Source organism: Macrobrachium nipponense, chromosome 3, assembly GCF_015104395.2.
Source record: "Macrobrachium nipponense isolate FS-2020 chromosome 3, ASM1510439v2, whole genome shotgun sequence".
Lineage (NCBI taxonomy): Eukaryota > Metazoa > Arthropoda > Malacostraca > Decapoda > Palaemonidae > Macrobrachium > Macrobrachium nipponense.
This window is the reverse complement of record NC_087202.1, coordinates 49,077,665-49,143,841: the sequence shown is the minus strand read 5'-3', so window position 1 is coordinate 49,143,841 and position 66,177 is coordinate 49,077,665. Positions and strand designations below refer to the sequence as shown.

General features: G+C 37.1%; 3 protein-coding genes across 9 annotated transcripts in view; 1 reads left to right on the top strand and 2 right to left on the bottom strand.

Moving 5' to 3' along the window:
• Positions 1–812, bottom strand: part of LOC135221755 (WD and tetratricopeptide repeats protein 1-like) — a 201,275-nt gene extending 200,463 nt beyond the window's left edge. For both annotated transcript variants that reach the window (XM_064259569.1, XM_064259570.1), the window contains exon 1: positions 681–812. The gene's annotated coding sequence lies outside the window, so the exon portion shown is untranslated. The remainder of the gene's footprint in view (positions 1–680) is intronic.
• Positions 813–17,842: 17,030 nt separating this feature from the next.
• LOC135221754 (gamma-butyrobetaine dioxygenase-like) lies at positions 17,843–28,721 on the bottom strand. 5 transcript variants are annotated; one of them, XM_064259565.1, is made up of 10 exons: positions 28,591–28,721; positions 27,798–27,926; positions 27,181–27,325; positions 26,304–26,453; positions 25,668–25,795; positions 25,062–25,271; positions 24,187–24,292; positions 22,092–22,297; positions 18,415–18,581; positions 17,843–18,245 (listed from the first exon to the last, which is right to left on the bottom strand). In XM_064259565.1, the coding sequence occupies exons 2-10, from the start codon at positions 27,911–27,913 to the stop codon at positions 17,950–17,952; spliced, it is 1,524 nt and encodes a 507-aa protein (XP_064115635.1). In that variant the 5' UTR covers positions 27,914–27,926; positions 28,591–28,721; the 3' UTR covers positions 17,843–17,949. The 5 variants fall into 5 exon arrangements, with proteins under 5 accessions (XP_064115635.1, XP_064115631.1, XP_064115636.1 ...); XM_064259561.1 differs by having other exon boundaries at positions 28,595–28,694; XM_064259566.1 differs by having other exon boundaries at positions 28,599–28,694.
• Positions 28,722–47,388: 18,667 nt separating this feature from the next.
• Positions 47,389–66,177, top strand: part of LOC135221753 (gamma-butyrobetaine dioxygenase-like) — a 29,490-nt gene continuing 10,701 nt past the window's right edge. The window contains exons 1-7 of one of the 2 annotated variants that reach the window (XM_064259560.1): positions 47,389–47,442; positions 54,444–54,611; positions 55,346–55,487; positions 55,851–56,000; positions 60,148–60,275; positions 60,537–60,746; positions 64,357–64,462. In XM_064259560.1, the coding sequence (XP_064115630.1) occupies positions 54,454–54,611; positions 55,346–55,487; positions 55,851–56,000; positions 60,148–60,275; positions 60,537–60,746; positions 64,357–64,462 (894 nt within the window). In that variant the 5' untranslated portion in view covers positions 47,389–47,442; positions 54,444–54,453. Of the gene's footprint in view, positions 47,443–49,078; positions 49,118–54,443; positions 54,612–55,345; positions 55,488–55,850; positions 56,001–60,147; positions 60,276–60,536; positions 60,747–64,356; positions 64,463–66,177 lie in introns of those variants that run through there. The other variant, XM_064259559.1, reaches the window with a different exon arrangement.

Here is a 66,177-nt window from a genome sequence, read left to right as displayed (position 1 = left end):
CCACGGACAGCAGGAAAACCAAATGAAGAATAGTCTGCTAAGTTGTTCCTAATATTTCCCGCTTAGTGGGGACAGGCCACAACCTACTCACTTTATTGAAGAATTACCTGGGAAACTTTTAATCTAAGCTGCCATTCAAGTGAAAACTATACCTATGTAATTACTTGGTAAGTTACTTATAGCAGTCCCCGGGTTACGACGTTCCGAGGTTAAGGCGCTTCTCCAATTATATTCATCAGACATTATTTCCAGGGTTAGACACATGTTCCGGAGTTATGACCGTCTACCAACGTCATCTGGCAGATGAAATATGACACCAAAAATGCAAATAATCAATATTTAAAGATTTTTTTTATGAAAAATGCAATAAGAATGAAGTTTACATAGTTTTCAATGCAACAAAAGCATTAAAAGTAAGGTTTTCTTAGGATTTTTTACGATGTTCCGGCTTACAACGATTTTCGGCTTACGACGTGTCTCAAGAACGGAACCCCCGTCGTAACCCGGGGACTGCCTGTATAAAAATACCTATCTAAACAAAAGTATATATAAGGGAAATTATGAAAACTTATCACTTTTCAAGTCACTGCAATAAAACCAATCATCAGTCAAACAATAATCACAAATTAGTGATGGGGAAACCACTCAGTAACTGAAACACAGAGCATCTTGAAAATTACCTGTATTTCTCTATGTCTTTGCAGCTGCAAGAGAGACTGCCTCCTTGCAGGTCTTCGAAACACGACATGCTGGTGCTGAGTAATGAAGGGATGGCTGCTGCAGGACTCCTTGGCTTCAGGGCCAGGAGTAAATTGTCCTACTGCTGTTTCCCTCCATCCTCCGCCTCCTACTCCTTCCAGCAGATTAACTTCTGTAAACAAGGGAGTATCAGTATTAAAAGGTTATACGTACCTCTAATATTAAAACTAAAAATACTAACGGTAAAATATGTCCATCTGAAAGTAAATACATAAATCACACCTCACAACTTTCCATTTATTAGCCATCAGATAAATCAAATGTTAAAGGTTAAAAGAAAATAGGTCTTGATACATACAGATCTTAGGTTTGGAAATAGTTGTTTTTTGTACAATTGCTGAATTAAGTAAAATCCATCCAGACTAAGCCTGGCGTTTTCCCTTTCCTCAATGTGTGTTCCTTTTTGACTGACTACTTTATCACACTACTCGGGTAATATCCAAATTCAAATTAAGTATGCAAATCCTTCAGAGGACAAATAGCAAGGTTTAAAATTGGACCAATTTTTGTTGCTATACTGTAAAACAAGTATTTTATTAAAAAAATAAAAAAATAAACAATTTTTAAAAGTAAATTGTATTTTTCTTAACTATACGAACCTGAGGTCCTTTATATTAGGAATTGTTTTATGGCAAAGCTGGAACACATTTGTTAGAACTGTTGAACAAGGTGGTTAAGCAGTAACTACCATCTGGTAGGCAGGGAAACCTGCCTGCCTGGATGTAAACATTCCAAATTGCCTTTTGGCCCAGGTTTCAGATTTGAGGAGGTGGCATGAGGTGGGCATTACAGGCAGTTCCCTGTTATCAGTGGACTCTGTTATCAGTGATCTGGTTTTATGGGGTTTGTCTAGCTCCATAAAATCTGCGATTTATGGTACATAACGGGCCGAGTTCCAATTATCGGCGCCATATGGATGCTTATGGCGCCGATAACCAGTTATCAGCGCCATAATAGCACCATAAATAGCAGAGTTTCGGTTAATGACAGTTTTTGCTTATCGGCACACACCAACCGGTAACCGGGGACTGCCTGTAGCATAAAGGACCTCAAATTTGTATACATAGTTAGGAAAAATCCCATTTAATATCAAAATTAGTGAGTGATTTCTTCCTACACAATATACCAACCCTGGGTCCTTTACATTAGGAAGACACTTATTGGAGGAAGGAATCTGAGTAAGGCTCTAGAACTGACTGGAGTTCAGCATACCTAGGCTACTTCTCCTGGTTGAAAGAGTGAGGAGTCCCCTGCCTCTGACACACTGATCACAGTATATGAACTGCAAGATCAAGTCAGACTTCAGGGCGTTTTCTACGCAAGTGAGGAATCGTAACTCGTACGCAAATTGTTGAGAAGAATATTAAGAGGCAGAGGCATTAACCCTTCTTTACCGGGTGGGTGAGCAGAATGTAAACATTGTGTTCGCTGCCGAACTGAATCTCTCGGTAGTGACTCGAGTTTGGAGGGTGCCCATCGTAAAAATATTTGCCAAAAATACACTAATCAAGACAGGTAATGAAATTATCAGGTATTATTAGCACTATAATAACGCATATTCTCTGTTAGTTGTATCATCCTACAGGGAAAATAAATGATTTTATGAAAAAAAATGTGAAACTCAGTGTCCCCTTGTACAAGGGACACTGGTGGTCGATGAGAAAAAATACTACGGTCTTGAATAGAAATTCGGTCTTACAGAATGTTGGTATATTGCACCTGGAACATGCACATAAGTATTATCAAAATAGAACAGTAAATAAGCACGTAATAACAAAAAAAAAAAAAAAAAGCAAAAAACTAAAGCGAAAGCCCCGCCAATAAATATGGAAATCGCAAATTTTATAGTATATCTTTCAAAAATTGGGCGATGTCATTTTCTACGTTTTCTAAGATTAGTTTCATCATAGAAAACAACTTTAGGGGCATCACGGGTATCTAAACTAATTTTTCAAGTTTCTTGTCCTCAGAAAAAATCGCTTTTTTGCTTTTTCTCTGAATTGGTTTTTTATATATAAAGTTACTATAAGGCTTTATTTCTACCTTCATTTATCTGGTGTTCATATCTTTTATTTGTAAAATGTAATAAGTGAATAAATAAATAAATACAGTAAATGATGATACAACTGGTTTTTTACTTGGGTAGAAGTTATTACATGTTTAACGCTTGTCTGGTTTTGTGATTTTTTGTTGAGACGCAGTTCATCTGTCACCTACACCTACTACTAATCAGTAATAATACTATTTTTTTGGGGTTCATCATACTCTGGCATCGTGTCATACTGTTTATTTTGCTCCAAACTCTTCAAACCGAAATTACAGAATGATTGGAAGTCCCTATCTGAAAGAGGAGTTTTGGTGGTACTATGCGTACCACCTTTATGCACCCGGTGCGGTATAGTAGACTTCAATGGTGGTACCCACCTACCTCCAAACAAACTTTCGGTAATGAAGAGGTTAATGCAAACATCTAAGAAGGGTTTGCCTTATTGCCAGTCTCCTTCCTCCCCTTGCTAGAGGAAGGAGTGGGATTGCTTCCATGATTCTAACAAGAAAAAAAGAAAGAAAGCTCAAAGTTAGACCTACCACACCAGGGGCCAGTCCAGCAAGTGTAGGTTCGAATCCTATTCTCAACATAAAGGAAGAAAAGTAGGACGAGGAAGGCAGAGGTGGAGAGGGCAAGTCACTCTTGAATCCTTCAAAACTCTAGAACGCACACCTTAGGAGAGATGCAACCTGTCCTCTTGAAGGAGCTGGGTAAGAATACACGTGAAGCAACCACCACAGGTCAAAGGAAAAAATAAAATTTTTTAATCAATTTAATCAATTTTTCATAGCTACCAAAGCTGAGGTCTTAACAATAAGATGATCTTGCACTAGCTGGAAACTTTAAAAAAAAAAAATAAAAGATTGTAAAGTAAGGAATCAGCATCTGGCAACTAATACGTATACAAGGTGGAAGATGGTCACCAACCATGAATAGAATCTGTCTTTAAAGTCAGATCTCTGTCTGATGACTGACGTAGGGACTTGAATGGGGCTCAAGTGAGACTTCTCAGGATGAGAGAAAGATCTCTACGCAGGAGGACTAAGTTCTTTTGGTTAACAGGACTGTTCGAAACTCCTGAACAACAAAAGGAGATTTCCCAGGATGAAGAGATGTCCATGCCTTTCAGGTGCAAAACCAAACCCAAGGCCGCTCTGTAGCCTCTGACAGCTGAAATGGAAAGACCTTCTCTAACCCTGAAAGAAGATAAGGAAATCTGCTATCCACTGAGCAGAAGCTCTGAGTGGAGAGAAACCCCATTGACAACACCAATTACAGTAGACTGCCCATTTTCCCTGGTAAACTGCCGACGAAGATTTCCTGAGATAGCCGGATATCTAGCTCAGAGCCTTTTGAGAAAAACCTCTCGCTTGGAAGAGATACTTGATAAGTCTCCAGCCGTGAGCCAGGGAATCTACTGATTGGTAAAAACTTTTCTGCGAGGTTGGCAAAGGAGCTGTCGCCATGGGGAATTTCTCTTGAAACTTCTGACAGAAGAGACAGAAGGTCCGGGAACCACTCCACTTGACCCACAGAGGTGCCATTAAGGTCATCCTGAGATTTTGAGAACTCATTACTCTGTTCAGAACTTGATGGATCAGGCAGAACGGAGGGAAGATGTACACCTCGAGGTTGTCCCAAGGATGCTGCAAGGCGTCCTCAGCTTGAGCAAGAGGATCCAGGACAAGTGAAGCGAGTGGCAAAGAGGTCTAGCATAGGCCTTCCCCAAATGTGAAAAAGCTTGTCCGCCACGTCATGATGCAGACATAACTCCATGCCCAAGATTTGGTTCCGACGACTCAGCTTGTTGGCCAACGCATTCCTCTAGACTGGAATGTACCTGGCGGCAAGCTCCACCGAGTTGTCGATCACCCACTGATGCATCTCTACTGTCAACAAATGGAAATGACGTGACATCATGCCCCCATTTGTTCACATAGGCGACCACCGCTTGGTCTTTGTCCAGATCATCAGCACAATGGTATGACCCTCAACCCTCTCTCAGAACCCCCGCAGACCTAGGAAAGCTGCTTCAACTCCAAAATGTTGATGTGAAGCAGCTTGTCCTCCGCACTCCAAACACCAGAGGTTAGATCTTCCAGATGAGCACCCCAGCCGTCGATGGAGGTATCTGAAAAAACAGGAGTAAGTCTGAAGAGGGTGAACACAGAGGGACTCGTGTCATGAGATTCTGGTCGTCCAACCACAAACGGAGGTCTTTTCTCACCTCTTCTGACAGAGGAACTCTCCAGCCGGGACCAGAATTCCTTCAGTCTCCACTGTAGAAAGGGAAGGTGAAGGCAACCATGAGGGACTAGCTTCTCCAAAGAAGACAAACTCTGCAGAAGGACCTGCCACTGGTGAGCTGGCTGTTCAGTCTGTGACAGGAATGAACATGCCGCTGACCTGAACTTCTCCAACCTATGGTCCAACAGAAAAACCCTTGACGCTGCTGTATCTATATTCATACCCAGATAGAGAGCTCTCTGGCTGGGAACCAGATTGGACTTCTCCAGGTTTATTACTATGCCTAGATCCTAACAAAACTGAAAAAGGTGCTCTCTGTCTTGAAGTAGTTTATCCCTGGAGCTTGCCAAGACCAGCCAGTCGACGAGTTATCTCAACAGACAAATCCCTTGAGCATGAGCCCATGTCGAGACTAAGGCAAAGACCCTTGTGATCACCTGAGGGGCAAAGGGCCTTGAACTGAAAGACTTGCTCCCCAAGGCTGAAGTGAAGGAAATTCCTGGATGAAGGGTGGACTGGAGTCTGAAATAAGCATCCTTCAAGTATATTGACAGCAAGAAGTCTTTGTTTCTTATTGCTGCCAAAACTTCCCGGGGCGTCTCCATCCGGAGCATTGCCTTCCTTACAAAGTGATTGTGTGGAAAGGTCTATTACTGGTCTCCAATCGGCTGTAGCCTTTAGAACCAGGGAAATACAACTGTAAAAGAACCAAGTACTTCGCAGAGCCTTGAGCATAAGTCAGATTAAGAAGGGGTCGGTCCGAGAGAGGGGGAGGGAAGTCGAAGGGTAATAGATACCTCACCCGAAGGACATCTACCACCCACTTCTCCACTCCTCTAGTGACCCTTCCCAGCCTTGTCGAGGCGAGAGTGAAAGGGGGGCAGCTGCTGTTATGACTTTGATGGAGAAGCAGAATGAGAGGCTCTCACAGAAGTCGAACATCTGGTTGACTTGACAGGAGGAGGCCGTCTAGTCTGCCATTGCGGAGGGAAAGGAGGAGGACGAGAGCATGCCTCTGACTTGACTGCTTGATGCATTAGCCTATCTTTGGTATCTGTCCACTGCCAGTCGATCACATCTTCTAAATGAGTTCTTGAGAATAGAAGTTGCGACTCTAGATCCCTGTTATGAAGGGCCAACAAGGACTCCGAATCCACTAACCCCACCACCTTTGACAAGGCTGTGTCCCTCCTAGCTAGGAGGATGTTGGCCCACAGTCAGACTAAGATGGCCTTGACATGAAATGGCCTTAGCCCCAGACTGCAATAGCCTTTGTCCCTTAGCCCCAGCCTGCAATAGCCTGACAAAGGAGGAAGAACTGACTGAACCTCCCTCAACGCAATCTGACGCTATCCTGGCTACTGCAGTGGACCACAAGTCCAGCCAAGACACAGTCTGTAAGATGGTAAAAGTAGCAGACTCCATAGCCAAAGCCTCTTAAAAAGAAAATGATGGTCCCTCAGATCTAACCTGTTCCAAGGTCAAAGCAGGCTTAAGATGGATCACATTTGAATTACGGTGACAGGGCATCAGTTGAACCACATTGGTAGGATGAAACTCCCTATGCCACACGAGAGGAGGAGGAATCAACTTCAAGGAATTGCAGCGAAGAGAGCCCATTCCAGGTCCAAAAACCAAGGTGTTAACACACTGCAGGATAAGACTTGAGCATGCCCGATAGGAGAAGCTCAAACAAGGGCCTAGTATCTTGTCTTATACCTAGCAAGGTCTCCATACCCATATAGGTCATAGAAGACTGAGTCCGTGTTCTACACCTAACTGACACTTGAAAACAGTCAAACTTCAATCAGAAGTCTTCTTAGGCATACCAGGGTGCTTTTTCTGAGACGGAATCTCATGGTTGCCACCTTTGTAAAATCTGGTAACCCAGCGTCGAACTGAATGCCTCCTCCCACCAAAGTGATGCAATATCTGCTTTTCTTTAAGGCCAGATTGCTTCAATGCACATATCTCTGCTATTATCTGTTGAGTCAAATCACTGTCTTGGCCCATATTATGGCCACAGGGGGCAATTATGTGATACGTAGTAGGCAAAAATTGCAGTGGAGGCACTGACCGAAATATATATATACAGCCGCTTATTAAACCTTCAAGCATGTGACTGAGTGCTCTTGCCTTGTCAGCGTCCAAGCTCCACCCCTTTCTTTATGTGCTGTAAGTGTCCTAATGCACTGACAAAATTTCTTCCCAACTTTTCCTCCTTCTTAAAATCGACAATATGTTAGGCCGCTTGACGTTAAGCGACCAAATATCTTGTCAAGTACTACTGTATTTCATAATAATAAATAATAAAAGAAAAGATCCTACCGGAAAAAATGGAGTTTAACGACAGTCAGGCAAGAACTCACAAAAACACATCTGCATTGCATGAACACAGAAAGCAAAAGGAATGTTTACATCCAGGCAGGCGGTCTCCCCGCCTACCGGACAGTAGTTACTGCCTAACTACCTTGTTGAAGAGTTTTAACAACCATGTTCCAGCTTTGCCATAAAGCAATTCCTAAGGTAAAGGACCGAGAGTTTGTATATCGTGTAGGAACAAAAATAAAATTAAATATCTTCATTGGCTTTGGTGTTGTTTGCAGATTAAACTTTCCAATTCCCTTGTATAACTCAAAAACTATGCATGCATGTGACTTCTAATTTAATTATAATGCTCAAGAAGTGTGTAATACCAGTATACTATAGTACATATACAGAAACTGCATGAATCACATTTTTGTGGCAATGGCGCCAACCTGCCACCCCCCTTTTACAATAAAAACAAAGGCATAGTCTTCCATTAACACTGTTAAAATTCAATACAAATTACCCTTGCCTAGTCATGTCAAATGAAAGAATCCAGACTTCCATCAACTTGCAAGCCAGAATCTAATAATGAACTCAAAAATCAACAAGAAAATGGCCCCCTCTGGACTCAAACATTTCTAGATACCTAGGGTGATGCAAATAAGGATTCTTTGATTATCAAATGTCTCATCGTTAAGAAAAAGTATGGACTTAGCATGTATAATCATGAATCTAACACTGACATTAGAAACAGCTCACACTTAGGATATTCTTACTGGAAATTCAGTTTCTTCTATAACAGCAAAGAGATGAAACAATGTTTGAAACATGCTACCAAATCTCCATTTCTGCAATACATTAGAAGATCAGTGGTCTCTTTAATGGCTTAACCTTAAACCAACTACCTATACTTAAAAAAAATAATCGCACACAAGCTGCCACTGTGATTAGACAGTATGGATGTCTATGACGGAAAGTGTCTCCCTGCCACAAATCTCAGACAAAGGAAACAATTTACAATACAAAATATTTCATTTTACAGAAGCAACAAGGAGGCACTACAACTGATGTAGCAATGGCCATTGCTCACACAGCTGAAACAATATAAGTCTCAGAAATGCTTATTAGTTGAATCTGTGAATGTGGCCCCACCTCCTAATTAAAATGTACTACATACTTGGTTGTTCAAAAAAGAAAGGACTCTTAGCATCGTTACTAATGGGGGTCTAGCTAGAATTCGCGAATAGTTGAAACCCTATAAAAGCGCTTTAAACTGCCTATTATATTAGTTAAAACTCAAGAAAATCCCACTACAAATGTTTATATGTACCTGGTTTATTAATAGTTTTATCACAAAAAGTGCATTTTATGATGAAACTGATAAAAAAAACAGGAATTTGTGGATATTTCTCATAGAAAAATACTAGGAATAGGTAAATTTCCCATAAATAATGGGGGTATATATTCAAGAGAGAAATCCGCGAATACTTAAGTCAGTAAATATGGGGGGGGGGGGGGGTTTTGACTGTACTACGAAGGATAATTCTAAGCTATTGTGCAAAATACACTGTTGGTTGAGGTGAAAAAAAAAAGTTAAAGCAGAAGTAAGGAACCTTCTGCTAGGCCTTGAAGAGCCAGTGGGAAAAAGATGTGTTTTGCAAGCAAGCTTATAAAGAGCGGTCCTACAAAGTTTTTTCTTGCAAAAATAATAGGGACCATCATAATCTACTGACCTGCATGGTGTTTAAGAAACTGTACTAAGCAACTTCCCAACAAACCAACATCACCACTTATAGTTATAGTCAAGGCCCCCTACTATTCAATCATAATGAACAATCCACTATCACAATCACCAACAAGGACTGTTGCAAGGAGAAATACCTAATTTCAAAATGGCAGACTTCAGGGAAGTTCTGATTGAATTACTGGACTCGGTAATGCAACAGAATTAAGAGTAAAGTTGTAAGGCTTCCTGAAATGTTACAGTGTGAAGATACAATAAAAGATAGTCACATGAATTCATTCATCCATCTATCATTGATCTTGATTCCACTGTTGAGGGTTTTCCACGAATTTGAACTTTAATACTCTGCTAGTTGTTGCTTTTACTTTTAAGCATGTATGTATGTATAAAGAAGCCATCAAATAAAATTTGCACTTATGCATATCTAAAAATGAGTCTTCAGCAAAAGAATGAAAAAAATAAATTCTTTGTCAACTATAAAATTGAAAATTTCATTCAAAAACATACAGTAACCTCAGAAAATTATGATAAACTGTAACACAAAGATTTTTTATCATCCTTCCAAATATGTATGCTTAATTTAACCTTTAAATAATAAGTAAATGCTAAAAAAGAAAATAGATAAAACTGCTGAATAACAAAACACTAAACAACATAAAACTTTGTTTCTATAAATGTTTATGCATTAAAAAAACATTTTACACCATTAATATTCCCAAAAGCACTGCAATGAAAGAAAACATAAAAAATCAAAACATCCTTAATGGCAATTCTAATATAATAAAATTCTGTACATGTTGAGTTTCAAGGAAAACCATTAACAAGAGATTGACATCAAATGGAAAAATTTCAATGGCTAAATATGTATGGTGCACTGCTTTTCCTACTTGGTCACACCCTAGTAATCTTACTCTTTGATGGACTAAAATATGGTGTCGTGTTTTCTTACTTGTTGGCTGACTAGTTGACATTTGGTTGCCTGCTAAATCAGGGGACAACTTATCCTTGTTTTTCAGTTTAAAATATAGTTTTCTGGTTAATGACATTAGTATTAGATTTTTAACAAATAAGGCAGAGCTTTTTATTCATCAAATAATAAAGCCCCACCTAAGATATCATCATTAAGCAAAATAATGGAACATTTTTTCTAGCTCAAAGGGAAACAGACATTTCTTTGCCAGTTGTGGGTAAGCTACATCCAATGCTGGACCTTTACAAACCTTTCACAATCCACATAATCCCTTTCCAACTTCATGAATTTGTGAACACTGTTTTGTTGGCTTTAACTAACAATTTTTTTTGTTACAGTGGAATCTTAGATCAACTAGTGTTAATTGATCAAAGCCACAACTCAAGTGTTAACTGAAATAAAATATCCAACTTGCTTAGGATTTTGGGAGTTTTGAAGGCAATATAAGCTTAGGCTTTTCTGCTAGCTGTTAATGTGATATCTGTCTCTTTCACATGAAAAAATCACATATTCAATAATACTAATATCTATAAAGTCAGTGATCTGAATTGTGTAATTCGGTTTTCCTAACACTTTTTGACAAACCACAACAGGAAATTATAGGCTAATCTTAGAATCAAGGTAGGCTGATAAGGTTCAAAGTGGACAATAAACCACCCAGATGCATAAAGAACCTCCCGTTTATAATTCACCATGCCTTCTCCCACCTGAAATTATAAGGACTTGGTATCCGGTCATTTCGCCCACGTGCCATTTCACAACACTATGGAGTCATTTCGCCCACATGGATGTTATTTCGTCCACATGGTTGAGTCATTTCGCTCACACTGTGGAGTCATTGGCTAAATGGCTTTATATTCCGTTTCATTTGTAATCGTCAATACAACCAAAACAGTGTATAACAACACCAAAATAATAATAATAATACTTGATGACTGGCACAATCAGACTAAACAAACGTGCTGCAGGTAGATGCAACCTCCAGTTTTACCTCCTTGTAAGCCTTCTCCAAAATAAGGCTAAATTGACATCTGTCAACATAGGCTAGCATCTGTTTTACAGGGTAAAATATTCACTCTTTGGGATGTGCATGTGATTGCGAGAGGTCTTCATATCAGCAGCAGAATGTGCGCGCTCACCTCAATGGTCCAGTATGCAGCTGAATCTTACGTGTACAGTGGACCCCTGTATTCGCATTCTCTGGATTCATGGACTCGCGCATTTGCGGATTAATCTCTTGAACATTTCCCCTGCATTATTCGCGGATAATTCGCCTATTTGCAGTATTTTTCTATAAGAAATATCCACAAATGTCGTGTTTTATTTTATCAACTTCATCATAAAATGCACTTTCTGTGATAAAACTATTAAAAAAAAAAAGGTATATATAAATATTTTCAGTGGGTTTTTCTTGAGTTTTAACTAACAAAATTGGAGGTTTAAAGCATTTTTATAGGGGTTCCAACTATTCGCGGGAGGGTCTGGTACGCATCCCCCGCTGGGACCACTGTATATATGTATTATTTATTATAAGTTTTTTTAAAATTCTTTAACACCATTTTCGTTCTCATCCCACAGTCATTCTGGCCTGGTGCATTATTTTTTCTTGTAATAAAAATACATGTTAATGATGCCATATAAATACTCCCACAATGCATAACGATTGGTGGACGTGACATAGGATGTGTGTGGAGAATAAACGCATACTACTATTTGGGCGAATTGACTCCTATATATGTGGGCGAAAAGTCTTGCAAGTGAATTGATGTGTGAGCCAATTGACCGTAAACCAAGGACTCAACAACTCATGCTAGGTTAGATGCATCCTTGTAAGATGCTCTTTAATTTGCAGCTATCTAGTAGGTCAGGTTAGGATCAACCATGTAACTGTCCTTTCTATAGCTATTCTCATGGTTTTTAAATTTTGGGGGCTTTTTACTGCTGACATGCATGAACTGCATTTTTTAACTATTCATGCAGTGATAGCTAGTATATGCAAATTATACCTAACTTGTAGCTACACTACCTTCTATCAATTTTGGTTCCCCAACAAACATAGTTTCCCATCTAACGATCCCCATGTACTAACTATGGATGATGGTGGGTATTAGACAAGATAATGGTTAAAATATGCTGAAGACAAAAGACAAATAGTTAAGAGAAATTGGCCTATACTAAATTTCATGTACTAGGGTAGCTACTAGATACCTAGTATCTGCAGACTAATTACAACACAAAATTTAATTTTCAGCTAACAACCTCATCTAAATCTATCAAACATGATTGTTTAACTGCCTTCTCAAAACTAAAACTACGATAGACCTAAACCAAAATATGGATGTTGCGCTTGATATAAGTAGTTAGGCCTATTACTAGGTTAGCTAAGGTAGGCTACAATTAAAGGAATAGACCTGAGCGTAATTATACTACCTAGGTTTTGAGGTTAGCCTAAAATGGGGGGTTCCCTATTTAGGCCAACATCCAATATCTTCACGGCCAAAGTCCGTAATTGAAATTAAATCAGAAAAAATCGGTTACTAGCGCCTGCCGCCTTCTGGAAGACACTAATCAGATCGTCAGCGTAGGTCTACGACAGGAGGCTTCGGGGGGGCAAAACTGGCCTCTCCCTTCCAAAAGGGTATAGCTATGGCTGTCGCATCTCTAATTACTGTCTTCCAGAGCCTCATAAAACCGAATTTACCAGGTAATTATCACTGACACCGATGACAATGGAGCCACTGAATCCACCAAACATTTTCTGGACATCATATCATGTAAGAAACAGATGGGAAATTCGCAAAAATCCAAAATAGGATAAGACCGAGGATGAAGTGGCGACGTAAGCAATAGGGTCCTGCTTTCACACTCACAATTGCTTCTCGGGTCCTTCTCACTTACGGAAATTATGTTCCTCTTGGCATGAATGTCTCCTGATGGCGTATTCCACTTAAAATTATATTTTTCAGGTATAATTCTGACTTTCCCGACCTGACCTTAAACTAGCTAAAGTCAGCGGGTGAGTCGATCGCTTACGGGATACGAGCAGAGACGTGACTAGTTGTATTCACCTCCACAGAAAACGTTTAAAATTAGGAAATGAATGGGTAACTACTGAGGTTTATTGCAAATTTCGTTTATTTTAACAAAATATATTATAGTTCTTTGTCATCCAAGGTGAAGAACGAAAACTTGATGCATTGCAACTATATTAAGACGTGGGTAAGTCCATAGTTAGGTTTACCTCTGATGCAGGGGACAGGAGCGTTTAGATGGTTTAGTGTATGTAAACTTCCAATTAAGCGATTATAATTTTTTTCAAATGGCTAAAGTTTAGTATAACAATTTTTTAAATGCAGTAAAAGTACTATAAGTTAAAATTTGTTCAAACGTTCCAAGAATACATGTATTATACGTATATATTCTGTATCGTTACTATGAGGTGATTTGTTTATTAAAGTAAAATCGTTACAATTTTTAGTCATTTTGAAATTGTGACGGATGTAGAATTTGTAACGCTTCTCCAAAATCATTATTTACATGCGAAATAGGCAAAGCAGTATAACACGATTATCTCTGGTAACTAAATTCAAACCTTCCAAATTCGGATTTAATACAACTTCAATCTATCCACTTGTAGCTACTACTATCATATAGAGTTACTGCTGCCTCTAATAAGATTTGTTGCAAATTTCATATTTTTTTATATCAGCATCAACACCACAGCGTTTCCTCACTGAGTTAGTCCTGAAATTAGTTTGTCCACTTTCCGCGGTCTGTTTTGTGTTTCTTTGGTCTAAATTCACATCTGCTTTCATTTGTGACTTTTATCCATTATAAATTTTCTTGCCTTTCTTAGTAGCCTTCGCCATACACGTCTACATCTTTGACTTTTCTGCGTGATCAGTCTTTAAGGTATTAGTCTATTTTCCAGTCTCAACACACCACATCTCTTATAATTCCTCGTTTGTAATATAACGGCAAACTGTTATCGAACCCTAAGTCCTCCTGAGCTATGCTGCTTCCATGGAGGCTTTTGAGACTAAAAAAATTATAGGCATTAATGAAATCTAACAAGGAAAAACAATAGAATAACAGCCGCCAAAGTAGTACATACTGTGATACCTTGAGTTCAACAGCACTCTCATTAATGAGTGCTGCTGTGGTGAAAAATATCGCTATTACTTGCTCTTTCACAAAAATTTCTCAACTTAACTGGACAACCAACTCTTCCCTGTAAATAACCAGACACTTATATAAGTAGTAATCTGTCCTGGAAGGCTCCCCATAACTGAAATTTCCTGGGCTTTGTGTCAGGGAACAAGGACTGATGAAAGTTGGAAACTTAGTCAATTGCATTTGCAAGAGAAACTTAAAACGTAACTTGACATAAAGTCAAACATTCCCCTCAGCAAGAAAATAATTTCAGAACTGCGCAGCTGGAATTAAACATCGCCAACGATGATCCAATATCAACGTAAAAGCTTATGTGGAACGAAGTCTGTTACGTAGACGTTTGAGATTAAGCTGGCCTTATGCCAGTACAGGTCCTTGCTCCTGAAACAGCCTGTAATAGAGCTTATATGTGGAGCTAGTTGGTTCATATAAGCATGCCCCTTGTCTAAACGCGGCCCCTAAACAACGTCACTAATGTTCAGGTATACATTCATGCGTAGGTTTGACTGCACAGTCAGTCTGTGCAGGTATACCTGAACGCTAGTGGCGGCCTTAATAAATCTGGTAGGGTAATTAAAATATTAGACGCCTTAAGTGGTCTTCTGGACTCGGCCTTAACAGTTCAGAGGAGTGTTTATCTGTTTTCTGGATGCCTGTTAGTAACTGAACAGGCTACTTGACCTCCGGTCTTCTGTGAAACTGCTGAAAAATGAGAGAGCAGGGGAGACCAAATTTAGTAACAGAGGGTTCCAAATAGTTTTTCTTACGAGTAAAGTCCATTGGAATGAGCAAATCCTACTGTTTTTTCCAAGCTCAGGTCTGAACTAAATAAAAAAAAAAACATGTGGGAATAACCAAGAAAGAAATTATTAGACTTTCCTTTTCGGTCAGTTAATTGACATTTGAAAATTAATATATAAACCCTTGGAATGAGTTACCAAGAGGCTTAAAATTGATGCCATGCAAAATTTTGCCCATCGTGGCAACAGGATGGCAGTACGGGATGCTGAACCTCAAGAGGCAGGATAGTTGAGATGACTGTTGTGCATTTTCAATTTGGGACCAAGTGCAGTAGAAGAAAATCTTATGTGTATAGGATTCTCCTAGTTATTTATTTATTTATTTATTATTGAAGGGTTGTGGGCGGAGTCCTTGGTTCCTGTAGATCATCACTTATGACAGTAGTCCAATTCATCATTAAATTACATAGTTTTTTTGCAAAAAACAGATATCCACGACCCAACGTTATACACAAATCCCCAACAAAATCCCCATGGACGTAAATTTCAACCAGTGCCCAAAACATCTTTAATTATCTGTTAACAAACACATTCATTTGCATGTCATCGGGGTCTGATAAATAGCTGAATCTCCGTAAAAAAAAAAAAACATACTCAAGGGTACCTATCCGTTCTATCACTGAGAGAGAGAGAGAGAGAGAGAGAGAGAGAGAGAGAGAGAGAGAGAGAGAGAGAGCGTATTGTGACGTAAGCGTTACATACACAACCTCCGACTTCTTGTTTGTTAGTTTGTATGGTGCTTTTACGTTGCATGGAACCAGTGGTTATTCAGCAACGGGTCCTACTTCTTGTGTCGCTCTATACTTCTGTGGGAACGTTCAGTTGTTAACGCTCGTAGCGGGGGAGCACAGTCAGTGAATCTCACACGATGCACTGTAGTCATTACTAAACGTTTTTCGCAGCGTCCCTTACGACCCAAACCGTAACTCCTGTCATACCGTTACTGTATTTCCGTTCATATTTTCTTCTTTCCAACTTACTATCCACCTTCTCCTAACTACTGATTCATAGTGGAACTGCGAGGTTTTCTCCTTCTACGCCTTTCAAACCTCTCTGCTCTCAATTTGCTTTTCAGCGCTGAATAACTTCTTCGGTCCCAGCGCTTGGCCTTTGACGTAACTTCTATATTCCATTCCATTCCTCAGTTTGAAGTACTCTGTATATAATCTAATCTGCTATAACCTTATACTGTGACGACGATGCGTCATGTAAAGCCCCATGCTCGCCTATATAGTATATTCATATATATATATATATATAGATATATATATATATATATATATATATATATACATACATTTAAATGCATGTATGTGTATGTATGTATGTCTGAGGCGTAATTCTGCATATGTTCCTTTTTGTATTTCTCTTTAGGTCTAAAGGTCATAAGATTGCAGGGGATTATCAGAGTGAGATTGTCGCTGGGTGTGGAAGTGTACATGCAAGTATTTATATATATATATATATATATATATAATTATATATATATATAATATATATTATTGATATATATATTTGTATTTTTATATATATATATAGATAGTATATATATATATATATATATATATTATATATATATATATAAATTTTCTTTATTTCACATCACTCATTTGTACGTTTATTCTCAATATTTTCTTGGTTTTATTTATGACATTTCAACAATATCCTCAAAATGATTTTGTTTAATTGAGGAGAAGATAAGGAAAAGGACAATAAAATTCGGTCGATTTATCATAGCCATCGGAAAGATAAAGAAGTTTTTTTTTTTTTACCACCAAGTGTTTTGCACCCAACTTTGACAAGAACAGATCGATAATGTATCTACATTATCTGAAGTGAAAGTTTTTAGTCTACCTGAGTGCTTTCACCGCATCTCCGTCTATATGTGTGTATATATATATATATATATATATATATATTTATATATATTTATATATATATATCTATATATAATATATTATATATATATATTTATAATCTATATTAATATTTAATATATATAGATATATATATATATATATATATATATATATATATATATATATATAAAGGGTGGGGCAAAAGTAGCCTCACAGTTAAAACAGAATAAAAAATAATTTATTAAACGCATAAAATTTTTCAGACATGAATAAGTGGCATATTTAAGAATGAGTGACATGAAAAGGATAAAAATAAGTAGCATGTATTAATGGCACAGTATTAATTTTCTATTGAAGAGTACTTTGAATAAGAAACAGTTCATGAAGTAACTGTGAGGCTACTTTTGGCCCACCCTGTATATATTATAATATATATATATTATTATATAGTATATCTACTAATATTATATATATATATATATATATCTATATATATATATATATATATATATATATATATATATATATATATATATAGTAGAAAGGGTTCCACTGCAGACGTCCATTTCTAATCAAGTATCTTTATGACAGCAACGTTTCGGGGAGCAGCCCAATTTTCTTGCTACAAATTACAATAAAATAAAATTCGTCTCAGTCTCGTTTGCATCCGGGGTCGCTGTAAAATTACAATAAAATGACTCGTCTACGAATACAAAATTACCATAAAAACCAATTAAAAGAACACCAACGAAACTCTGCTACTAATTCCAGCAGAGAAAGGAAGACGAACAAGGAAAGCGAAAGCAAGTCGGTTCTGAACGCCAGGCACAGACGGGTGAGGGTAGTTTGGGTGTTCAGTTTTGGAACAACTTATTTTTATTGGGAACGATTCGGAGATCGCTAGCTGTTGTGGAGGAGATAGTACTTATGTAAGAGTTTTGAATTGTTTATTTTCAACATTACTTTTCAATCTCCTTACATGCTCACGGATGCTGGAAAATACTGATGAAAATTTAACTCCAGTAACGGAAACTCACCCCCTAATGGCAATCTATCTGGAGCTTAAGAAGTCCTCTTGAAGCTCCGACATAATTTAGAAGCGTATAAATGGATGCCATGGGAGGGTTCAGCTTGTCTTTATGTGCAGTAGTCACAATGGTCGTGGTTAGGGCTTGATCAAACCATGCTTCACCTGCAGGACTCTCCGGCAGGATGTGACCATATCCCAGCCCCAGTAACACCCCTCGAGCTCTCTGCTGCCCTCCGTCAAGTGGAATCCTTTCCTTCGGAATCCTTCCGTGCATGATGCGGGAGTTGTCGAAGATCAGAATATCACCTGAAATGTCGTTACAAACGATAACTATCACAAACTGGCAGTCAAACTAAAATCATTTTGACTCTTAATAAAGGCACATGGCCTCATTTCCATCTTAGCAAGGATGATGCAACTTATAGATAAAATTCATTAGAGAGTTTACAATCAGAACAAATAGCTTTGGACTTACCGTCTTTCATTTTGTACGTAATCGTGTTCTCTGGAAGATACAGAAGGTCATAAAACGTCAGCATGGCAGCGTACCAGTTTCTGACCCTCTCGAGTGGAGCATTAAAATGGGAGTCCCTCGCCATGTGGCTTGATGATACTGCGCAGATCTCTCCATCTCGATCAACCCTATAAAATACATTCTCCAAATGAGTTTTTAAATTATAACAATGGTGATGGCAATTACCACACGAAAATAATTAATTCAAGATTTGGTAGTTAAATAGTTAGATTTATATGTAACTGTCATAATAAAATAAATTTTCAAGAGAAAAAAACCATTTGAATAAACGATGAACAGGAAAACATCTAGAGCTATTGAAAAGAATTTTGACAAAAATAAAAAATGTAACAGAATTTCCTCTTCTACTGAATCAGAAGAAATTCTTGTTGGACTGAAAACAGTAAAATGAATCATCTTCCAACTTGCTGTTAATTGGGATTTTCATGTGATTTAATGAAATACGAAGTTTTTAATTTGGATACTTACTTGTACAGTACTATCCCTTTGGCGAGCTACCATGACTGTTACATGATACAGTCCAGTCATGTATATATATATACAGTGGTACCTCGAGATACAAAAGGCTCAACTTACAAAAAACTCGAGATACGAAAGCCAATATGAAAAATTTAACGGCTCTACATACGAAAAGTTTCAAGATATGAAAGGTTTCTGAAAGTCCCCCGAACCACCAATAACAATTTTGAAACTCGTGCACCGCCATCTTAGTAGACTCGCCACCATCCTCCTGCTCTCCCATTGGTTCCTGATGCTAGTCACCGCCATGAAATCCTTCTCTCCTATTGGACAGCATCCCTCCCATCATGCATCAATGTACGTATACGTGGTGGCGTGCCTACCTCGTCCACTTCGTACCAGCATCGTTATCGTACGCACGCGGTATTTATTCAGTCCAACGATTTCATTTAGTAACGTAAATTCGTTAGTGATTTCGTTGCAGTATACGTATTATCGTGTTGTGCGAAAACTTTATTGTGTACTTATACGTAAATTACGTACAAGATAACGTAGTCATGAGTCGCAAGAAAGTTGAAATTCACAGAAAGAAGAGCATGCTCTCTTTGGAGACAAAGATGGAGATCATCAAGAAGTATGAAGCTGGTATGCGATTGAGTGTGATCGCCAAGGAATACAGCCGTAATCCGTCGACAATAGGCACCATCCTTAAACAGAAGGATGCCATCAAAGCAGCTACACCATCGAAGGGCATCACTATTTTGTCCAGCAAGAGGACCCACGTGCACGATGAGATGGAATGGCTGCTTCTTGTCTGGATAAAAGACAAAGAAATTGCTGGCCATACGGTAACGGAGACAGCAATCGCCAACAAGGCCAGCACTATTTTCGGTGATTTGATTGCACAGGCGGAAGACGGGAAGGGACTTCAAAGCAAACCCCAGAGTTCAAGGCTTCGCATGGCTGGTTCGAGAAATTTCGTAAACGAACTGGCATCCATTCGGTGGTGCGTCCTGGGGAGGTGGCCAGCTCAGACACGAAAGCGGCCGAAGCATTTAAGAAGACTTTCAACGAGATGATGACCAAGGAAGGCTACAGTTCTCTGCAAGTCTTCAACTGTGATGAGACTGGCCTTTTTTGGAAAAAAATGCCTCATCGGACGTACATCACGGAGGAAGAGAAGAAGCTACCCGGGCATAAGCCTATGAAAGACAGGCTTACGCTCGCACTTTGTTCGAACGCCAGTGGGGATTGCAAGGTGAAGCCCCTACTGGTGTATCATTCCGAGACTCCTCGAGCTTTCAAGGCCCACAAAGTGCTTAAGGAGAAGCTTCCAGTGATGTGGAGGGCTAATGCAAAAGCCTGGGTAATGAGGCTTTCGTTTACCGAGTTGGTAAATCTGCGTTTCGGCCTGACAGTGAAGAAATTTTTGGAAGAGAAGCGCCTCCCCCTGAAATGTCTGCTGGTGTTGGACAATGCCCCTCCCCACCCTCCTGGCCTCGAGGAAGATATCCTAGCGGAGTATTCCTTCGTCAAGATTCTTTTTCTTCCGCCCAACACCAACCCTCTCCTCCAGCCCATGGACCAGCAAGTGATAGCGAACTTTAAGAAGCTGTATACGAAACATCTTTTCAAGAGATGTTTCGACATCACCTATACCACAAACCTCACCTTGCGTCAATTTTGGAAGGAACATTTCGACATCGTCATTTGTATCCGACTCATTGACCAAGCTTGGCAGGAGGTTTCGAGGCGAACCTTTAATTCCTCGGGGAGGAAAGTCTGGCCTGATGCCGTATCCGCCCAAGACTTCGAGGGATTCGACGTGGGTGAAGCTGGTGCTGCAGAGTCCGAAACAGTTGGCGATCCCGAAACTGTTTTGGAACCAGATCTTGACGAGATCGTTGCACTTGGCAAGTCCATGGGGCTGGTCGTCGACGAGGGCGACATCAACGACCTTCTCGAGGAGCACCAAGAGGAGCTTACGACGGATGACCTGAAGGAGTTGGAGGCCATGCAACATAACGTCGTTCAAGAGGAGTTCTCTAGCAGCAGCGAGGAAGAGGAGGAGGACCCTATGACAACGGCAGAAATTAAGGATGTCCTAGCCGCTTTTCATAAAGTGCAATCGTTTATCGAAAAAAGACACCCCGAAAAGGCTCACACAGGTCGTATGATTACGCAGTTCGATGACGTTTGCCTGAGTCGCTTCAGGAACATTGTGAAAAGTAGGCAGAAGCAATTTTCCTTGGATTGTTATTTTATAAAGAGGCCTTTAGCATTAGCAGGAGTAAGCAAAAAGGAAGAACCAAGTGATAAAAAACAGAAAGTTGAAAGCAAAAAGGAAGAACCAAGTGATGAAAAACAGAAAGTTGAAAGCAAAAAGGAAGAACCAAGTGATAAACAGAACGTTGAAAGTGGTGATGGAGTTGAAATTCTGTAAAAAAAAAAAAAAAGCCTACGTAAAAGTAAAATAAAAAGTTAAAAATCAAAAAAAGAAAAAAAAAATTTAATTTTAAGTTTTTTGTAAAGTTAAGTGTTACAGTTTTGTTAATGTGTTTCGTAAATTTTAGTTTATGTATGTTTTCCTTATATTTTTTTATGTGTTTTCGTAAAGTTAAGTGTACGTACGTATCTGCCGTTTGTCCTCCTCCTCCTCGGCCGCCACTTTCGGAGATAGTCTCACTCGAAAGGTAAGCTTCCACATTTTATGTACAGTATTTCTTGTATACCATGTACACTAATACACTTTATTTACAGGTTATTTTGCATTTTGTTATTAATTTAGGTATTGAATGGTCCAAATTGTTGTAGTATTTCATTGTTTATAGGTCAATTTAGCTTTATTATGAAATTTACTGGGGTGTTTTTGGAGGGCTTGGAACGGATTAATTTCGTATCTCGAGGTACTACTGTATATATATATATATATATATATATATATATATATATATATATATATATATATATATATAATATATATGTGTGTGTGTGTGTGTGTGTGTGTGTGTGTGTGTTTGTGTTTGTGTGTGTGTGTGTGTGTCTGATATATAAGTTTTCCAAGAATCTTGTTATTGCTCTGCAGTCTAACCCACTAAATAAATGACTAATCTTGAGCAGTTTACTTTCGTCCCGTGGTCCATACCTTCAACACTTACTCAATCAAAGGATGTTTGCTAAGCTCGAAGAACCTCTTGAGCTTCGTTTCGTTCCCGACGTCGATGAAATCGATGGGCGTCGTCGACAGGAGTTCGAATTTTTCCGGGTAACGGTCTCGGAGCTGCTCCGCCACGTTGAAGGAGTCGACCAAGACGTTCTCCCCTCCGCGGCAGGACGCTTGTTCGATGCAGTGAAGCAGCTGGATCTGTGGTGATGGAGGAGAGAAGATATTATTATTACTAGCAAACTTACCCATCTACGATGGGTGATATAATACGGGTGCAGAAGTGAAAAATTTATATGTACTATTTGTTCAGCAATATTAAAATAAGGGTGATTTTTATACATACCTCCTACAAAACGTCTTTGTACACAATATTATCAGTTTGTCCACAACTTAATTTCAAGTTGGCAGAGTCAGTTGCTCTGCTCATTGCCACATACAGTTGGCCATGCGTGAACATGGGTGATGGCAGAAACACACCAACATGATCCAAAGTCTGGCCTTGCGACTTGTTTGCAGTGAATGAGAAGGCCAGGTTGATGGGAACCTGCCTGCGCCGTAACTGGAACGGAAACTGGTTGTCCGAAGGCATCAGAGGAAACTGGGGGATGAACAGACGTTTGCCGGTGTGAGGGCCCGTTGCTATCACTGCTTCGATGACGTGGGAGTTTAGCTCCATATCGGTGTACCTCGTTCTGTTGCAATGTCCATTAGCAGGATCGGAATTCCGAAGCAACATCACCGGGCAGTACTTATTCAACGTTATTTTGTGCACTGGCAGTCCCGATGGACTTGAGTTATTCGAAAAATCTTGCGGATATTGATGATAATTTTCATCTTTTATTGTGTCCGAGCTGAAATATTCGTGACTTTCTCCGGGGAAGTTGTACAGAAATTATGTATGAAAATTCGTAAAGTAACTAAGTCTACAGGAATAACCAGCCTCGTTTCACGGCCAGAAACAGCTCCGTTTCAAGGAATCCCTTTCACCCCCACCCCCTACAAAGGAGGGGGGTAGGTTGGATGAAACCCCATTACAAACCATCTTAGGGGTCCCCACCATAGCCCTGCCAAGTTTCATGCCCATCTGACCAGCCGTTTGGCCGTGATTGAATGACAGACAGACATTACACCCATTATAGTATGAAGTATGATTATTAAATTAATGAGAGCTACGCAGGCTCTCTAAAGCTCTGGGAGCTAGAGTCCATGCCAGGATAAACTTGGCCTAATCTGGTGGCCCCCAACGTGGGGCGTACGGGTGAGTAATTCGAATTTTTAAGGGGGCAATTCGAGAAGAAGTTATGAACAGTGATTTTTATTTCTAACAAGCCAGTGTGATTATGAGTGCGTGCGAATTGACACATACGGTTTATACACAGTATGGATACTTGAAATGTATACATGTTCTTTTAGACTTCCTCCGAATGAATGGGAGTTCATTTTTTTAATAATAAGAATTATATATCACCACATGGACCATCAGGATTTTAGAGGTGATTAGGTGGGGCATGGCAAAAAAAAAAAAATAAATAAATAAATAAATAGAAAGAAAAAGAGAGAAGGGTTGGGAACCATTGGTAGGCTAAAACATTCCCAAAGAGAAGCAAGTTTACGTTGAATAGATACTTTGGAATCTAAAACAACATATTTGAAGCAAAAACAAGTTTGCGCAGGATAGAATACGTTTAAAGGAAAATAAACCAACAACCAAATAGATAATAATCAAATTAATTAATGATTATAAATGTCCAAGCAAACAGCAGTTAAGAAATAAGCAAGAAAAATGAAAATTAAACGAAATGACACTTGAAGGCATCAATGCTCCAATGCTTAAAACTTAGGGCCATGTTTCTCACTTGTATTTTGGTATATGCTTCGGTCATGTCACTTCATTTGGTGCTTTAACTGACTTCCTTTAAAATTTAAGTCTAGTGACTCGACAAGAGGTTCACCGACATTAGGTTGAAACTGAGGTGAAGCTAGCCAGGTGTGCTGTTCTTTCTCTTTCAACAAACCGGATGTTCAGGTCAAGTTAGTGAGTAAATTTCTCTATAACCTAGTCTCATTGAAATATCCTAAAAACTCACCTCTGGCTTTGTCTGCAAGCACGCAAGATCTGTATGCAGAAGGAGATCTCCCGAAGTATACGCCAAATTAATCGGGTCGACTCTCGTCTTCACCGAGAACGTGGGGCTAGATAGTTCGAAGGGAAACTGTGAATTACTTGACGTCTCCCAAAATGTCACTTCAGTATGAATCGCAGTTGGCACAGGACATTGATGTTCGTGTATGTTGTGCTTTAGTTTATTTTACTATTCTTATTTTCATTATTGTGAGCAAGCATTCTGAGAATGTAATGTTATTTATAGGTTAAAGAGAGCACGGAGAACAGAATCACATTAGAATATAAAAGGTACCAACTAAAAATATGTAATTAGAAAATAAACAGTAGTTGAAAAACAAAGAAAACAGAAATTAAAGCCAGTGGGCTTGAAAATCGCGGAGTGACGCTTGGCAGTTCTTTAATTTATTTTATTATTTTTGTTTAATGTGTATTAACAACATGATATCTGATCGGTAGGTATGTATTAAGTATGGTTGATTACATCTTTAGAGATAGCGATAATGATTAATCTTTGAACACACACACACTGCTCTCTCTCTCTCTCTCTCTCTCTCTCATCTCTCTCTCTCTCTTCTCGTCTCTCTCTCTCTCTCTCTCTCTCTCTCTCTATAATATTATATATATATATATATATATATATATATATATAATATAGAGAGAAGAGAGAGAGAGAGAGGAGAGAGAGCACTTGTATACTCTCTCTCTCTCTCTCTCACACACACACACACACACACACACACACATATATATATATATATATATATATATATATATATATATATATATATATATATATATATATATATATATATATATATATATATCTATAATACTTACCCGTAATGGCTCCAATTCCAATACCCTAGGTGCTTGGTTAGCTCCAAGAGGCCCCCAACGCGCGTAGGGGCTCCGCTGACGATAACCAATCCGATTTTCTCCAGCGTGACGATGAAGTCCAGGAGAGCGCTATCTTCACTCAAGAGCTCCTCGTACTTCGCCGTCGGGAGCTTATGGAGGAGATTCGCGTCCCATAATTCTCGGTCGCCCCTGTAGTGAGGACGTTAGAAATGGTACTAATCTTTCGAACGTAGAAACACACACACACACACACACACACACACACACACACACACATATATATATATATATATATATATATATATATATATATGTGTGTGTGTGTGTGTGTGTGTGTGTGTGTGTGTGTGTGTGTGCTATACACCTTGTCCATTTCCATGAAATATTATTTGAGAATGAGGTTACTACCCCAGCGGCCTACCACGAAAATGCTTATGGCACGTACTTAACGACAGTATGTGTGTGACTTGACTTAGTGGTCTCCTGTTCACGAACTCACTGTATAAAATTCTATGCCCAGGCCAAAATTAAAAAAAAAAAAAAAAAAAATCGGCTTTGCGTAATCTTGCTTGTTCAGTAGGATACCTCCTGATTTGCTGTCTTTTCCTTCTGCCTTCTCTCGCAAAGGATCTTTCCCGCAGCCAATCGCTGTTGTAGGCACTGAGGTGTCCATCTGGCCAGGTGATTTCAAATGCGCTGGAATTCTCGATGACCTACAAGAAGTGATCGTTAAAGAATTAAAACGATGGTAGGTGCTTGCAGAAGTAAGGTGGGCCTCTGAGGCCAATCTGTGACGCTTTCTGTTTTTAAATATAATCCGTTCATTACTCACTCCCTACTTGTCTGTCTCAAATCTGGTTAGATAGTAGTCTGGTTAAATCTGCAAATTCGTGGCTATCACAAAAATGTTATGGCATTTAATGCTATCGTTTTTAGCTGCTGCTTGTAAGGCAGCATAATGGGCGGTCTACTCCCGTTAAAGACGGGAGAAGACATTGATATCAGCACGTCGCTGCTAATGCATCATTTGATTGTTTTCGTATCCCATTACTCCGTTCAAACAATTAAACGGCTGATTCATCAGGCTTCAAATTTAGTATATTGCTACGAAAATTGAGCATTCCTTTCTTATTATTATTATTATTCTGGCGTGATTATGTCATTTTTACTTCTTGCACGCTTCACTTTTCCGTTCATAAAATCAAACGACAGGCAACTAACGTTGACAGAAGTTGGGACAATCGAAACGTCAAGATCCTTGATGTCCACTGTCCTCGCGTGGGCTGTGGGATGGAAACACTGCTCATACTGGCAATTGTCTCTGAGCCAAATGTACGGGTAGCACTCTCTCCTTCCGTTGTCCCATTTAACCTGCAAATAAACCAAAATTTGACTCTAATTTTTGAAGTGATGATACTTAAACTATTATTATTATTATTTCCAAAAGGAGAGCTTACATGAATCAAGTAAAAGAAGAATTTTGCGTGCAAAGCAAGCTTCCACAGAAAACATCCCTACATGGAAGAAGAAAACAATAGGTAATGGAGATAACTAATATTATTATTGATCATCTTTCTCGACAGAGAAAGCTATTTTTAATCAGCACATCACAATTACCTTCAGAACTCCTTGACTGATTAAAAAAAGACCATTTCACAACTTCTCATCCAGACTGGTTATCACTGAAATGATATCTAAGACTCAGACATGAAGTAATCGTTTTATAACTGCAACGTAGCCTCTCGTCTGTTGTTCTCCGATATCAAAACCCCAATACTGAATTCAAGTTCATTACTTCCGCATTTCCATTTCTTTTCCTCGTTTTATTTTGACCTGCTTAGTTTGCCCGTTACATGGGTCTACGTATGACCAAAATATCCTCATAAAACGAGCGTGAGATAGGGTATTTGTTTTTGCAAATTCAAATAATCAGCTTATGGACAAGAGGACAATAACTTCCTTGGAGTTATTGGAGGTATAAAAACTCTGGGCGGCAATGCTTGGCCTTTAAGCCTAGGGGCGACGTGGTAAAAGCATAATTGCTTTGCTTTATCAGAGAAATGCCGTATATGAACGTTTGGGTCAACATATCTTATACCTCTAGCATCCAGTCACCACTTCGCTGCGAAATGCTCGCAATTTTGGTGTGATTCTCTTCTCGATAAAATGTCTCGGCCTGAAAATTTTGCGCAGCCCTTCTCCCCGTCATGTCTCCGGTGCTGACGTTCCGCTGGCCTCTGGCTCTGAAAATGCAACGGCATATTGAGGACGGTAGGACAGTTTTTTATATGGATAACATTTTTAAACGCAGAGGCCTCTAGGTCTGGCTGCCACGCTATAGGACAGGCAACCTCAACCAATTCCCACGTGAGAGATTTCTTTTTTTTACCTTGGCAGACCCTTGTGTCCACGACGCCAATGTGTGTGCGTGTGGGTGTGTATATATATATATATATATCTATATATATATATATATATATATATATATATATATATATATATATATGTGTGTGTGTGTGTGTGTGTGTGTGTGTGTGTGTGCGCGTGTTAATACACATGAAACACCTGTATCACATTTCACAAATAGAGAATATATAGATGAGTACCAAGGCAATGGAGTTTCTTTATAAGAACCTTAAGATATATTGTCCGTTATTTACAGGCAAACGAAAAGAGTCGCCATTTCTGTGGACAAATCTTGAGACTACAGCTTACCTGTGCTGAAGAGCTAAAGGCAAAGGAGGAGAAGCGAGATTACTGCAAGCACCAGCTGTTGCGTTCATCCTGAAGACTTTCAGTCCTCGTCTCATGAGGTTCTGTAGGTGAAGCATCCTTGCCAGCTCGCTAGAAAGACGTAAGGATTGCCATAAAGTCAAACTTATCTTATTCACAGCAGTTTAAGTCATTCGTACGTGTCATGTGCTTGTTACTTTCGTAATATAAGATGGACGAGTGACAGGGAAAGATATATGGGATGAATATGTCAGACTGATGCCATTTATGCAGAGCAATATATTTTCACCTAAGACCCTTATACCGGAGCTTAATTACTCCATTATGGCTACATCAGTTTCCTGTTTTAATATAGAGAGTTCTCTCTATATTGAGGTATCAGATTGCAAAATTGTTTCGTTCACTTCGGGGTACGAATGTAAAGTAGGAATTTCATGTTGAGCTCAATTGCGGACGGAAGTGCGTGGCAATGTAGGCAAAATCGAAAGAAAATCAGCTATAAACCCATAAAGGTAGAGAGTGCATACACCAGTTTGGAAATGATGCGTTCTCTAGTCTTGGATTTGCAAGCGCTTTGTTACTGAACAGGTGCATCAAGAGAGCGTAGTAAGAATTGTGCAATAACTTGGTAAGCTAACCGTGTATTTCACAAGATTTGCAAGTAAAAGTAGCTGCACTGCTTAAACCAACTTCCATATCCTGTTTTGAACTGATTCCGAAGATGCGCACAATAGTTGTATTGCCACTCCCCTAGATTCATTAGGCTGATACCTACGTACGTACAACGGATGGTCATGCAGCGGCTGCTGGTCAATGTTGATTAATCAATCGTTTTTCAACTGTATTCACGTTGAGGAACCAACATAATCTAACCCTTTTTCGATCTCTGTGAAGATTCAGTCCCCTTATCACTCGTCGAGAAGCATAAATGCAAAAATGCAGGCAATCATAGTCTTAATCAAGGCTAAGATCTAAATATGATGAGTCGAAGTTCATAATGTTTAAAGAAAATATGCAAAACAAATAAGTGTCTGCTTGAGAATGATAATGTAGAAGTGCAATTCTAAATATTATTATCTCTAATACTCAAGGTAACTTCGTCTTTACAAGATGGGCAATGCAACGCAGTAGTTGCATTTCGCTTAAAGAAAACAACCAAGGCATAGAAACTGTTTGAACTTTGATGAAACGATTAATCAGTCATCGTGCCTGAGGTGCTTTAACTCAAGGAAAGAATGATTACCGAGCCTTTGGTTTAATGAATCTTTTGTAGAGCATTAGACCTGATGATTGGTGAGCAAAGAACTTATAATGTTCTGATGCTTTCTGCAAAAAAGAGACCTCATTATTTTCATGAACTTATGAAGTATGTCTGTTAATCGTATTTGTTATCCATGCTTTTCAATAAGTGTATTGTTCTTGTGCCTTCAAACATTTCGTCAAAGTAGTAGTTGCACACCAAAAAGATGAACAGCCATTAGCTTCCTCTCTTCTAATATAGAAATATTAATAAAATCAGAGTCACTAGATGTAACACTTGTTCTTAGCATAAGAAAAACTAATTCTAATATCCAACTCGGTAAATAAAAAGATAAGCATAAAGTTTCTGCAGCATTTCACTAGCTTCAACCTCAACTCTTGGATTTAGTGGGACTGATCTGTAAACAAGTGGGATATTTGGTGTAGATATGCTTTGTATGATCATTTCATAATGGCTCTCCAATGTTATGTAAGAGAATCTCCATAACTTAAAAGTAAAAGTTTCTGCCTCACATGATTTCATAGCAAAATGACGCACAGACTCTCAAGCATAAATAGAAAATAAAAAGCCTGCGAAATCATTGCACATACCATTTACAAGTAGCAAAATATCAAGCTATATACCTCGGCTAAATATGAACACATTTCTATGTCACCTACGTTTCTAATTACATACACTGACATGACTCAGTTAAAATTATGCTTTTCAGGTTTGCCACCAAATGCACTTTCACTGATGTGAAGCAGAGCAGCTCGAGTCCGCTACGTGATGCTTTTGTATGTAGCATATGCATAAAGACGAACATGTTCGCACTAAGAAAGGGATATAAAAACATTATCTATCTATCTATCTATCTATCTATCTATCTATATATATATGTAAATATATATATATATATATATATATTATATTATTATTAGTATATATATATAATATGTATATCATTATAAATTATATAATATATTTGAGGTGAATATTTGGGGGGAATGGAGGTGAGCAACCGGTTTCACTGGTACATTCAGCTTAGGTGCTAAACTGTTCCCAGGTCTCACTCCTCCACTTTTATGCCGCAGGTTAAGGTTAAAGATTGTCCGTTTCTAATCTTCTTTCCCTTCATATATAATATATATATATATAATAATATATATATATATTTTTTATTTTTATTATAAATGGTATCTTTCTTTGTCTGTTTTTACCTTTAGGATGTTTTTTGGGTTTTTTTTGTTAATTAGGATAAGATTCTCGTTAATAACCAACCTATCGGCGGTTTCGTCCATATTTTATATCCCCAGTCACGTTTCCCTTAATAACAAGAAATCTATATATATATATATACTATATACTATATATATAGATATATATATATACTAGGTAAAAACCGACAATCTTACCTATACCTGCGCATTAAGAAGTGGAAGGAGTGAGACTGGAACAGTTTAGCACCTAAGCTGAATGACCAGTGAAACCGGTCTCACCTCCATCCCCCCCAAATCAGTAAAAGGGTGAGATAAAGTCCTTCCGTTGTTGAGATAAACTTAAGGGATTTGACTTTCCCTCTAACTCCAATCAGTTGTTTTGAGAACATTATCAGATTGGGGGGAGTGGTTTCACCTAGAGGGGATATAATGAAAAGTTGTTTTACGTTAACTCTGACAGAACCTGAAGACACCTTTTCAGATGAAGGAAAGGGAATTTGGATTGTAAGGCTCTTCGAGAAACTCCTGAATATCTTTGCATATACTCTTTGTTTGAGGATGTTTAACGAAATGTCTTAAAGACCCATCGCGATTAGATACATCAATTCAGCATTCGAGTTTGCTTTTTCAATGTCGGACTGCATCCATTCAAACAAATGATTTTTTTTCTTTTCAGGAATGTTTTCGTAATATGGAGGCAGTTTCTTAAAAGAACGTCATGTATCAAATCAAACCTCCAGCCAAAGGAAATTCACTCATGTCTTGTCTCGTGATGCCAAAAGTGAATGAAATTAGATGTTTGTTCTTCAGTCAATGGAAATCGAAGGTCACCCGTGAAACTTCACTCTGCGCTGACATCATGCCACGTAGGGTACGCCATGCTTCATATTCCTTTGATAGGTTGGCAGATATCAGGCTGCAGATTGCCCTACCGTTACAGTACGCTCCGTTTACTTTTCCTTCGACAGAATGGCATACATGCTTCATCCTGCAGTGTCTCTCGCTTGCAAGCATGATGCACCAAATAGGCCAAGAGCCTGGAGCCATTTATTTGCTGGGGATGACCAGATTTCTGATAGGTATTTTTTGAAAGGTCTTACCGGGGAGCATTCAAAACTGCAACTCTTAAAGATTGGCAGTGGCGGGTTGAGATTTAATTACACCTTTGTCTCAAAAATGTGACTCTTTGAATTGGTCGAAAATATGAAGGTAAGTCACATTTTAATGTTAATATCGCAATCAATTCTGATCGCACAACAAACATTTTTATATCAAAATGTTAGCAAACGACCACAGAGTCACTGGTAACTTTATAATAAAAGTGGGTCTTCAACATAGACCAACTAGGGGTCAACAGGTCAAGGTCTCCACTAAACAAGTACCATTTATAAATAAAGTCATTTCTAGCCCATTTAAACCACGAAACCGTACGTTTACCAGCAAGAAAACAAGCTTCATAGAGATTCTGTAGACAGGAAGTTTTTAAAACCAAACAGGTTATACTTTCAATGATGCAGAGGCAGTGGGGACAATTATGAATACGACGCTATTCTGGAACTGAAGTAAAAGTTTTCATTTCCAACATTTGCATATAATATCGCACCAAACTTTGCTTTGTTTTAGGATATATAATGAATAAGACTTAATTTACTTGCTGATTTTTTTTTATTTTGTTCAGGTAATTTAGACATATACTATATTGAATTACTTATTTCAGGGAACGTATTCTGTGATAGTCTTCAACTTTGGTACATTTGTAAGATATCATTTTTGTAAGATGTGGCTTATTCCAATATTACGAATGTCGCGCTTTCATGAAGATGGTTTAAGTTTTAGCAAAAAATTATTTCATAAGTAAGTAATGCTTCCCTGACCTATTTCAAAGTACTCCCTTTCCCAAATAATTTACAATATTTAGACAAAAATTCAAATAATTGTAAAATTCACTCATAAAGAAAACTGCCAAATTTTTTAACGATTTTGAGACAGACCTGGAGAAAAAGAGATTAATGAGGCGAGCATAAATGCATAGAATAGTGAAATGTAAGAAAATCTGCAGGTCTTTGCACGTTTTCTTTATATGATTTGACAGATAACTTCAAGACATTATGTCGTCTTTAACATACTCAATCATAAAAGCAAGACAATAAAAAAGAAGAAGTTCACCAATTTAATGATGAAAAATGGAGAAAGTTAAAGGCAGCAGCAGTCAGGCGCTACAGATTCAGTAGTCTTCCATGGACGCTCACATCTGCGAGGCTTGCCAGAAATGGCGTCTTTAATTAAGTGATGGATACTATTACACTTGTTACAGCAGATTCACTGCTGTTCCTTTCAATAAAGTTAAGGTTAAAGTTTCCTTTTCAATAGAGTTAAGGTTTTTTAAAAGTTTTCCTTTCATATGATTTAAGTTAAGTTTTCTTTTTCATAGAGTTTAAGGTTTAAAGTTTCCTTTTCAATAGAGTTAAGGTTAAAGTTTCCTTTCAATAGAGTTAAGGTTAAAGTTCCTTTTCAATAGAGTTAAGGTTAAAGTTTCCTTTCAATAGAGTTAAGGTTAAGCTTCCTTTCCAATAGATTAAGGTTAAAGTTTCCTTTCATTAGAGTTAAGGTTAATTTCCTTTTGTGCCAATAAAGTTTAAGGTTAAAGTTTCCTTTCAATAGATTAAGGTTAAGTTTCCTTTTCAATAGTTAAGGTTAAAGTTTTAATTGAAAGTTTCCTTTCAATAGAGTTTTAGTTTAAGTTTCCTTTTTAAAGAGTTAAGGTTAAAGTTTCCCTTTTCAATAGAGTTGGAAAGGTTTCCTTTTTCAATAGATTAAAGGTTAAAGTTTTCCTTTCATAGAGTTAAGGTTAAAGTTTCCTTTCAATAAAGTTAAGGTTAAAAGTTTCCTTTCAATAGAGTTAAGGTAAAGTTTCCTTTCAATAGTTAAGTTAAGTTCCCTTTTCAATAAATTAGTTTAAGTTGTTTCCTTTTCATTAAGTTAAGTTAAAGTTTCCTTTTCAATAGAGTTAAGGTTAAAGTTTCCTTTCAATAGAGTTAAGGTTAAAGTTTCCTTTCAATAGAGTTAAGGTTAAAGTTTCCTTTCAATAGAGTTAAGGTTAAAGTTTCCTTTTCAATAGAGTTAAGGTTAAAGTTTCCTTTCAATAGAGTTAAGGTTAAAGTTTCCTTTCAATAGAGTTAAGGTTAAAGTTTCCTTTTCAATAGTTTAGGTTAAAGTTCCCTTTTCATGAGTTACGGTTAAAGTTTCCTTTCAATAGAGTTAAGGTTAAAGTTTCCTTTCAATAGAGTTAAGGTTAAAGTTTCCTTTTCAATAGAGTTAAGGTTAAAGTTTCCTTTCAATAGAGTTAAGGTTAAAGTTTCCTTTCAATAGAGTTAAGGTTAAAGTTTCCTTTCAATAGAGTTAAGGTTAAAGTTTCCTTTCAATAAAGTTCCTTTCAAATAGAGTTTGGAAGTTTAGTTCCTTTTCAATAAGAAGGTTTAAATTTGTTAAAGTTTCCTTCAATAGAGTTAAGGGTTCAAGTTTCCTTCAATAGAGTTTAAGGTTAAAGTTTCCTTTCAATAAAGTTTCCTTTCAATAGAGTTTTTAAGGAAAGGTTTAAAGTTTCCTTTTTCAATAGAGTTAAGGTTAAAGTTTCCTTTCCTTTCAATAGAGTTAAGGTTAAAGTTTCCTTTTCAATAGAGTTAAGGTTAAAGTTTCCTTTCAATAGAGTTAAGGTTAAAGTTTCCTTTCAATAGAGTTAAGGTTAAAGTTTCCTTTCAATAAAGTTTCCTTTCAATAGAGTTAAGGTAAATTTTTTCCTTTTTCAATAGATTTAAGGTTAAAGTTTTCCTTTTCAAGGTAGATTAAGGTTAAAAAGGTTTTCCTTTCAATAGAGTTAAGGTTTAAAGTTTCCTTCAATTAGGAGTTAAGGTTAAAAGTTTCCTTTCAATAAAGTTTCCTTTCAATAGAGTTAAAGGTTAAAGTTTCCTTTTCAGTTAAAGGTTAAAGGTTTTAAAGTTTCCCTTTCAATTTAAAGTTAAGGTTAAGTTTTCCTTTCAATAAAGTTAAGGTTAAAGTTTTCCTTTTCAATAAGGAGTTAATTGGTTAAAGTTGTCCTTTCAATAAAGAGGTTAAGGTTAAAGTTTCCTTTCCAATTAGAGTTTAAGGTTAAAGTTTCCTTTTCAATAGAGTTAAGGTTTAAAGTTTCCTTTCCAAATTAAAGGTTAAAGGTTAAAGGTTTTTTCAAAAAACTTTTCAATAAAGTTTTAAGGTTAAAGTTTTCCTTTCAATAAAGAGTTAAAGGTTTTAAAGTTTCCTTTGATTAGGTTTATGGTTAAAGTTTCCTTTCAATAAAGATTAAGGTTAAAGTTTCCTTTTCAATAGAGTTAAGGGGTTAAAGTTTCCTTTCAATAGAGTTAAGTTAAAGGTTTCCTTTCAAATAAAGTTTTAGGTTAAAGTTTTCCTTTCCAAATAATTTAAGTTAAAGTTTCCTTTCAATAGGAGTTTAAAGGTTTAAAGTTCCTTTCCAATAGAGTTAAGGTTTAAACGTTTTCCTTTTCAATAAGTTAAGGTTAAAGGTTTCCTTTCAAATAGAGTTAAGGTTTAAAGTTTCCTTTTTGGGCCCAATAAAGAGTTAATGGGTTAAAGTTTCCCTTTCAATAGAGTTACCGGTTAAGAGTTTCTCTTTCAAATAAAGAGGGTTAAGGGTTAAACAGTTTCCTTTCAATAGAGTTAAGGTTAAAGTTTCCTTTTCCAATAGAGTTAAGGTTATAAAGTTCCCCTTTTCAATAGAAGTTTAAAGTTAAGGTTTTCTTTTCAAATTAAGTTTAAGGTAAAGTTTCCTTTCAATAGAGTTAAGGTTAAAGTTTTCCTTTCAATAGAGTTTAAGGTTAAAAGTTTCCTTTCAAATAAGGTTAAGGTTAAAGTTTCCTTTCAATAAAGTTAAGTTAATACTTTTTTGGTTCCTTTCAAATAAAGTTTCCAAGTTTAAAGTTTCCTTTTCTCAATAAAGAGTTTAATGGTTTAAAGTTTCCCTTTCAATCGAAAGTTAAGGTTAAAGTTTTCCTTTTCATAGAGTTAAGGTTGAACAAGTTTCCTTTCACTAGAAGTTAAGGTTAAAGTTTCCTTTTCAATAGAGTTAAGGTTAAATTTTCCTTTCAATAGAGTTAAAAGGTTAAAAAGTTTTCCTTTCAATAAAGAGTTAAGGTTAAAGTTTTTCCTTTTTCAATAGAGTTAAGGTTGAAGTTTCTCTTTCAATAGAAGTTAAAGGTTTTAAGTTTTTTCCTTTCAATAGAGTTAAGTAAAGGGTTGGCCCAATTTCAATAGAGTTAAAGGTTACCAGTTTTCCCTTTCAATAGAGTTAAGGTTAAAGGTTTCCTTTCAATAGGAGTTAAAGGTTAACAGGTTTCCCTTTCAATAGAGTTAAGGTTAAAAGTTTCCTTTCAATAGAGGTTTAAGGTGTAAAGGTTTCCTTTCAATAGAGTTAAGGTTAAAGTTTCCTTTTCAATAAGAGTTTAAGGTTAAAGTTTCCTTTTCAAATAACAAGTTAAGGTTAACAGGTTTCCTTTCAAATAAAGTTTAAGTTAAAGTTTTCCTTTTGCCAATAAGGTTATGGTTTAAAGGTTTTCCCTTTCAAAATAGAGTTTAAGGTTAAAGTTTCCTTTTCAATAGAGGTTTAAGGTTAAAGTTTCCGCTTTTCAATAAAGAGTTTAAGGTAAAAGTTTCCTTTCATTCAATAAGTTTAAGGTTAAAGTTCCCCTTCAAATAAAGTTAAGTTAAGCTTCCTTGTTTCAATAGAGTTTAAAGGTTAAAGTTTTCCTTTTCATGAGTTTTAAGGTTAAAGTGTCCTCATAGAGTTAAGGTTAAAGTTTCCTTTCAATAGAGTTAAAGGTTACAGTTTCCTTTCATAAGTTAAGTTTAAAGTTTCTCTTTCACAATAAAGTTAAGGTTTTAAAGTTTCCTTTTCAAATCGAGTTAAGGTTAAAAGTTTTCTTTTCAATAGAGTTAAAGGTAAAGTTTCCTTTCAATAGAGTTAAGGTTTAAAGTTTCCTTTTCAATAGAGTTAAGGGTTAAAGTTTCTTTTCAATTAGAGTTAAAGGTTTAAAGTTCCCTTTCAATAGAGTTTTTAAGGTTAAAGTTTCCTTTTCAATAGAGTTAAGGTTAAAGTTTCCTTCTTCAATAAGTTTAAGGTTAAAGTTTCCCTTTCAATAGAGTTAGGTTAAAGTTTTCCTTTCAAATAGAGGTTAAGGTTTAAAGTTTCCTTTCAATAGAGTTAAGGTTAAAGTTTCCTTTTCAATAGAGTTAAGGTTAAAGTTTCCTTTCAATAGAAGGTAAGGGTTAAATTCCTTTTCAATAGAGAAGAAAGTTTAAGGTTAAAGGTTTCCTTTCAATAGAGTTAAGGTTAAAGTTTCCTTTCAATAGAGTTAAGGTTAAAGTTTCCTTTCAATAGAGTTAAGGTTAAAGTTTCCTTTCAATAAAGTTAAGGTTAAAGTTTCCTTTTCAATAAAGGAAGGTTAAAGGTTGCTTTCAATAGAGAATGGTTTAAAGTTCCTTTCAATTAGAGTTAAGGTTAAATTTCTTTAATAGAGTTAAGGGTTTTAAAGTTTCCTTTCAATAGAGTTTAAGGTTAAAGTTTCCTTTCAATAAGTTAAGGTTAAAGTTTCCTTCAATAAAGTTACAACCGGAAAGTTAAACCTTTTCAAAGAGTTAAGGTTAAAGTTTCCTTTCAAATAGAGTTTAAGGTTAAAGTTTCCTTTCAATAAAGAGGTTACCGTTTAGGTTTCCTTTTCAATAGAGGTTTAAGGTTTAAAGTTTCCTTTTTCATAGTTAAGTTAAAGTTCCTTTCAATAAAGAAGGTTGGAAAGTTTCCTTTTCAATAGAGTTAAGGTTAAAGTTTCCTTTCAATTAAAGTTTAAAGGTTAAAGTTTCCTTTCAATAAAGAAGGTTAAAGAAGTGGTTTTTAAAGGTTAAAGTTTCCTTTCAATAGAGTTAAGGTTAAAGTTTCCTTTCAATAGAGTTAAGGTTAAAGTTTCCTTTCAATAGAGTTAAGGTTAAAGTTTCCTTTCAATAGAGTTAAGGTTAAAGTTTCCTTTCAATAAAGTTAAGGTTAAAGTTTCCTTTTCAATAGAGTTAAGGTTAAAGTTTCCTTTCAATAAAGAATTTTTTTCCTTTTTGGAGTTAAAGGTTAAAGTTTTCCTTTTCAATCGAGTTAAGGTTAAAGTTTCCTTTCAATAGAGTTAAGGTTAAAGTTTCCTTTTCAATAGAGTTAAGGTTAAAGTTTCCTTTCAATAAAGTTAAGGTTAAAGTTTCCTTTCAATAAAGTTAAGGTTAAAGTTTCCTTTCAATAAAGTTAAGGTTAAAGTTTCCTTTCAATAGAGTTAAGGTTAAAGTTTCCTTTTCAATAGAGTTAAGGTTAAAGTTTCCTTTTCAATAGAGTTAAGGTTAAAGTTTCCTTTCAATAGAGTTAAGGTTAAAGTTTCCTTTCAATAGAGTTAAGGTTTTTAAAGGTTTCCCGTTAACAATTTAAGAGTTAAGGTTAAAGTTTCCTTTCAATAGAGTTAAGGTTAAAGTTTCCTTTCAATAGAGTTAAGGTTAAAGTTTCCTTTCAATAAAGTTAAGGTTAAAGTTTCCTTTCAATAGAGTTAAGGTTAAAGTTTCCTTTCAATAGGAGTTTAAGGTTAAAGTTTCCCTTTTCCAATGAGTTAAGGTTAAAGTTTCCTTTCAATAGGAGTTAAGGGTTAAAAGTTTTCCTTTTCAATAGAGTTAAGGTTAAAGTTTCCTTTCAATAGAGTTAAGGTTAAAGTTTCCTTTCAATAAAGTTAAGGTTAAAGTTTCCTTTCAATAAAGTTAAGGTTAAGTTGCTAAGTCCCAAGACTTCTAAAAAGCCAGGTTGGTTGCCTGGCTTCTTGGACTAGTTCAAAGAGTCCCATTTTTGAGACAAAGGCGTAATAAAATCTCAACCCGCCACTGCCAATCTTTAAGAGTTGCAGTTTTGAGTGCCTCAAGGAAAAACCTTTCAAAAAATACCTATTAGAAATCTGGTCATCTCCAGACTCCAGCAAATAAATGGTAAATGGCCCCTGGTTCTTGGACTAAAACCTGATTCGCGCAGTGATTCTCCCACACTTTTTGCATCGCACTTGGCAGCAAGTTTCTTTCTTCTGTGGCTCTTCGGAACTACAAACAAATGTTTGTCCTAGTCCATTTGAAGGTTCTGAATTGCTTTTGTCACCGCTGTACCCTTTATGTAAGAAAAGTATGTATAGTATAAAGTAACAAGTTTATGACATATTTTCTTCTATTCTTAACTGTCTTCACATTCAAAGAGTGGCGTCATTGTATTTATATACATAAATCTTGATGATTGACCTCGGAGGCAATCTATAATTTAAGGGTCTAAAGTCGTACCTTCACAAATGTGACTGTCCTTCAACGATGTAACAAATAAATCGATACTTCAATTAAACAGATCATCACTTTTCCATTTATTACATTCTCTCTCTCTCTCTCTCTCTCTCTCTCTCTCTCTCTCTCTCTCTTTCTCCACTAACAATCGACAACCCCTCGTCCGATTCCACGCCTGTCCGGAAAAGGGAACAGTAGGGGCGCTTCTCCTTATACATACGGGATGTCTTTTGTAATACATGCACTGTTTATGTCCTGGCTGTTAGTCAACTATTGTGGGTCGCAATTAGGTCTCCTTGAAATTTATACCACATATTTGAAAACGGGTTGGCTCCCATGAGATGGCCTTTACTCCACCTAGCAAGTAAATACATTCACCGGATTTTTTCATCATATTCTCTCTCTCTCTCTCTCTCTCTCTCTCTCTCTCTCTCTCTCTCTCTCTCGCTCAGTAGTAAAGAGGATCGCAGTGTGAATTTCTATTTTTCCTAAAATTTAAAAACGATGGGATACTTTAATTTTGTTTATAATAGATTCTCTCTCTCTCTCTCTCTCTCTCTCTCTCTCTCTCTCTCTCTCTCTCTCTCTCTCTCTCTCTCTCTCTCTCGCTGATTAAAAGGACACCCGTTTGTTTTTCTATTCTCAAGGAAATTCATCAAGGATGGAAAAATCTCTTATTTTCGTGATACATTTTCTCTCTCTCTCCCCTTGTTATAAGAAGGATATCCTTGTGCTGTTATTTTTACAAAAATTTAGAAACAATGGAATATTCACTTGCGTTCTTAATACATTTGTTTGTTTAAGGTTTCTCTTCTCTCACGCACAAACACACACATCCAGTTCCAAGCAAAAGAGTAAGGTCACGTAGATACGAAGCGAATCCAAAGCTTTTCTGAAGTACTTTCAGTTGTTATAATATAGTTTTTTTTTTTATTTATAAATAATCATTAGTGTTAAGAATACCTTTATTTGATACAGTCAGGCTCTCACAAATCTTCCCTGCTTCTAGGCAATACCTCATGAGGCGAGGTTTTCCTTCCTTGTGCTGACATGGCTCGTGGGCTTGCACAACTAGCAAAGCAAAAGTAAATAGCAACCATACAAAGGAAAATAAGACTATCTAAGGAAAAACCAAGAAAACTAGCTGGCGGGCAGAGCAGAAGGCGACAAGGAAAGCTCGAGAAATGGCCAGAAGGAAGTGAAGTAATGAATGCAACGCGACCCGGACAGCTGAGGGTATATTTCCATATGTTAAGACATCATATTTATGTGTTAAGAAAGATGGAAATGACTTTCTAATTTGTCATGTTTCTGACGGATATCTCGTAATAAGTAGAGTTCGAAGTTCTAGGCGCCAATACACTCAAGGCCAATCTAATTTTAACAGGTCAACCCACGGCCGCTTGAAATTTTTGTCGCGTGCGCATCCATGACGTCAAAAGAGGTACTAGGCTGAACCCAAGGCCTATCTTTGTCAGTGTGCGTGGCTTAATCAGTTGCGTCCTTAGGCAGACAGGCGAATAAAATTTGTAACATCCTCTGTGAACTCCCCACCGTAAAGGTATGATACATTTTGTAAGACTTAGAAAACCGTTACCTTTGAAAAGAGAGAGAAGTGTGAAATACTTTCTTTACTTAGATACTTTGAAAAGAGTGATGTGTGAAGTGTATCTTTATTACAGATGGGTTATATTCCATGGTACTAGAGACGGGAATCTCTAACCTGCCCTAATATGATGAACTTATTGACATTTTGGGTCTGGGAGTGAATTCTTAGTCAGGAGGGTAGAATGTTAACTTACTAGTTTCTTTAAGGGTAGATTTGGGTTTTCTGTCATCATGACTCGTTAATAATTTTGTTCTATTTTATATTCAACTGCTTTGGGTAATAAATAGTATATTTTTATACTTACGAGATCATAATAGCCTAACGACATAGTTGCAGACAGAGGGCACCATTGACAACAGGTAAAGGTTTCTAATTTGTGTAGTTTAATAAAAGGGGGGGGAGGTAAGAGTGGTGGCAGGCGGTTTAAGAGGCTTTTTATATATTTTATAAGCTGTAGGTATGCTAACGAAGAGACTGGTGACCAGTTAGACATAGATGGTTTTTTTTTGGTGGGAAAAGGGGTTATAATCATGTCACAGGCAACTCAGGGCTCTTTTTGCTGATTGAATGGGTTGGACAAGGAGAAGCAGTTAGTCTCTCGGGCTAAGTCAGTGTCAGCCATCTTGGGATTCTTGAACACCAGTGTTTTAAAACGTGAAGGGGAAAAGTTTAATTTTCGACGTATTAAAGTGTTTCGGAAGTGTAGTAAATAGTTCACGCATATTTGCGGTGCGTATACGAATTCGGTTTCCAGTCATATGAAGATGTGAGTGTATTTTCAAGTTTTCTTTCTTATTTTCTTCTTTTTGTCTTTTATATATTTTTTTTACTTTTTTGTTGTGTTTATATTGCTTTTGTTTGTTTGTGGCATATTTACTTGAGCAGAGATTTTTGTTGCGAGTCACGCCCTTGAGAGAGAGAGAGAGAGAGAGAGAGAGAGAGAGAGAGAGAAAGAGAGAGGCGGAAGACAGTCGCCGAGGCGTAGCGCTTAGTAAGCGGTTTGCATTTTTTTTCTTTTTCTATCCCCTCCCTATTTTTTTTTTTGCTTTCATGGGATAATATACTGGGCGTGGGGCGCGTTTGCCTTTTGTTATCCATTACTGGGGAAAAATTTGTGTTAATTTTTCTGGATTGGGTTTTGTGTATATAAATACATAGATGTTATTGAGATCAGGGAAGCTTATAGAGCAAAATAGCTTTCGGAAACAGAGAAAGATGGTGGATGCTAAGAATACCACAACATAACAAACGTGAGTGTGGGCATGAGTCCATTCAGAGGGATTGTAGATGGCGTTTTATCACAGCCTATCCAAATTTTTATTGAAGGAGTTACTAATTATTTAGCGGGAAAGAATATATTGGACGATGTAGAGGCATTTAGAGAGGCGAAAGCTTTGCTAGATTTCAATAGGGGAGACCTCTCCCATCGTTGCCGGAGTTTCCAATTTACAAAATGTCGTACCTGGACGGACTTGCAAGCATTTTTGAAAACAGCGTATGGCTCAAAGGAACTCGGAGATATGGTGAGGGACCTTCGGGGTCTTTATAAACTACGGAAGGGCACTAATAGCCTCATAGAACATAGTTCAAAACTGTTTGACGCAGTGGCGGATTGGGTAGGAAAATTGAAAACATCTAAATGGGCTACAGGGGGTAATCTCTCCCTGAATAACATTCATAAACTGATCTATTTTTCCCTGCTCTTGCACGATGTACCGGATGTGATAGTGAATACCTTTGATGAAAAGATTGAACCTACTTCAGACGAAGAATTACTTTATACCCAAATTGAAAAACATATGTCTAAATGTCCCACTGTGGATAGCACAATTTTTAATGGGACAGGCCTGAGGGATAGAGTGCAAAGAGGCACAGAATTTTCTCCTCCCTGTCTGTGCGCAAAAGTTGAGTATAACAAAAGATCGATCGATCAAAAGCACCAGCAGTTGCACTGTTTCAACTGCAATAAACCAGGGCATCCAAAGAAATTGTGTAGGGTTAAATATTGTGGAATGTGTAAAAGTACTGATCTTTATTGGCAGTCTTGTCCGTCTCAGATACGGAGAGATGCGAGACCTACACCACAAGGTTATGGTAATTATAATGTGAGAACTTCCCAGGCAGGTTAAACCAGAGGGCAAAGGGATCGGCGATCAACAAAAAGGGTACAGGTGATTGGTAAATGACATTGTGGTCTCATGGGGGACGCCCCAGAGCCCAGGCCTATAGTCTATGGAACAGTAGGGGATGTGGATATCCCGATATTTATAGACTCGGGGGCATCAATAAATCTAATGGACTATAATTTGTATCAATCCATGTTTTCCAATTACCCTTTGCAACCCTCAACAGAGACGGTGTGTGATGTGCAAGCCCATAGATTAAATATCCTGGGGTGTGTTCAAATACAGTTTACTCTCGGTGACAGAGTGTTAACAGAACCATTTTTGGTAATGAAAGGAATTGCGTTGGGCAACAGACTTTTGCTGGGTCATCCTGCTTGTAGAAGACACAAGATTTCGATCCATGTGGGTGTTGATGGGATAACAGTCGGGATACCAGGTATTTTTCTGCCTTATGAGGATGTGAATAGAACGGAGGACATGGAGGTTACTGAAAGAGATGTGCTCGGTGATATTAATGGCAGTGATACGAGTGTTATGGAGAAAGGTAATATTAAAACCCACGTTGCTGATATGGGAAATGATTACGGGGGTTCTATCAGAGTTCACAGTGATAACAATGGTGGTGATGATACTTTGGATGGTGATGTTGATACTAATATTGATGTTATTTCTGATACTAACAATGCTGGGGGTGATACTGAGGGTGGTAATGTGTATGGGGCGGTGGAAAGGGGAGGTACTAACCACAAATATAGAGGTGTTTTATCCGAAGATATTATGTTACTACCTGGTTCGAAGACTATTGTAAAAGTTAAATTGAAGGAAGTGAGAAAACCCACAGATGTGTGTGTTATTGAAAATAGTGAAAAGCGTAGAGGGGTTGTTAGCATGGCATCGGTGAACAGTGTATCCAAGGATGGGTTTACGTGGTTAGAGTTGCTAAACTGTAATGATACAGTTAGGAGATACCAGAATAACACATATATATTGGATTTCCAAGATTGGAGTTGTGATAGTGGTTCAGTGGCTATCGTAGAGGGGAAATCTGAGTTTTCGGAGGCAGAAATGCAATCAAGGAAACGAACATTTAGAGAACATTTAGCTAATGCGGATTATAGCGAACATATTGAAGCGATAAGCGGGCTCTTGGCAGAATTTGGGGATATGGTAGCCTTACAAGGTGATAAATTGGGGTTGACTAATGTGTTAGAGCATGAGGTAAATTTGGAGAGTTGCACAAAACCTATTTATATTCCTGCATATCAGATACCTTTCAAAATCAGAGAACAGGTAGAGAAAGAGGTTAATAGATGGGAAGAAGAAGGAATCATTAGACCTAGTGTGTCTCCTTACAACTTTCCCTTGTTAGCGGTGCCTAAGAAAGACGGTTCTGTCCGTGTATGCGTCGATTTTAGACGTTTAAATGAGAAAACGATCCCTGACCGCTACCCAGTCGCGTGCATACCAGATCTTTTTGTTGAAATTGGGGGACATAATATTTATAGCTCAATTGATTTGGCGCAGGGTTTCTTACAGGTCCCTCTTAGTGAGAGTAGCAAGGAATATACCGCTTTTTCAGTGCCCAAGGGATACTATGAATTTACGCGAATGCCTTTCAGTTTATTGGGCAGTCCGATGACCTTTACCAGGTTGGTGAACACAGTTTTGCACGGGTTATTGGGCAAAAATGTTTTTGTGTATATGGATGACATCCTGATCGCAACGGACACGATCACGCAACACATGGAAGTGCTTACAGAAGTACTTAGGAGGCTTAGATTAGCGGGGTTGAAAATCAAGCTAGCCAAGTGCTCGTTCTTGAAAAAGAGCAGATCACATATCTAGGTCACGTCATATCTAAGGAAGGGGTTAGAGTAAATGACAATAAAGTCAAAGCAATAGCGAATTTTCGCACCCCCAGATCAAAGAAAGAGACTAAGTCATTCCTGGGTATCGCCGGTTTCTTTAGGAGGTTTGTGAAAGGGTTCTCTAATATAGCAGCTCCCTTTGAATGTTTAGCTGAAGTCATGGGGATACAGAAAGTAACAATTATTCCATACAGACCCGAGGCTAATGGGTTGTGCGAACGAGCAAACAGGAAAGTGCTCGAGGCTCTCAGGAAAACTGTAGGTGGTAATGATAAGAATTGGGACAGATATGTTAATGTTGTTAGACATAGTATTAACACTATGGTTAGTGATTCAATTAAAATGTCCCCATTTGAAGCTTTGTTTGGTTGTCCAGCACGAGGCACATTTGATTTGCTAACTATGCCTCATCATGGGGAGGATACGGTCGAGGCGTTGGTATCCACAGCGAAAGAGATACACGCTTGTCTCAGCCGTAATCTCGAATCCACAACCAGAGATATGGTACAGAAGAGTAATAGTAAAACATCTGATCCCAAGATCAATGTCGGAGACAAGGTATTTTTAAAACTTAACATGTGAAATGAATTAAATTACAAATTAGGCCCGAAGTTTGAAGGTCCTTTTAAAGTCATTGAAGAGAAAATTGGAAACAGATTTGTAGTCTTAGAGGAAAAAACAGGTCGGTCGAGGTTAATACACATCTCGAAATTGAAAAGAATTGGTTGTGGTGATTAATATATTGTCGCGCAATTGCATTTTTTTCCTTTTTTTCTTGCTGTCTGTTTTTTGCAATTTGGTGGCAGAATGCTTTCACGGTTTTTTTTCTCTCTTTTATTTCCTTCTACTGTTTTTTTTATTACGCACAAATCTGCGGCGTTTTGGCGTAAGATTTCGGGGTTAATATTTTATGTGGGAATGTGTTGTAGTAAGGCAAATTTTTGTTTTAGCTGAAAAACGTGATGATAAACATGTAATTATTCCTGTGTTTATGATATTTGGAGCTGAATTTTTAGGGTTTCACGAGCCAAATATATGACATTGGGGTTTGTATAATTCGGGTAATGTCGTGGGGATTTATGATTTAAGGACAAGTTTTTTGGAGGGGGGATGATTTTTTTTTGTGTGGGGTCATTAATTAAATGGAGGAAATATTTTTATCACTGGAGTGGTGTTATTATTAAGATGGTGATTTATAAATATATAAGATGGCATTAATCCTTGGGGGTGACTTTCCTTTTTTTTTTGGTGGTATATAATTATGGAATTGTGAGTTTATCGTAGTTTTTTTTTTTATCCCGAATAGGTGATAATTTTTTATATAATTGGGCAGTATCGTTTGGGTGAATTATGTCTTCGAGATAACTTTGGAGCACCTCGGAGATAGTTCTGTGGAATGTGCTGATGTAGTTTCAGTATAGAACATTTTTTTTAGAATCACGAGTTTCTGGCGTTGCGAGTCTGGCTATGCTGCAGTTCGAAGCACCTGAGGTGTTCACAGGTGGATTTTTTTTGCTAATGTTGCTGTAATGAATCCGGTTGCGGATTTTTCCCTTTGGAATTGATTACTCGAGGATTTGCACTATTCTCGTAGATGTTGATTATGGCATTCCATGGAAATGTATCATGTAAGGGGATTCTTTTCCGGTCGTTTCTGGTCGATGGGATTGCTGCGTTAGCAGATTCCATGACGGTACACATTCCGTTTTGGGAAAGATATTGAATTATATATGTTTCCTTTCTCTTATGTGCTCTGTGTAATGGGGGAAAGTTCACTTATTATTGTTGTTATTATCTTTTTTTTTCCTTTTTTCTTTTTTTTCTTTTATTACGAGAGATGTTGTAATGGTGGTTAAGCTCTAAATAGCATTTTTATTTTAGATAGGAGATATAATCTGTCGCGATATGTGAGTTAGATAGAAGGGGTGTTCAGCATTTATTTTATGGAGGCTAGTTATATAAACCATAAAGGAGTCTTTGCTTTTAGACATTATGGGTTCTCTTTTGATAGCGTGTTTGTCAGATATGGGATTATTTGTGAGGATTCAGTGGGTAAAGATTATATTTTTGTTTAGCGAGGAATTTTTAATATTTGACTAGTAGATTGAGTATATTAATTAATGACGGATTTGTGGGGTAAAGCAAGACTTTAGTTATTTTATGACCATGTAGACCTTTTAAATACGGACTCACAATGACTTTAGAGAATTCCTAACTCTACGTGATTATGGCGATGGAGACGACTTCATTCTACAGTACCAGAGGTCGAGTCAAGTCTATACACGAATGGCGTTTCTATGGACTGCCTTTGCAAAGGATGAGATGTCTTCAATATATCGTCTCATGATATGTTCTGGGATAAATCAGGAGTCTACAGTCTTCGATGAGGCGGGTGCGAGTAGCACTTGCATAGAAGTCACGGGATATTTCCTTGACAACGGGGTGGTGACCACGTTTCCTTCAGTAGAAACGTCGAATCTACAGTTTCGCGACGAGAGGGTGTTGGATACACTCAAGAGGGTCGCAGACGCTGAATAATGGCGCGTGCTGAGTTGTTCCAAGTTGGTTTACGCACTCGACCTGTGTCTACAACTCGTCCACGAAAGTGTTTCATAAACGCTTACATGGAAACCATGAGGCGGTTCGAATTCCGCCTACAGTGGAGACCGTTACAGTCCCGCCGCTGGAGGATAGTGACGAAGATGAATTCTTCTTCAACGAGCGTTATACAATACCAATATTAATGATCATGTTAGGTGCTATACTGATCACAATTTGTGCACTAGGAGTTCTTAAACTTTTGTGCATTCGACGAAGCACAAAGGCTCCAGCAACGGAGGTGGCCCTAAGTCATGTGGTAAATTGATACAGTGCGCATTAGTTGTTGATGTGGTGTGGGACAGGAGTGCACAGAGGACATAGGTGGCCGAGTCATCTTACAAGTGTGTAATGTTAAGTGAAATCACATATCATGTCTTGCTTGGAGACAGGCTGTAAGGGCAGCTTACTTAAGTAAAGGAATTTGAGTACGTAAGTGTTTAACCTAGAGATTGCTTGTCTTGTTGTCAAGCATGTACATTTGTTTGTACGGATGATACAGGTCTAATAGTCCAAGGCACTTGCAAAAGTCACATTCCTTTTAGTGAGCACAAAGAGGTCAGGTGGTACACGCCGAGTGTCGGGTGAGTAAGCCCCATCGTAAAGGTATGATACATTTTGTAAGACTTAGAAAACCGTTACCTTTGAAAAGAGAGAGAAGTGTGAAATACTTTCTTTACTTAGATACTTTGAAAAGAGTGATGTGTGAAGTGTATCTTTATTACAGATGGGTTATATTCCATGGTACTAGAGACGGGAATCTCTAACCTGACTACTATGATGAACTTATTGACATTTTGGGTCTGGGAGGGAATTCTTAGTCAGGAGGGTAGAATGTTAACTTATTAGTTTCTTTAAGGGCAGATTTGGGTTTTCTGTCATTATGACTCGTTAATAATTTTGTTCTATTTTATATTCAACTGCTTTGGGTAATAAATAGCATATTTTTATACTTACGAGATCTTAATAGCTTAACGACATGGTTGCAGACAGAGGGCACCATTGACAACAGGTAAGGGTTTCTAATTTGTGTAGTTTAATAAAAAGGGGGGTTAAGACATGGCTTCAGCCATGGTGACCATAAAGATTCATAGAATGAGAGAGTACGTCCTCAAAAGCATTGAACAGGGAAATAAGGAGAAAATTAAGTGAGGTATTGAAGAGACCTCGGGCGAGAAGAGGAAAGAAATGTAGAGGATGAGGTTCACAGAAAACTTCGGAGAAAGTGATTACATCAGGGAACTGGAAACAAGTAGCTGGATGACGATGAAACCCAGCAGGCTGATTATGTTGGGCTTGTGATGTCTGCAGAGTGGAGGAGGACAGCACCAAACATTTATTCAGTCGTAAAATCCTACAGAAAGCAAAAGAAAATTATATTACTTTAGAGACCCTAAAATTCCATAACAGAAAACTGGGGGAATATATATGACTAATCCAGAAAATTACGAATTTTGTTAATTTGGGAAGCGCTGGTAGTCAGAGCCAACGACAGGAAAAAGAATTAAATAAAAAAAATACACAAGAAATTAAAGGTGAAGGGATAAAAGTAAAGACGAAATTTATTGATGACATTTGGTAATCATTATTTTAGAAACATTCTAACTTTTTGGGGTTTCTTGTGTAGAAAAGGGTATTGGTCAAGGATTCGAATATACAGTTTGGTGTACTATTAAGTAAATTGAAGCAAAAGGAGTTTAAAATGATAAAAAAAAGAGAATTCAGTTAAAAATACAATAAACATTATGAAAGAGTAAGCGTATAAAAAAACTGTATCAAGTTATAAAAAAAAACTCACACGAATAATGAACTATTGTGCCCGCAACTGAGGTTGTGGAATGCAGTGAGCGCCTAGCAACCAGAAACAAACCATCATTTAGACTTCGTGAAGAGGGAGAAATCTAATTCACTACGTACGCTTATAAGACTGTCAAGTAGGATCTATAGCCATTTTGCCACATGAGTACTCAGATTACAGTCTCTCGCTTCCTGACAACCAGTAGGTCTATAAGAAACGAATGGATGCGAAAGATGCCTTTTTAGATATATATAATGTTTCTTTAACGCAAAAAAAAAAAAAAAAAAAAAAAAAAATCAGCGTACCACAGTTGTTTCTGATTAGGTACTGAGATTGTGTGTGGGATTATCTCAAAAGAGAAAAGATAAAAAATGAGGCTACAGTAGTGATATGGTTTCGATAATCGTTCTTTAATAAGCGCCCTCCACCGAAGCGTCATTTCACGCAGCTGTTCAGCACAGGTAAGGCAAGACCCTCAGGGTGGGTAGTGCCGTCAGTGGACCTCATGCGTTGCACTGTAGGCATTACTTCAGGTTCTTTGCAGCGTGCCTTAGGCCCCTAGCTGCAGCCACACTTTCGTTCCTTTTACTGTAACTCCTTTCATTTTCTCTTTCTTCCATCTTACTTTCCACCTTCTCCTAATTTAGCAACAAAAAAAAAAAATGTCTACTTTTAGCTACGATGTATGAGTTTGAACCATTGAACATTGAGCAGGGGGTGATATCCTCATAGCCGCATTCTCAAACCGCGGATGCAGATGTTGCGCAATGCTAATGCGGATGTGGATATGAATGCGGATGTTAAGAAATTGTCAGTGCAGATGTTGATGAGGATATCCGATACATCTCTAACATATATATGTATATATATTATATACTGTACGGGTATATATAATACATGTACATATACGGAAAAATCATTACTGTCTTATACGAACACTTGAATACAGTGTTCTAAAAACGAAATCATATGAAAACCGTGAATGTGAAGGCATGAAAAAATGAAGCAAAGAAACACTAAACTAAATAAATTCCTGCAAAATAAAAACACACACATAATGACGTAGTATCATAATTGAAGAACACAGCATCTCTGTGGACTTCTCGTTGTTACTGAGGGAGGGTTTCAATTTCAAAGTGGAAAGGCTTCCTACTTCAGACAGCTCCAAGGGAGCCATCGACTGGAGAAAATGGAAAAAAGTATCTAAGCATAAACAGCGATAACAACACTTCCTAGATATTCAAACCATCGTACACATGCACAGCGCTTTGTTTTCCCCACGGAAAATGAATTACAGCGATCACACTCGTGTTTATAAGCGACAAGATTGTAGCTCTAGAGCAGGGGTTTTCAACCTGGGGTACGCGTACCCGCCAAGGGTCTGTCTGGGGTACGCGCTCCCCATGGCACTCGAAAGAAAATTAGATGCCAACCTTCAATGTGCTTCAGCAAAAGCTGCTCTTTGGCCAACTAGGATAGTTAATGAAAAGCAGTTTCAGCCATTTCATTGAGTCCCTTTGCAGATGATGTGTAATAATAACATATTTTGTTTTTGTAGCTTAGTACCATAACCTTGAAATTTTACTGCATAGTCAGAGGTAAATAATTATAAAAAAATTGTCTTTTTTTTATTATTTGTTTACAGTATTATTGGTTATATCAGGAGAGTTATATACTTACCTCTCTTCTGAACAGTACTTTCAAATATACAGAATGGAATGTTTTCTGAGTTGGTTTTGTTTCCAACGTTATACAAAGTGAAGGAAGTACATTACTGACATTACAAATTCCCGAAAGGGTACGAGGCGAGAAAAAGGTTGAAAACCCCCTGCTCTAGAGGTACGATTTCCTTGTATTTAAGCTCCCGATAATGTACTTGGGTACAAATACTACCCTGATACACTTTCGTGGCTAAATTCTTTCTCAAGTTTCAATTGTAGATTTTCAATAGAAAACTATTACCATTGAAAAACATCGAAAATCCAGCATCGCTTTGCTGACTTTTGAAATAGTAACTTTAGGGGACATTAATTTTGCCAGCTGATTGACAGCATATATATCCACGAAAGCATCATTAGAACAGTTTTCGTGAAGGACCTCTTTCTCAAATGAAGACGAAAATAACTTGAACAAACATCAAAAGCGCCGGTTGGGAGTGTAGAGACCAAATTACGTTTTTAAACTACAGGAATAAATGAGGAAAACTTAGTTGTGACTTGTGAGTCCTGTAAATGTTGGTTTCTTGTATATGTCGAAAAAGTGTTATCCCTTATTTTTTTCACTTACAAGAAGTCAAGGAAAGTTAAAGTATAATTTTTATCCACTTCTGAAGTGATTTTAATATTCCGGTGATTAGAGTTAAAATAATCAAGAACAAGGGGTGTGCTCATACGAATTAGATTTTTAATATGCTTCATCTACATCTTTTTGTTTATTCTTATTTTTTGTTAAACATAAAACAATATTCAGACGCAGCTAATGTGCTCAAAATCATTTGTCAGCTTATGTAAACGTGCAAAGGCATTTTATTGTCTTTGTTATTTTGTCTCGTGTGTAAGGAAAAGATTTGCAACTCTGTAGCTCAAGACATCTGCAACAAGCGTGGAAATCTCGTAAAGTAAATATCTCACAGACTACGATTGTTAGTTTTGCTTTACGCAGTAGCACATGATGATAGGATTCCTTATTGTTTGCTAAATCACGACACTCATGTGTTTTGTATCTTCAACTATTGATGTACATCCATGATATACTGACATTATACCATATGAGCAACTCGTCTCTTCACTATAAAAAAAAAAAACTATAGGGTACCCAGTGAGTGCGCACCTGAGCTCGTGATCCCCCCCCCCCCCCCCCCCCCATGAAAATAATGACAAAATAATAGTAATAATGAAGATTTAGATGCTAATAATAAAAATGAGTAATATAAGAATTGGAAAAATATATATAGAAATAATTAAATTTGGAGAAAGAATATTAAAAATAACAATAATAATAATAACTATGATCTTATTTTAATGATAATGATAATGGATTCAGTATTTCCTGACAGAACAAGCGATTGCTGTCCATTTCATAATTTCTACTTAATTACTGTGTGCTCCTCCAAGCTGTGGCTGCCTAAAAATCGCTAATCTTGCCCTCAGGAGTTTTCTCGTTTCTGTAGTGTGAAATAGACCTTATACTAATCTTGTAATATCAGTTTGGATATTAAGCCTACTCTTACTATGTTTTTGCTCTGTATGATCAGTTGTGCCTAAGCAAAGGGTTGTATTAGACCGAAAGTTCTTGGCTCTCTCGCCTTTCATTTTCCTCCGTGGCAAAACATTTATTTATACATAGCATCACGTTTTATATACTTCGTGATCAAGTTATTATTATTATTATTATTATTATTATTATTATATGCTGCTAATTTTGTAACGCATATTTTCTCTCTTTGATTGTATGAAATGTTATGAAAAGTGTTTGCAACATTTTCAGATTCCTTATTTAGCTTAGAGTAATAGTATGTTCTAAAAATGTATGTTCAGATTTCGCATAATATAATTTTAAAAGGTTAAGTATATAGCGTAGAATGTGAAAGAGAGAGAGATTAAGATTGTCCTTTCCAAGCTAGAAATTATTTCTATAACTTGTCATCGCTCAAGATAAGGGGAGCTCGAAAGCTGTTTTGTTTTCATAACATGTCAACACTTCTGATAAGCGAGTTCTGTTTGGAACATGCTGAGCATGCAACGTACACGACTGGTTTCAAATGTGTATGTCTTTGCCGAATAATCACGTGGAAGTATTGCATCATCTTATCGTAAGATCGTCCTAGAACCTTCTATGTAAGCATACATCATCTTTGGGAAGTGAAGTCACTTAGTTTTGCTTTCTTTGTAAATCATTATTCCTTTCACATTAAAATACTTTTATCATCTTAAATCACGTAATAATAAATGTTGTTTGTGACTGTAATTTCTATTTCTCTTAAGATATTGCTTTGAAAGAGAATTTTCATGAAAGTAACTGTCTCTTAGCCTCAAAACGTTTTGTGCGACGAAATCCACTGTTCAGCTTCCGTACGAAAGGAAATTTAATTGCGTTTGGGTCTCTCTCCATATTTGATTTTATGATTAACTTAAAGATTTTATATACATAGTTGTTGGTTATTCATATAAATTTCAGATTTGATATTTCTTGGAGTTATTCAGTATTATTTAGTGCTTATTGTGGAATCTGAACAAACATTGTACAAGTATGTAACGGTGCCTTTTCTTTTTTGAAATATTGTGAATTGTGTGGTGAAATTTTGGAGCTAGCTGCAGCAGAAACTTTTGGTACGAAGGTAATGTTTTATTACAAGGTTTATTAGTTGCAACTAATAGTTACAGTGGTTTGGAGAACGATTTCATTGTTTACACATTGCAAATATTTATGTTTTGTGTTTGTTTCATTTGAAGTGAAATTATTGTGCATTTATCCATTTTTCTTATTGTAGTGATTTTTTTGCATTTGTCCATTTTTTCTTATTGAAGTGTGTTTTTTATGTATTCTGTGTGATTGATGCGTTTTACAATTTTAGCATTTTACACTTTTTCTGTTTTAATTTGCATTCACAATTTGATTGACTTAATTGTTTTCATTAATTAATTGTTGCACAGTTAATTGAATTTAACACTTGTGAATTAATTTCCAAATTTTAGTTATTACCTAACACTTTCGACTTTCATTTGAGTTAATTTTCTTGATTTCTGTGATAAATTAATTTTGATTTAATTTTACTTTATTAATTCAAGAATTGATTAAACTTTGTGTTGCTTTCAGGTAACAGTAAATTTCCCTGAGATTGTGAATTTCACTTATAAATTTTGAGTTTGATAATAAATTTTTGTATTTAAAAATTTTATAAGTTTTCTTTTTCACCAGTATATGGAAGTAATTATATTTATGTTTAGATAGAGACACAGAGTGGTAATTGAGCTGTTTTCCTTCAATTTAGCTGAAGTGAGTTAGACTTTTGAAATCAGGGAAATACTTAGACTTTTGAAGTTGTTAATGAAGTGATGCCCTTTAATAAATTCAATTATATACTTATAAGATTACCTTACACTTGTTTTAATGAACTTAGTCTGATTTTCTGCAATACTGGTGAGTTGTTCAAGGGATCAGTGTTGCCTTTAGAGTATTCAGTCATATTTTACCTGTGATGAAGGTTCAGGTGTCTGGCTGTGGTGAGGTAACAATTAATGACTGGTAAGTGTAGTAATCAGATAGTTGGCACTTGGTCACAATATATATATATATATATATATATATATATATATATATATATATATATATACACACACACACACACACACACACACACACACACACATATATAATAGTATTAATTATAATTAATATATAATAATATAATATATAAATATATAATATATAAATATTAAAAGAAAATTGGTGTTCATCCATGAAATTTTTCTTAATCCGCTGCGCTAGTGCATATCTTCCTACATCAGGCAATCATTGTTCGTAGTAAATGGTGATAGTTATGCAGTTGGCAGTGATAAAAAAATAAATAAATAAATAAAACAAGAAATTAGCTACTTAAAAGTTAATAAATCAGAAACAAAAGATGATAAGAGCGGGGCGCCTAAGAGCAGCATGGCAGCCTTTTTGAAATTACTAACATCACCATTCATAACTCGACGGCATTCAAGTGTATTATGTCTAAGCACCTCGGAGAAGTAGCCAGTCTTGATAAGTTTTTAAATCCTATTTTGTTTATTTTCCTTACAGGATCTGAACAATGATGTCAGCATACCTGATGAGAAGTGGGTTGAACCCATCAAGACAGTTCAGTGCCGCGGCCTCAACTTTCTTCAAGTGTTCCAAAGCCACACTGCAAAAAAGCGCAGCTTCTACTAGTTTCTCTAAGAACTCGCAAGCTTCTGTGTCCCTCAGCAGGTGAACATACTTGACTCCATTCACACAAGAGTCTTGTTCAAATAGCACTTATTGAAGAATTTTGCAAGAATCTTTTTTTATAATAAATAAGTATCAATTTCAAAATTTATGGAACCCCCCTCCTTCTTTTCAAATTTATGAATGGTTAGTTGCGAATAGGAAATACTTTAGAACAAGAATCCAGGGAAAAAATATAATAACCGATATGTGATTAACACCGTGAAGGTTCTTTTGAGAAGACAAGTCTTGTGCCATTTCCCGCTCTTTGCTAAATTAGCGATGTCCTTATGCGAGTGTTTTGAAAACCTCTTTACCTCATCAGCAATTCATTCATTTTCTTTCTCGCGAGCTTTTCAACCTTCCACTTTCCTTTAGGTAATTTGATCCAGTTGGCCTTGCTCTTCCTTCAGGTCCTGTTCCACACTTCTGCTGACCCACAGTCTTCCTTAGTACGAACTTTGATACTCTCCTCTCTCATTTTCTCTCTTCAAGTATTGGGATCCTGTAGAAACTTGCCTTGAATTTAGTGGCTGTAAGCTTGTACCTAGGGAATGTTTATACATTTTGAATACTGATAACGATTATTACCATCTTCCTTATCAGCTCTAATGTCGTGAGACGCAAAATGCACAGTAATGATAATGATGATGCGATGCACGTCAAAATCAAGTGCTGCTTTAGCTTAACTTCACCATAGTACTTAACCCATGAAATGAGTTATCTGTGATTTACAGATTTCCCGGGCTAAGAACCATTACTACTGGCAATAATACCGGTATTGTAGGCCAGAGGGCAGAGCCTGCATCTAATCCAGAAGGAATAGTCTCTGCATGCTTCCAGAGAATCAGTCTGCTCGGTGACGAATGGATGCTGGAGGTAAGGAACTTCATTGCACTTAAGATCTCTGTTCAAAAGAATTGTGGTAGTTCGATTAGGATGTCGAATGAAGTGGTAGCGTAGGTCGAATTTCTTTGCAATCAACAACTTTCAATAGTTTATGTCTAGGCACCTTATCTATTCTTGGTGGCTTCAAAGGAAGCACATCAGATGATACATTTGGCCTAAAAGGAAGTATCTTGTGTTCTACATAGCCAAAATGGAAGAATCTTGTGTTCTGTATAGCCAACATAAGAAAATTAATCATCATATACTAGTCTGTGCGACCACTAAAAACATTATATGTTCCATATACCATTGCTGCATGAACCACTCGCTTTTCGTTTCTGTTCCTGACTTTAGGCTCGGTGGAAGGACGGATTCAGGAGCAAATACCCCTACATTTGGCTCAGAGACAACTGCCAGTGTCCTAGTTGTTTCTGCCCTTCCTCCGCCAGCAGGAGGGTTCTCCTCAGAGATCTGGACCCTTCCATCGTTCCCGTATCATTCACTGTAAGTGATCTTGGACTACCGATGCTTCTTAGATTCGTTTGTTATGAGAACGAAGACTACTAAAATTTCATATCTCTATTCGCATTAAAGGCACGACTATTTACACGAAGGTTCAAGATAGTTGGCCTATGTTACTCCAAATAGTTTTTGTCTTTATATGATCATTCCTCTTAACTCTGTTCATATTTTAGTGCAAATTACATCTAAAAACTCCTTGGCTTCAGTTATGGATGTTTATGTATGAAAGTTCAGTAGAAGTAGTGATGTTAGCCTACTTCTAAGATCCATGCAAGTTCACTGTCTGACTCGGTTTTTCTCAAATAGTGTCATTTTACGTGTCTCATTTCGGTGTTTCCAGGCGTAAATGGCTCTCCAATCTCTCAGATGCACCGTCGTTTTGGCTAACAACATTTTGAAAACTGAAACAAACAAGGAAATAAAATGGGAACGTCCACGGGCTGATGTTTTAGTTTCGATTACAAGAGTGTCAATAACATGGAGTGGCGATCTCCTGGCCGAGCGTGTGACCTTGGGCGGCTATATTGAAAGGCTGGACCATCACTAAAATATATTTCGAAATATTTCTATTCTGAGGATTATTTTAGTTGAAGTAATGGATTTTGCATTCTAATCTAAAGTCTCAAATATTTATAAACAAAACCGACGAAAGAACAAACTCGCAGTTATTTCGTTCATTTCTAAGACTTTGGCTTTGGAAAGATACTGAGAAAGAATAGTTAAGTAAATAATGCCATAAAGTAATATTTTGCCTTATTTGGAATAATTAACAGAAAAAAAAAATACACGCAGAATCCGTAGGCAAAGGCCTAGTGCTTGCTAGGTGAAGATTTATTTTGCTTGTTCTTACCCTTAAAGTAGCTTTTCTTTGCTTGCTGTTACCATTCTTAAAGGCTACTTTTTGCTTGCCGTGGTGGCTAGATAACTTTTACCACAAAGAAACTATTGTTATAATATATTCGAAAACAAATTGTACTTAAAGAAAGGTTTAAATGATATAACACCTTACCAAATGAATAATTAAACATAGGTCTAGCGTAGGCTACCAGAATCCATTTTGTTGCTATTACCAATCTATGAGGCATTTGGTTCGATGAAAACGTACATTAAATCAAGGTTTGTTACACATAAAGAATACGAATATTTCTCATGTCGATTAGAGTAACAGAAGTTCTTTTCTAAGATTTGGTTAATTCGTCCTAAAATACTCTCACGGTAACATGTTTAAAAGAGGAGACTTGTTGACAAAACCAGTAACCTACACATCTACTTACTACTAGGCTATGCCTTTTCAATAACGGATAAACTAGTTTTCACTTTATATGAAGTGGTATATATTAGATGAATGAAGTTGAGATTGCAAAATCGAAGTCCCCATTGCTTGCAATAATATGTTGAAAGTATGACATGTTGACACATAAAGGATTTGCTACAAATAAATAATGCTCTCTTTAAGTGTGACGTTAGGAATTCCGTTGAGATACCAATTGGTGGTATGCATTTTGTTGAACACTGCCTTTGATGTCTAAACCTTATAAAAAAATATATGGCATAGACCGTATCATACAAACCTGCATACATACTGCAGATATTCTTAATGACTGACAAAATATGCCAGGCGTTCTCATACCTCACAGTAACGCCTACGTTGCTTCTTTATCTTCAACTTTTCCCATCCTTATATGGAGTCGCTGTTTATGTCTCCTCCATCTTCTGCGATCATGCATCAACCATTAGCTCACTCTAGTTCCTCTCCTGCATGTCCCTGTTAACTGTCTCTCCATCTCAATTTTGGTCTACCTCTCCTCCTTGCTCCGGGTACTTCCATGGTCATGGTTCTTTTGCATATACAGTTACTACTAAGAATTTTTAATAACCATCAAGATCGTTCTTACCTTATATCTTGTGGCATGTACATATTAATGATATTCTGATATAAAAAAACAAATTGCCACTACATGTATGTGCCACGATAATATACTGGGCACACGAGACTTGTTAGAGAGACAAAGAAGATCTGCTACGACGACAAATATCTGATTAGAACAAAATTAAGAGTAAATTACTTCCATTATAGTTCGTTTACATGTAAAATGTTATCCAATTTTCTCTTGAAGACTTGGTTTTCCTATATTGGTAACTATAAGCCGCGCGTCGTACCATAATCGCAATCAGGATAAAAAAAAAAAAAAATCACAATTGCGCTAAACCCCTGTTCATTTTGCACGGTTACTGGACTTTAAAGATGTCCGTGTTCGCAAGGGTCCGCAGCGCCGCCCTGGTGGAAGACCACCGAACCACGTAGTAAATGTTGTTGTTTTTGATTGATGCAGATAGCATCTCCTGAATGTCCAGATATATAACCTCTATGGTTGGCGCATTCGCACACTCAACTATCTAGGTGCATTACGTACTGTGGCTTCGGCTGGTACAACACATTGACAACTGTGCGTGTGTGATTTTTTCCCCTTTTTTTTATTAGCGTATTCATGTTAAAAATATTTTGCCGTATGTTTTTTTTCAGGTTAATTGATTTAAGTATTAAATATGTTCTCCTGAAGTTGATATACCAGCCCACTGAAAAATTTAAAGAGATTACGAAGTGCCAGATGCGGTATTATATACTGCCCAGCTCAGCTATTAGACATTGTTTAGGCCTATGCTCTGGGCTAGGCCAGTGCCTGAGAGTGTGCAACGGGATGCGGCTTCAGATGGTGCAGTACTTGACGTTTTTTTTTATAGTACTTAGGCTTGTGCAGTTTTTTTCTTCTCGGACAAATTAGAAATCAAACGCTACAATAGAAAATATATCAAATATGGAATAACATTTTATTGCACAAATAACAGTTGAAACACGAATGAACATGATACAATATAAATGCAATGAAGATATAAGTCCGCATAATACAGATAAGGAAAAGGCCCTTCAAAATATCTTTTACAACGCTACCAAGTATAATAGAAAGGTCAAGCGTGAGGTTCTGGAGAAACTGGCACGAAAAAGAAATATATTACAAAATTTTGACTTTGGTTATGAGCCTTTCTCTTATGAGATTTGCTGGAAGACCCTTATAACATATCCCAATTCTACTTTTGTCAGCCGATAATGCTCCCCTCGGGTCGTTTGAGAAAAGCGAAGATACTGATGATGTTGATGTTCAACATTTGAATTACTGCTCTATCGTTAACTCGTCCGCCGTAATTTACCAATGCGGAGATAAATCTTTACTAGCCATTATGATACTTGTGTCTATTGACTATTTTAGCTAAGAATGATTTGTACGCTTCATTCCGAGCTCATAAGGAGGCATTCTGATTACTGTATCGCAATGATGACCTTCTCCTGGGGTTAAGAGGGGTCAAGGGCCGATGAAAAACGTAACTTTCGGCCTCTGAGACGCACAGGAGATTTTCCTTTTTTTTTTTTTTTTTTTCAACCTTCATAAGTATTCATCCCGAGTGTCATCTATGACCTTCCTGTCATAGTTTCACATATGCAACGTTTAGAAAATAAAACATGATTTGTATCCATTAATCATTATTGATGAAAAATAAATTAGTCTTCACATGATAACTCCACGTTTGAACTCGCCGTCGTCTACCCACGGTAAAGCATCTCGGTCCAACCAAGGTATATAGAATACTTTGGGTCCAACCTTCGCTTCGCTTCGGGGCGATACTGAACGACCCCAGTGGCGTCATTTGATTCATGAGATTTTTCTTTGGTGGGTGGGGGGAAGCTGGGGCCCGGGAGACAGGGGCCAGAGGTTTAGATATAATGGTAATGGGTAAAGTGGCGAGCGAAGCGAGCCCTATCAGCTTGGGGGTAGGGGGCTTTTGTAAGACCACCCCGAGAAATTTTTGGAATTTTGTGTGCATTTTTAAACCATAACTATAAGATTCACATTGGAGTGAGTTTTTCTATTATTGTTATTTCAAAGGCTAGGGGGGTTAAACCAAGCGTTGGGGGTGCCATCAGTGTCTTGAGGGGAGCGAGTGCCCCTTCCCGCAAATAACGCCCCTGAACGACCCTCTTCATTTACCGTCATTTATGAGGGTACGGGTGCAGGAGGCAAGATAATAAATGATAAGATTTCCATCGATCTCTTTTTAACTCGGGCTCCCACAGACCAGTGAGGATTCCGGCGACCTTGAAATACTCTGGTCAGATGGACACAGAGGACTCTACATGAGTGACTGGTTACGAGAGAGGTCGTTCTCAGAAGACACGAGAGAAAGGAGGCGCCTAATAAGGAGGTACTACCTATTCATAGACTGTTGTTCTCTTATTTCCTCACTAAGACACATATGCGTTCGGGTAGCAACCTAATCAAAGCACTAGAATTATATACATAAATATATATACACGTGTGTGTGTGCCTGATTATTTATAGATTCATGTCTGTATATATTTGCCTGTTATTTCTCTACATTCATTCTATATATATTTTAAATGTATACTTACGCTGACATCACTGTGATTTCTTCACCAGTTAATATTATTGATAATAATTCCAGTCCTCCTCGCACTTTGTGGGGCTCTGACATCCTCTCTGATCTCCCGGTGGCCAACTTCCACGACGTCTTACGGGAGGACGAAGCCCTGCTCGAGCTCATCCAGAAGTTGGAGGCCTTAGGACTGGTGATCGTGCAAGACACTCCTCTTCAGCAGGAGGCGATTTTCACGCTTACGAATCGCCTCGGGTACATCAAGCAGACTCATTACGGGTAAGTTTTTAGCCATTTCGTTCGAAGATATTTGACAGCAAGAGAAAACTAGACTTAGTACTGTTCTTAATTGTTGCCACCAAATGATGTCTTGTGAATATTACTGTAGAGCCTCAGGTGTTCAAAATGATATTGTAGTAATTTCAGACTATATAGAGGTTTATCAATTGAAATTGATGTAGAGGATAATCAATTAAAATTTATATAGAGGGTGCTCAATTCAACCTGTTATAATTTTTTTTTTTTACTAAAATTGATATTAAGGATGGTCAATTCAAACTGATATGGAGGTTTGTCAATACAAATACGATAAAGAGGATAGTCAATTCAAAGTGATGTAGAGGTTTGTCAATTCAAATTGATATAGAGGCTAGTCAACTCAAACTCATATAGAGTTTCGATAATTCAAATTGATATGGAGAATAATAAATTCATGTTGATACAGAAGTTTGTCAGTTGAAACTGATATAGAGGATGGTAAATTCAAACTGATGTAGAAATTTGTCAATTCAAATAGCGATGTAGGGTAGTCAGTTCAAACTGATATAAAGGTTTGTCAATTCAAACGGATATAGAGGATAGTCAGTTCAGTTGATATAGAGGATGGTCATTTCAAGCTGATTTAGAGGTTTGTCAATTCGAATAGATATAGAGGATGGTCAATTCAAACTGATATGGGAGTTTGTCAATTTAAACTATATAGAGGATAGTCAATTCAAAGAGATACAGAGCTGTCAATGCAAATGATATAGATGCTAGTGAATTCAAATTGATAAAGAGGTTCGTTAATTCAAATTGATATAGAGAGAGGCTAGTTAGTTAATTCAAACTGATATAGATGTTTGTCAATTCAAATTGATATAAAGGATAGTCAATTCAACCTGATATAGAGGTTTGTTAATTCAAATTGATATAGAGGATGATCAGTTAAAGCTGATATAGATTTGTCATTTCAAACTGATATAAAGGTTCGTCAGTTCGAATTAATATAGGCGATAGTCAGTTCAAACCATCATAGAGGTTTGTCAGTTCAAATTGATATAGAGGTCTGTCAGTTCAAACTAATGTAGAGGGTAGTCCATACAAACTGATAAAGAGGTTTGTTAATTCTCATTGAGATATTTATTATATATATATATATATATATATATATATATATATAGATATATATATATATATATATATATATATATATATATATGCAGAAGCCAGGTGCTATGTCGTACCTCTAAGTAAATGGGGATACAATCCACAATGAAGTAAAATCCTCTTGTAGTTTAAAATATATATTTCTTGTACAGGATTAAAGCTTTCGACCATCAACTGTGGTCTTGTTCGCTAACAAAGACACAGTTGATGGTCGAAAGCTTTATCCTGTACAAGAAATATATATATTTTAAACTACAAGAGATTTTACGTCATTGTGGTTGTATCCCCATATATTAGTATGTGTATATTATTATATATAGATATATTATATATATATATATATTATATATATTATAATTATATATATATCTAATAAAAGAGCCCATTAAAAAACACCAAAATGTAGAGAGAAAAGTACTATATTTCAAGATGCTGTTCTCTCTCTTCAGGGTATATGAATGAGAAAGTTTAAGAAAGGTGGTATTTATTACCAAGAGATTCGTCCACAAGTAAGCCAATTTAGGTCACCCGCGCTGATAATCTTCCTTTAATCTTCTTAAGCGTTGGTTGAATGAACACTGGCGTCGACGATGTCTGATGTCCAATTCCCTTTTGAGATGTTCATTACCTGCTTCTCTTTTATTAAGGCCGATTCCATCATTTGACTCTTGTACCGGCAGTTGCTGCTATAAATTACACGTGACATATTCCAGTTTATTCTGGATGGTTATGTTCATTTATATGATTGAAATAGCCGAGTTCTGTTGTCCATACCTAACTGACCGTTTGTGTTTGTATTAATCTCTGGGGAAGTGATTTACCTGTAAATCCGATGAATGATTGGTCACAGTCCTGGCATGGGATCTCATATACCCCGCCAGAGTCTTTGGGGCGATGTCTTTTGTTGACGTTAATCAGGGATTTGGCTAAGGTATTTGGGAGGTAAATGCAAAAGGGTTGGATTTCCCAAGGGTGTGAGTTACTCTCTTAATCGTCTCCAGGTGGGGATTTTTTTTTGTTTTATTGTTTGTTGGGTGTGTCTGGTCTTGTCTTTAGGGGGTCGGTAGAAAAATTACGTTGCTTTTTGTTTTTTGAATTGCTTTCTCAATTCAAAAAGCAAACGTATTTTCTACCGACCCCCTAAGACAAGACCAGAGGACACACCCCAACAATAAAATAAAAATTCCCCACCTGGAGACGATTAAGAGAGTAACTCAACACCCTTTGGGAAATCCAACCCTTTTGCATTTACCTACCCAAATCCTTAGCCAAAATCCCTGATTAACGTCCAACAAAAGACATCGCCCAAAGACTCTGGGGTATCTGAGATCCCATGCCAGGACTGTGACCAATCTTACATCGGATTTTACAGTAATCACTTCCCCAGAGATTAATACAAACACAAAGGTCAGTTAGGGTATGGACAAACAGAACTCGGCTTTATTTTCAATCATAAATGAACATAAACATAGAATAAACCTGCCAATATGTCACGTGTAATTTATAGCAGCAACTGCCGGTACAAGAGTCAAATGATGGAATCGGCCTTAATAAAAGAGAAGCAGGTAATGAACATCTCAAAAGGGAATTGGACATCAGACATCGTCGACGCAGTGTTCATTCAACCAACGCTTAAGAGATTAAAGGAAGATTATCAGCGGGGGTGACCTAAATTGGGCTTACTTGTGCGATCTCTTGGTATAAATACCACCTTTTCTGTAAACTTTTCTCATTCATATACCTGAAGAGAGAGAACAGCAGTCTCTGAAATATAGTACTTTTCTCTCTACATTTTGGTGTTTTTATGGGCTCCTTTTTATTAGATGGAACTCTGTTTGTTTACAGAAACAAAAACTTTTAACCAGTCATTATATATATATATATATATATATATATATATATATATATATATATATATATATATATGTATGTATTATTAACACCTATATATGTACATATGAATATGAATCTTTTATCACATCACCGTAATCATATACATACATCGAGCTATAAATGTCCTTTAAATATCCAATTCACTATACATCGGAATTAATATGTTAACCGAAGGGGAATTCTTTTTTTTTTTCAAATTGATAATAATTTCATCCTGTCGTGGATTCGAACGAGCGCCTAGCTGTCTGAGGAGAAATCAGGTCTTCAGTGAGTTATCGATTCGGCCAACATCACTGAAGACCTGATTTCTTCTTTGTCCGCTGGGCGCTGGTTCGAACCCACACAGGACGAAATTATTATCAACTAAAAAAATCCCCTTTGGTCAACATACATGAAAATATATTAACTCCGAGGTAGAGCGAACTGGATATTGAAGGACATTTGTAGCTCGATGTTTTATATATATATAATATATATATATATATATAATATATATATTATATATATATCTATATATATATATATATTATATATATATATATATACATAAGATCAATTTTGCTTTTAGGGTTACGTTCGTCGTTAAGAGTCGAGTTTCACCGAATAACCTAGCCTATACAGCCGACTCCCTTGATATGCACAGTGATATTCCCTATTTCGAATACAAACCAGGGGTAAGTTATAACTAGAGAGAGAGAGACAAAATAGAAAGTATTCATGATTACCAGTAATTTACAAAAAGAGTGCAGTATCATTTTCAAAAATAAGTGTCAAGGGCCATGTCGCCAAATATTTATCTGTTCTTAAGGAATTATCAGCTAGTTTAAAATGGCGTTAGTGATTACAGATGGTTAAATCGTAACAAATGGATGATTATGATATGCATATCGTTTTGTTATAGACAGTCTGTTTAAAGGGGATGCAGGCATGAATTCTCATTAAATCTCTTGCCTAAGTTATATTAGGACAAGATTTTTCAACTTTTTAATATTTATTCAGTCATTTACCTAATCTGTTCATTACTCTGTTTCCCTTAGGATTGATTGTTATATATGTATAGTCCCTCAAAAATGTTTTGGGACATGTTCCAGAAATTTTCGTTCACCTAACAATTATTTCGTCATTTTATTCAGCTACTGTCCTGCTTTAATTTATGGGTCACCACTCCACTTGTGAAGGGCATCGGTCTTTGATCAGTTATTATTATTATTGGTCACTAAGGCGACATACTTCAAAACTTCTGACAACAACTTATGATAGTGACCATAATTGTGATGGATTTCTTCGCTACACTGTATTTGAACAGTTACTCTCTATCCTGCCAGAAATTCTATTATATGACAGGCGTCTGTACTTCACTGTAAATCACAAACAAGTTTTTCATTTGATGGGAACGATATACTGACCAGCTGCTTTGAAATGATAAAACCTTCATTTTTATTGAAAAACTCTTCTGACAGAATGTATATTTTGACAGAGACTACTTTCTAACGGGGCAAGAGCTCTTGCTCCTTTGGGAGTCTGATTTTGATCAGTAAAACCAGTATCTTGAAAGAAACTTTAGACTAACTGCAACGTAAGTGAAGCCTAACTTTGCTCAGTAAAAACTGTATCCTGACAGAAACTTTAGAGTCAGAAACTTTAGACTAACAGGCACGTAAGTGGAGCCTAATTGTGCACAGTAAAACCCGTATCCTGAAAGAAACTTTAGACTAACAGCCACGTAAGTGGAGCCTAATTGTGCTCAGTAAAAACGGTATCTTGCCAGAAACTTTAGACTAACAGCCAAGTAAGTGGAGCCTAATTGTGCCCAGTAAAAACTGTATCTTGACAGAAACTTTAGACTAACAGCCAAGTAAGTGGAGCCTAATTGTGCCCAGTAAAAACTGTATCTTGACAGAAACTTTAGACTAACAGCCAAGTAAGTGGAGCCTAATTGTGCTCAGTAAAAACTGTATCTTGATACAAACTTTAGAGTAACAGCCAAGTAAGTGAAGCCTAATTGTGCCCAGTAAAACGCGTATCCTGAAGGAAAGTTTAGACTAACAGCCAAGTAAGTGGAGCCTAATTGTGCCCAGTAAAACCCGTATCCTGAAAGAAAGTTAAGACTAACAGCCAAGTAAAAGGAGCCTAATTGTGCTCAGTAAAAACTATATCCTGACAGAAACTTTAGAGTTTAGACTAACTGCAACGTAAGTCGTGGAGCCTAATTGTGCTCAGTAAAAACTGTATATTGATAGAAACTTTAGAGTAACAGCCACATAAATGAGCCTAATTGTGCACAGTAAAACCTGTATCCTGAAAGAAACTGTAGACTAACAGCCACGTAAGTAGAGCCTAATTGTGCACAGTAAAACCCGTATCCTGAAAGAAACTTTGGACTAACAGC

What these genes read in the sequence shown, in the direction of transcription:
- LOC135221754 (XM_064259561.1), bottom strand. An exon ending in CCTTTAGCTCTTCAGCACAG is followed by an intron (nt 27,326 to 27,797) that starts GTAAGCTGTAGT and finishes TTGCATTTTCAG; the next exon opens with AGCCAGAGGCCAGCGGAACG. An exon ending in AGCAAACATCCTTTGATTGA is followed by an intron (nt 18,582 to 22,091) that starts GTAAGTGTTGAA and finishes TGTATTTTATAG; the next exon opens with GGTTGATCGAGATGGAGAGA.